The following is a 72,089-nucleotide window of genomic DNA, read 5'->3' as shown; positions in this document are numbered from 1 at the left end:
TTATTAGCCAATCTTGGCTGCACGATACACTCGAAACCGTACCAAGGCGATCCGAGAGCAAAATCGAAATCCTATGTTTGGAACTGACGCCAGGATTTTGGAATCTAGATTTTCCAAACCGCATCACTCGTCGTTTTACGGCAATTACCAATCGATTCATACGCGCGTGTCAAGTTTTGGAAACTCTTCAGTTCACTTGCGACGCAGCATGCGCTGCTAATTGGTTCTTAGCCCATGGGGATGAAGTAGAGATTTCCGAGTATGTGTTTACTTCTAACCGAATCCATTCATCATTAAACACACTTATTTTAGTTGTCATCGAGAAAACAAAAAGTGCAAGTGTAATATCTCCGATGTTTGCCAGATTTATCAACCTATTCTCGTTCAAACACGTTATATTGATCAGCCCAAATCAGTTGGCATTACAAAATCTTGACGCTATCCTGAATTATTGTGAATTAGTTCATCGCTTGGATGTTATATGTAGCATCGATTCGAAGACAGTGGTCGAACATGTAATTCCGACTCCCCGACTTATTAAGGCCATGAATAAAGCTGATGAGATATTCTATAAATCAAACGGAAAAGTCAGCGCCTCGAGTTTAAGTGCATCGAACGAGTGCTTAACGAGAATTGAAAGTTTTGCGAACAAGGGCTCAGACAAAGTACGTTGCTATAAGTCCAAAAAATTCCAATTCCTATGGAGCTAACGCAGCGATCTGCACCTGGGCTCTACATGGTGATCTGGGTAGTATAAATATCAAGAGCTCCCTACTGTATCTCTGAAATTAAGGAACATTTTCGAACCAGGTTAAATCGATTTCGGTACCAGATTGCCCGCTCGTAGGTAATGTCAAATTCAATGCACAAGTCTAGCAAAAAGTATTTTCGACGGATACGTCGGCCTCGACGAAGAAAGTTTGAACTTCTGATTAGTGTTTCCCTGATTTTGCTCTACATAATTTTAGTGAACTGTATTTCGATCTTTTTGTATGTCCGCGATTGGGATTTTTAATTGTACCTACTTTTAGAAATACTGAATGAATTAAAAACTATTTCTTATTATGGTGCAAAACGATGTTCTCAGTGTAAGTGCCTAACTAATGTCGAATATATTTCAAAGAATTATATTATTTTAGAAATTTATATAGACCATCAGGGGTATTGATTTTTTACATCCTTCCTGGCGTCTTTTACCTGGTAGATATTCGAATGTCGAGTGTGGTCGCTCTGAAAAAAAGGTTCAATTTACGCAGGCCATGTCGTGTTGGGTGATGACTGCTCATATCGCCTGCGAACAGAAACTCTCATTGGGGAACTTTCAATCTGGTGGCGGAGTTGAAGGAACTATTGATTTATGTAATGCCCCGACCTGACGAACTCGTTTTACCCTATGTTAAACGCCATTTATGTACCAGCAAATTCAAGAAGTCTGAAGTGAGTGCCGCGGGAAAGATGTATTTTTCGAAAAAGTCTTCAGAAGAGGGATTAAAACGCATGCAATTTAATGCAATTGATCAACACACTTAATGAAAGCAAATAGGGTATAAAAATAAAAAATATATGAATATGTATATATTTCCGTATTTATTTGGGTAATAAATTACAATGCTGTCGTCATAACACAATTTCTACAGGGGTTAGAGCTTGGTAAATGATCTAACTTAGGCTTATTGACAAATGATCCATTCGAATCGAATTGTGATTCTTCTAAACACGAGGTACAATAAGAAAATTTACCATTTTTGAAAGGCGGATTCATAGAGTGCGTGTAAAGGATATCTCGCTTTCCCGATTGCGTGATTGGAAGACTCGAAATACCCATGCGCGTGTGGCGACTCCGCTTCGAATGAGGTTTGTCATTAGTGTCGTGACAATTTTTTGTTTCAAACACTAAATTGAAAATTCGACGCATCAGTGATTCACGGTCCGGTCTGTGAATTTGCTGTAATTTTATCGCCAACAATCGTGTAAAAAGGTCAACTTCGTCTTCGGAGTTTGCTCGTTTGGGATGAGGAACGTGAGAACCGTCGGCAGCTGATGACATCTTAAGTTGATTATTCAACAAAATTATTAAATTGATGATTTGCGAACACGTTTCTGATAGATGCACCAGACAATTCCCTTTGAATGAGAGGCGAAACAGTCAAGAGAATTTAATCTTGCCGCTCAAAAACAAAACTCTGGAGAAATAGGATCTTGAACACGGTGAAAGAAGAACGTTTTTTCGTGGCTCTCGATTTGCGTATGACAAAACTCGACGGTTTAAGGTCGGACCATCCCTCGTTTTGAAAAGTCTCTTATATTTTGATAAGTCCAGAGTTACTAGACAGTTCTAAGATTTGCCACCAGAATGATTTTTCAGCGTTCCTTAATCAATTGGAACCGGATAACGAGATCTCTAGCCTGGTTCGGTTCTTGCGCTTGTGGTTTCTTCACTTTCACCTTCACTTGATTTTTAGGTTTATATAGATGGGCAGCGCTGAGGAAAAACTGATGAATACGTTCCGATATGTTCGGATACGCTCGTTTGAATGTAAACTCAGCGAGATAATCGAAAAGATATTTTTTTCTTGCACCGAAGCGCGGGATACCGTTTCTGACTTCGCGCCACATTCTTTCGACAATTTGGGTGTGAACCCTTGGATCAGAACGATCTACGAAGGTCAAGCTATGATTTACGGATTTATGCTTATATTTAAACTGGTTTAGTCTATTGTACGATCTCCACATGTCAGTAATGATGAGAGTGCCCGGTGCAACCCATTTTCTTATGATGGGAATCATAACTTTAGCCGTTCTTTTTTCTACAGCCTCTATGAAGACTTTCCTTCTGTTTGATCTCAACACTCCACCGAGGATCCATTGCCCATTTTTTATTTGGCGACCTTTGTTAGAATATCGTTTACCGAGCTTTGCTTCGTCGATTTCAACGACTTCCCCTACTCCTCCTATTTGCTCCGAGTTTTCAAACCACCAGTCGATAACTACTTCTCTGCTAAAGGATATCCAATCACTGATGGTCTTGTGCGAAAGTCCTAGTTCTTCTACGATAAAATTATACAACGCAGATTTATGCCGTAGCCAAGCAACGGTAAGCACAAGAATTTTATCAATTGGCACCTTAGCTCGTGAAAAATACGTACCAGCAAAACACGATTGTTTGAACTGATATTTCTTCGGTCTTTTCATTAAAAGCGGTTCTCCTTCTATGTCGCATTGTGCTTCATTCCTACGTTCATCATCAAAATGGGCCCTTTGACACCTAAACCGGTGATTCCTCCAATCCAGATTAAGAATTGCACCGCATTTTGGACAGGCGACGTGTTGCGCGATGAGATTATGAGATATGATGAAATTCAGCATCCGATCCTCATTGTCACAAATTTTAATCATTTGGATAAGATTAATGCAACAACCTAAACAAGTGCTCATTTTCGTTGTCAGTTGGTCTGTACGTTTAGTGTTCGACCGGTTTCCAACGCCAAATGCAGCGTTCCGATTGACTTACGGTCCAATTAATCAGATTCTTTTTTGTCCTCCGTTATGACAGGTTATAAACTTCGAACGCAAACTGTTGAGTTCCATGCAGGCGGAAACGTTAGCTTCTATTTTAGTATCAACATGTCTGGTATGTGCCGCAGTGAATTATTCGTCATATTTTTATCAAATACTCATGACAGTCTTCTTCGCGGAAGCAAGGAGTTTACCCTCAATTCTTAAAAACGGCACTTCTCACATTCACTGTACGTGTAAGGTGAGGTTGGGTAACTGGGCGGTGGGGTAACTGGGCAGTACCCTCTGTATTTCTACCAGATTAGTGCAAAAATTGTTTTCACTATTGGCATACCTTCATTATGACGTAAACCATCTAGAACATGTAAACATAACTTCAAAAAGAAATTTTATGGTGAATGGTGAAGTGCCGAAAATTGGACAGCTTTTTTTTCAAAACAACGCCGGAGGTGGTCCCGAAAAGAGCCTCATATCTCACTCCCAGCAAGTATTTTATTCAACTTTGACAATTCTTCTTCATGTATGATGTATTTGTGTAATGCGTGAGTAATTACAACGTAATTGGATGAAAATACTGGCTGCAAAGGGTTGATGCCCAGTTACCTTGAAAATTTTCCCTTTGTGGGGTAACTGGGCACCCACCCCAAGGTAACTGGGCAGGTGGCAGTGGTGGCACCTGCCCAGTTACCCATTGCAAGGTTACTGTGCTTCGGTGTTTGTTTACTTCTGAAAATGTCAAAACTAATTGACTATTGTGGACTTTTAAGTGCCAAAGACCAATAATCAGGGTTCCCAGCACACTAAACTTCTAACTTAAGTCAATTATAGCATAACTTAAGCATTACTTAATTACATTTTTGCCGCTAACCGTTATGACATCACTTTTAACGACTTAAACATGGTTATATAAATTCAAATGAAATTCTCTGAAACCCTCATGAGAAGGACATTCTTTTTTGGCCAATGAGAATTACAAATAATGCCCCCCTTAAAAATTAAGGGAACTTTTTGGCGCCTGACTCTATCCCAGATCAGCCTTGCGGCTTAATTTTTTTTCATTTTTTAAAAATGTATCATGCTTAATCTCACTAAAAGTGGCCAAACAGTGTCCTCGTATACAATACTACTTTATAAGTAGTAATCCAGAAAGTTCTAAGCATTTATCTACAAGGAAACAATTTTTTTTTTTACCGTTATTCAATTCTCAGATTTGAGGGTTTTTTTGCCGCTAACTGTTACGACATCATTCTTAACCACTTAAACATGTTTATATACATTCAAATGACATTTTCTTAAACCTTCATGAGCAGGACATCACTTTCTGGCCAATGAGAATTAAAAATAATGCCCCCTCAAAAATTAAGGGGGGGTAGTCCAGTTACCCCACGACGTTGGGTAACTGGGTGAAAAAAACGGGAAATTTTTGAAAATTTGCGGGAAAAAATTGAAAGATGAAATTCGACTTTTGACTCTTCCTACATTTAGACAAGATGTTGTACTTACTAAAAAAAATTTAAAAGTAGCCTCCTTTGTCAATATAATGATGGGAAAAAAATCATGAAGTTGAAATTTTGACATTTTTCTCCGAACTCCTGCCCAGTTACCCAACCTCACCTTATCGCGCGTAGCTCACACGTACGCGTTGGGTTCCTATACCTACGTACAGGGAAATTTATCAACTTGATTCTAGTAAACCTAAAGTAGTGATTTGAACTGGTTTTAGTTTGTTTGTTTCCGCACACATTTTTCATACTTATTGGTTCCGCCATTTATCTCTCACTAACTATTTGCTTGGGGTTTACTTCGTTAAATCAGCACATCGGATTGTTGGGGAGGCTTGAGTGCAAGATGAATAGACTTAATACAAGATCAATAGTTTGTACAATTTTCTTCATTATTTTTTCCAAATCAACTGTCGCTCTTTTCCCGGAGGAACATGTGCGGCCGAAGCTGGAAATTTGGCCGTTGGCATCGATAAAATCAATCGAACTAGGTTCAAAAGTCGTGTTGACTTGCCGAATTGCAGAGGGAACGTCTATGACAGAGATGCGTGATCTTCACTGGTTGGATCCGCAGAATCGGACGATAGACAACAATAATTTATTGTTCAAAAATCGAATGACTATCATGCACATGCATGCCAAAAAATCTCTTCTCCTTATGTTCAAATATCTGAACGTAGACGAGCGCGGACAGTACACTTGTGTCGGTACACATCGCAGCGCTGACCAATATGCCACATCAATCTTTATCGAAGTAATCGAACCGATATCATGGGCCCACGCACCAACGGCTCAAAGCCTGATCAAAGGGAAGAAGGGAAAGATAAAATGTCAAGTGGCTGCCCATCCGTCGCCAATCGTGAACTGGATTTTGAATAATGAAGCTATTCGGTCGGGCGATCGCTATGGTATCGAGTCAGATGGCCTCACCATCGATAACGTCCAAGCATCAGACGCCGGCTCTTACACTTGCCGTGCCATCGTCCCCCAAACGGGAGAGTTCGCTGAGAGGGTTATTGAAGTTGGGGTACAATCCGTCTCAGCCAAAAACGATTCATTGATCTCGCGAACCATAACCGCGGAGGAGAAAACATCCGGTATCACTTGCGGAACATGCACCATGCCGCCTCCGATATTCACATATATTGAAAAATCAACAAAGCAAAGTAAAGGCAATATCAGAAATCGGTTCACGGTCGATGCGCCAACGCTGCAGTATCTGATCAGAGGGACAAAAGGAAAAATCAAATGTAAGGTGAATGGTAATTTTCGGCCAATCGTCAATTGGATCCGGAACAACGAAATCATTCCGTCAGGCCACCGCTACTTGGTCGGCAGTGACGGCCTAATCATCAGTAACGTTGAGGATTCTGACGGCGGCCGTTACACGTGCCGTGTGGTTGTTAATAATATCAAACAGCTTTCCGAAAGCGCTATTACAGTTGAGGTGCAGTCTTCTCCAGTCATTCATGGTACAATGATTTCGGAAATTACAGTCAAAGAAAAAGAGTCCATCAGCATTCAATGTAAAGCGTTTGGCAGGCCGCCTCCGATTTATTCGTGGATCAAAGAATCGGAAGGGGAGATTGTGAGCGAAGAAAGTGGGCGGCTCATAGTTAACAAACAAACTGGTGTTTTGACAATCGACAATGTTTTGAAAGAGGATGACGGCGAATTTCGTTGCCTAGCCACTAACTCCGTTGGTAACGATGAAAAAATAGTAAAAATCATTGTGATTCTTAAGACTATAAATCACCGGACGGAAGAAGGCATAATAATAATTGCATCAAAGAACCGAGCGAAAAGATATTATTCAATAGGGGTTGTCATTTTAGTCCTAATTGCAATTTGTGTTTCTTACTATAAATGTTGCTGTATTATTAAGAAACAGATACATGCAAAAAGAATTGATGAAATGAGGACTAGGATGATATGAGCTTAGAAAACTGTTGAGCGAGTATCGAGACAAGACGAAAAGAGTCATTAATCGTGTTATGGTACGATATAATAAATCATTTTTGGACAGAGTGAACTTTGCAAAGTAATGCACCTTTTTTTCTCTAGCACGAAGATGAACGAATTTTTGAAAATCAACTTAAAAATTTTCAATCTCGAAAACGACTAGGAGATATTCTAATTCACGTGCACACTTCAACAAGTATTTTTCCAAAATTATCTCGATGCATCTGCATCGAGATCTGCCACAGCGTCTGCCATTGTTACACATAAGTCCTCAAATACATATTTCTATCGTAAACGTTCTCTTCGTGACTACTTTTGAAATAGTCATGCGATCGTTTCATTTTGCTTTTGACACTAGAATAATGTTGGGGTTCTTTTTTTTTGAGTCGCTATTACTCCACCGCAAATTTCGGTAATAAGAAATATAAAAAAGACCATCGTGAATGACGTAAAAGTGCTCTGGAGGATCGATTTTATCGATACAAACCAAAAGGAGACGTTCATATTGAACGATCGATTTCTTTAATTCATGAAAATCCAAATATTAATTGAGCGTTTTCTATCAAACGGAACTAAGCGCTAAACTTTCAATTTCCAGACTATGACGGATTTGGATTTTCCGTCACTGAAGCTATCATAGGTATAATATGTCCCGAAAGAAGTTGTTTCTTCCCGTTGCAACAGCATATGATAAATCTTAACGCTGGATATGAGGAATAACGTATCAATTAAGTAGACAGAACATTGTGTCGTCTCGTTTGACGATTTAATGCGCTATTCTAGGATCAAGGGTGGATATCCCACAAGGCAGACCTAAGCAGCTGCCTAGGGGAGCGTAGTTTTGAGGGGCGCAAAATTTTGAGACACGTGCATGCTTTTTTAAGGATCGTAGAATTGAAATCGGTTTCAAAATTTACGGACGAAAAGAGAGGCGCACGAAAAAGAGAATATGTGTGAATCTGTCCTTGTCTACTGATAATGTCCGTAAAACTTAAGCCCCCTTTGCATTGCGTGTCTCGTCTCGATGTCGCGCCCTTGTTTTTGACTTTTTTCAATTTTTTTGTCGCCTTTGTCAATTCTGCTATGTTTTAATTCCCTATACTTCCCCAAACTTCCTATTACCACTGAGAGAAGTGCTCTTTAACGTATCTGCGTTTGCACATATTGTTTCAAAATGTGAATAAATGAAACCTGGCAACAAAAGAAACTTTCACTTTCCTACCCAGCTGAATATAAAACATTTTTCTGCGTGAGCGTTTGTAATGGTTAGCTAACATAGGATATGAAATTATTTCGATGATGTCTCTTCCGACGAATGATACGGCCGATAAAAAGCGAGTATCGCAAACCTACGGTGCTGCGCTAATTAGTGATCAATTGGACGCTTTCTTACAAGAGAGGATAGAAAATATCGATTCCGAGTTGAAAAGCTCGGAATTGTTTCAAAGAGGTAATCAAACCCGGGCTTATTTTGATGAGAGCATCTTTGTGAACGGAGACATCCTTCGTAACCGCGGAGCTATAACAGTCAATAACCGCGCGGATAAATTTTTAGTAGAAGAAGTACATGGACTCCATTCCGTGTCCGCATGTTCAAACACGAGCGTCGTTCTCAATCCAAAAGCGCTTTGTGAAGGTTACAACGTCCATACTTTGATACCGTCTCACCGAAAAGTTTTGCTTGTTCATGGCTTTCAACAATTACGCGTTGACAACGGATTAAGTTATATCGGCCAAGGCGATGACGGTGACGGTCGTATTCACGAAGATGGTCTCTCTATCGAAGATTCTTACAGTGATTGTTCTATGACGAGTGATTCCAGTTGCGGCAGCGATACGAGCGAGGTCGAGAATGGTCATATGTCGTCAAAAATACCTCATTCAGTGGAAATCAAGATGGTCGATATTGTCCTATTTGAGCGAAGGCGGATCGACGTCACGGCTGATACAGCTATAGTCTACGATGTTAATCCTAATTTTACAGAAATGGAAATGGCCATAATTCTAAAATACTATTCTATGACCGCGTTCGCTCACCTGAACGGTGTATTGAGCTCGAAAAGACTCAGACGTATGAAGTTAAACGGTGATTTTTCACGCAACAACCATCATATGTACGATATCAGAATAACGCAAAAACTTCACGCGTTAGTAAAAGAGTTTTTTCCTCTGACTAGAGACATGCGTGGAACTTCAAAATCTTGGTTTAACCTGCAACAGGATCCATCATTCGTGCAATCTCAAACGAACGAAGTACATTGCTCGGATGTTTCAATATTCCAACCGAGGCTAGATTTTTACGGACCTACTATCTCTTTGTATTGAAAACTCCCTTCATCCTTGACTTCAGTATGTACTACGAACGAGTGCTAATGTCCGCGTGCTAATTGGGATACTCGATTTTCTTGGTAAGTAACTTTCAAATGATGTGGATGCTTATTGTAGAGGGGTTTAATTGTCTATGAGATTAGTCCGTATGAGGGCTTGGCCTTAGTGCCTAGGCCAAACAGCCACTGACAAAGTTATTGAGGATCAAAACTTTTGAATAACATTTTGGTCAGATTCACTTTCTTTGCCGGAAATTTATTTCTTAACGCTTTCCGTAGAAGTAAACGTATCGAGCGGGTTCCCCTCGGTATTTTTACTTACCACTCAACAAAAAAGGATGTAGAGAGAATATAGAATCAAATTCTTCGGAAAAAAAAAGCTGTCAGTCAGATTTTTTAAGATGTCATTCTCCAGTGAGGCTCAACGTAATGAAGCATCAATCGGACAAAAACCTGTTCCTTCGGCTTCCGGACATTTTATAACGATTGATTCTAACGTCTTGACTTTCGCGAAAATGTTAGCTAATACAATCGGAACGTCAGGAGCCACTTACGCGTTAGACCAAAATGGTACTCGAAGGCTGATGACTCTTCTTGAGCCGAAAGCTTGGTGTGATCAAAATCAGAAATGTTCTGATTTATCGATCGAACGTTCATTCGATGACCAAATTTCTCCCAACGCTAAATTATATTCAATATATTATGACACACCTTTATCAACGTGCTCGTATAAATGCAAAGATTTGATCTCGCGAGTACTCACAAAGAGTACGTCTTTTCATGCTTTCATTCATATAGATGTTACAGTTGATAATTATTCTTTTGATGTACTGTGTAAAAATCTACAAGCATTCGAGGGAGAATCAACCGTTTTTATCGAGAAATCAGCGACTTTTTCGGCCCGTAACCTAAATGAACCTGAGTCTTTCACCTCCCAACGTAAGGAGAAAATTAATATGTTAAAAGGGACCCGAACCATCATGTTGGATGGTATTAATTGCTCGCGTAGCGTCATCGCTCGAACTATGAGCTGTGTTATTAACTCGTTCTTGTTTTTCGGCTATGTCGTTCACCCTGCTTCTTTAACTCGAATGGTAAATCATCACGGAAGCCTTTTACCCGACCTACAAGAAGGCCTACCTCAACCGGAGTTCCTTTCTGCTCGTACAACTCCTTACATGTGCGACCCATACGAATTCAGCCGGCTCGGTTTGGCAATGTCTAGATTCACGTCCGAACATCATAAATCCACGAAATCCCCGCTACTCCCGACAGGCTCAATCTATGTGTTCCATGATGATTCGGATATGTTGGAGCTATCAACTGTTAATAGGAAACACTCAAAGAAGGAAATAAAAGAGGCAACGATGGAATAATCGAAATGGCGAGAAAGATGGAGAGGAAATAAAGGGGTGGGAGCGATGAAGCAAGGACAGGAAAAGAAGCGCAGAGGGAAGTAAGAGTGAAGAAAGAGCATCACTGAAGAAAATAATGAATCCGTGTGAAAGAATCGTGATTCAGAACATGTATAAAACCAGCTGCCGCTCCTTTTTAATCGAACCTTTATTGACAAAAAAGAGAGAAAATAAACTAACGATTCTGGAGGGATAGCGTTATAGGGAATTTGGTGAATTGTAATTTAAAAAATAATTGACTGAATATATATTTAAATCATTAGATCGAAAATACAATATTCACATAAGATACTGAATAGGAATACATAATGTCATGGCGATGATACTTTTAGTATTTCCAACTATCCTACCTACAGATATTAGGAGCTTCTAATACTTCATCGATGCTCATTCTAGTTTCGATGTTCACAAATGAAAATATCCTCGTCAGATGATCTGCAAGATGATCCAGAAGCCGCGTCTTCATCTGAGAATGACGGATTATACAAGTCTTCGTATGACGAGATTTTCTGTCCTCTGTGAAGTGGGGGCGTAACACTCATCGGAGGAGTTCGAACACTTTCATCAGGTTGGAAAGGCCGTGTCGTTAAAGACGGTAAACATTGAGAAGAATTATTAAGAGTCGATACATCTTGCGCTCTTGCAATTTCCCCCTGAGGGAAGTGTTGGTTTGACCCGACGAGTGGAATGGGATTAGGCGCATTTCGTTTTTTTGATCTCCATGTTTTTAATTTAACGATATTAGCAGTCATGGTGTCTTCCTCTGGTTCAACCCGAGATTCCGAAGGACCAGCGTAGACTGTCACGGTCTTCGATGAGGAGAGTAGTCTTAACGGGCATGGCTTAGTATTTTGCCGCAGAACAGGCAACCGCTTCTCCGTCGACACCGACGCGGTAACCGACGTACCGCCGGAAGTGCAATCGATATCGGTCGAACCACCTTCTACTTTGAGAGTAGCAAATGTTTCGCGATGACCCGAATCACCCATCGTCCTACAAAATTCTTTTCGGTTTGATCAAGAATCCATTGAAGTTAGAGGCTTTAAAGGGTTAGTACCGATGAGCAAATATGATAAACTACTATAAACAAGTGAAAATTAACCAAAAAAAAATATCAAAAGAATTCGGTGAGCTTTGGTCAACCGGCTGAACGACTGCTAGTTCATGTCAACGTCCTATTTTTTATTTATTCTTTTCCGCAACTAATGCTACTTGTTGAACCAAAAAAAGAAGGAATTTCTGACTCTTTTCTTTTTTCTTCATAGTACTTTTATTAGTAAAAGATACGACGACTACATTAAAAGGGAAACATCGATTGAACATTCACGATTCGCTTAATTTAAGCAATCGGTTCATCAAAAAATAAAGAAATAGTAGAGTAATTAACTAAATTAATTATTAGATTCATCGACGGCTTTTTCTGTCATTCTGCTTCTTTTTTGCGTGTTTCTGCTCGTTGCCTCCGCAAGGATATTCACACCCGTGTCGTTGACATCTGTTTCGTCTTGTTTCTTCTTTTGGAAGTCAAAGTGTCGTACATAATAAAATCCATCCTCAAGCATGGAAACACCGAGCGTGACATTTTCACTTTTATTTAGTTCAGCACCGCTCATCACTTTTAAACTGATTTTCGTCGGGTAATGAATGAGTTCCAATCGTTTGCTCCATGGTAAAGCCATCAACGTACCACCGGTTGTACCGATCACATCGTACAAAACCTCCCGGATCTTTGTAATAAAGTATGTTGTTCCATCCTGATCCACGTGAGTCGGTATCAGTTTCCTTTGGTGATTTTTACCACCGACAAATACTTCGTATTCCGTATCCGAATCGGGGAATTGAATTTTGTTTTGTTGTGGCGCTCCTAGTGAAACATCCGGGTCAGCATTAATCTCATCGATCATATTCTTCAAAACACTCATAGGATCTACTTTCAATTGATCGTATATAATCTTTTCTTGTCTATCCTTCACTCGAGGAGCCACGCATGTAGTGATATACTCGTTTATTAACCCTTCGTAGGGTATCAATGATTCGAATTTGAAAGATTTGTTCTCTCTGTCCAGAATGATTCGTTCATATGCCCGAGGATCGATGGTCCTCGCCAGTCGAGAGTAAGTACGTTCACCCATTAGATCGGAAACATAAAGAAGAGCAGGAACCAATTGTTCTCTCCAACTTCGCGATTCCGAAACTGAGCGATCCTCGGTACCGTCTTGTTCTTTCGGTTGATCCTGAAGAAACCTAGCCGGTTGCTCATTCGACAATTCTTTACCTTTGTCAATTATCTCTTTCACATCGGTAATCTTTCGGCTGTATATACTGGCACAGATGTTACGCCGTCTAACTTCTGACAGATTGTGCAGAATAAACGTTGCGATCGCGCAAAGTTGTGAAATGCTTTTTACATCGTGAAAATATTCGGGGACGATCCTTTTCGCTCCTAAGGATTTTGGTAAGCGATCCTTGACATTGCTGTCTGAAGAGTTATTTTCGATGGAGGATTGGCGGGCTGCTTTTGCCCGAGATTGATGTTCAGAAAACAGTAGGTAAGTAGTCACAACGAATCGAGCTTTGAAAGAAGATCGTGACTCCGTAATTCGTAATAATTCTGATTCATTGTCCAATTCCTCGAGGAATCTGATCTTACCCGACGTAGTTCGCGGGGCTTGTAGAATTCTGTCGTACAGCGAGCGCTCATTTTTATCCGGCGTCATCTCAGTAATCGTGGAATTGACTCTTTTCGGTAAAGAGTTAACTTCGGAATCGCAGGTTTGCATCGTCTTCCGTTTACGACTGACTTTCTTCTCGGAGTCTTCGTGCTTTATACCGCCAATTTTCTCAGTTTGCATTGAAGCCATTGACGAGGTCCTCTGTGACGTATCAAATGAAATAAGTCGATGTTGAATTTACGTACTATATTATGCGAGCAAAAACTTACGTGTATTTACTAACTAAAATATAGTATGTTAAAATGTGAAAGACGCTGTGCTATTTTATAGCTACACATGTCCGTTCGCTCGCCAAGCCTCGACGATGTGCGAATGAGCGCTCTCATCTTAGGTCGGACTTTTTGTAAACGCGCCGGCAACGTATCGCGGTCGAAAGAAGTTCCGAGCGGAAGTATTCCCGGTTTAAAATATGGATTTTCCTTTGACTCTATACCGCGTTCAAAACGATTGTTGACGTTTGAAACTGACGTACGCGCGCTCGTGTCTTTGGCAGCATTTGATCGAACGATGCCGTTTTTAGGCCCTTTCGTGAACAAACTACCCTTAATGTGCATCAATGTCAGTCGGCTTCGATACACAACAGAGGCGTTTTCCGCAGACGTCCGGATAACTGATCCAGTTACCGAGGCCCTACGTTTTTACATCGAAACAGATCTGAAGACAATCCGACAAATGCGATACTCTGCATCTGTGTTACCCCGTTGCACTGTAGGAAATCCACACTTGGGTGTAACACATAACGACAAAGCTACCCGACAACTAATTAGTGAATACACATGCTCTACTTCGTCATACGATGTCGCTCTGAGAAATCTTTCGACAGCTCTCGCGGAGGAGTTTCCTCGCACTGGTCGAGTGGGAACTTTAGGACATTCTTGGGATATAAACAGTCATATCATAAAATCCGAATTATGCGCTACGCTCCCACCGAATGAACTCTTTTCTGAATTTCTGCATTTATTGAGGACTGACGGTTATGAAAATTACATATTCCATTTGGCACGACGAACGGACGCACATGTTGATTTGCTCGTTTCTAAAGATTTACTCTTCCAGTACAAAAATTTTTCCAATCGAGTCATCGACAACAAGACCGTCACGGCCACCTTCAACGATGCTCACTGGTACGTAAACATAACAACTCAGCCTGGTGAAACTGAGTAATTATGTGCACTTATTAACGAGCGGTACTCGAACATTTGCACCTAATAATATAATGTTTTCCATTTTTCTGTTACAGCCGATTCGAGTTTAAACATTTTTTTTGCTCCGAACAATCGAACCGTCCTGATGCAGACCGCTTCGAGGGATCTTCCAGGTCCGGTGTTTCCTCCGTCCGTCCTGTACCCAGAACAACGTACTACCTACACTTACGAAGCGAGCAAATGCTCTCATAATTTCATGCGCGAGCTGATCCAATTACGTCGCGGCGACGAGGTCGAATCGCTGGTCGCACGTTGTTCGAAATGTGGCATCGTTAAAGTGAAACGATAAATTTCATGTTACATATTTTCAAAAGGTTGTCATTTTTCAATCAAATTACTCTTTGTTTTACAGTTAAACTATCTTGGCACATGAAGTGAACACGGAAAAAAATGCATAGTCTTTGCGTAGACCGTCAAATTACACTCTGATCGTATTATTCTTTAATAATTTTCTTTTTCACTAAACAGCCTAGCGATTGTAATCCCTCCCTCTCAACGGGCATGAATTTTACCCACCTTCTTACACTTTTCCCTGCTTGATTCGACCAGTATTATTATCCAAGTATCGAAACCTGTTTCATAATTCTGGATGACAATTTGCCATAATCTTCCACGTCGCTCACTCTCGATAATAATAACGGAGACTTAGATAATTCGATGATAGGCTTTGGTTTTCTTCTGCTGTCTTGCGAACTTCTAGGTCGTCGAAGACTCATATCGTCTCCGATGTGTTCATGGTCAACCAGTGCATCCTCGCCCCCAGAACATTCCTTGTGTGTGGTTGTTTTTAGACCGAGAGCTAATTCTGAGCTGAAATTTGTCACTGTGTGACTGTATGAGCCAGACGATTTATTTATGCTGGAAACTTCATCCGATTTACTGTTGGTCTCGTACCCTTGATTTTGTCCGGATCCCATCTCGCCGTGGTAGGATAACTCGCGGGTATCCCTCTTTCTACGATTTTGCAGCTTTACCAGGTACTTCGGAGCGAACGTTAACCATCGTTTTGCTAGTATATTAATCGCTGATAGTACCGTGAACGTTTTTCCTGAAATTGTATACGGCACATGTTTCAACAATGCTCCGTAAGATGAAGAATACATTAACTGTATGGTTTTGATGGGAGCAGTTAAGCAGGACTCCAAAAATCGATCACCCAAGATTCGAATGGCTGGTGTCATTGAATCCGAACAAGGAGGCCCGTTTTCCGGCTCGAGCAAATACAGTTCATCGTTCAAGGCCCATAACATCCAACCGAAAGGCTTCACAGTGATCAGACGATTACATTCCGTTTTTGTCGAGCGATCACCTATCACAAAATACGTCGATGCAAATTCAGTTTTTGCAACGGCTGAATTTATTAACCGCCCAACACCTAGAGTGCTGCTTTTTTTAATCAGATACACAAGTAAGAGAATACATGTGATGAACACAACGATCAACATTAAGCTCTCGATGCTACTAACCATTTTCGAATCTAGTTATTTTGAAACTGTGGTCGCGTTAATAGCCCAACGGACTAAAAAATCGTATCTTAACCGAGCAGTTCGTCCTAAGTAATGGCAAGGAATCGTTGACATTTATTTGCCCGCTATAGAAGGTCTATTGATTCTGGTCTCCTAAACAATTCAAACAAGTGATTGGAAAAATTATAAAAAAGAAGCAAGCAGTTAACTCCGACGCAATGTCTTGATGAGGCTCGTTAGTAAATATTTTTGCAACCTGCTTCACTTACGTTTACAAAAAGTTTATTGTCAGTAGGCAGCGCATGAATGAAATTTACGATTTGCGACACTTATTAAAAGTAGAGCTTGCAAATCGCATCAAAACTATTTGCAGGATTTTGAGGTTCAAGCCTACCTGATATTTATGCTTCTTTTTTGTCAATTTTGTTTAGGCTATGAAAAAAAACCTTAAGTTTGTGTACCGCAAAAAAGTCCCTGACAAATTTCGTCTTTGGTTTTGTTTTGAAAATTATTGTTACTTCTACTAGCCATAAGTAAAGCAAATAGCACTCAATTTCTTGAGACCTCCATAGTATATTCCTACATAAAAGGTTCCTTCGTCGAAAGACTATCGTCGAATGTTTTAAACATTGAAAAATCACTCTCATAACGTACGCATTCAATGGTTTATTTTGAAAATACGCAAAGAAAAAAATTCATATTTGTATACCCCTTCATACTTTTACTCCTTTCAGGTTTTCGTGTATTATTACGTACACTATTTTTAAAATTATGGCCTGCCTCGAGACCTGCTTTATGTCTCACCATTGTTCACTTTGCTTCTTCCCATATCCACTTATTTTGTTTACGTACCTATAAAGCACCCGAATACGAATTTTTTGGGGACGTCGAATGACTAAAAACTTGTAAATATTTGTAAATATTACTGTAAATAAATGCATCATTTTATTTTCAAAAAATAATTCATTTTTCCTTCTTTGAGTTTTTGAGAAAACTGAAACATATGCAATTTGGCGCACAAACTTACTTAAATATGAGGTAAAACTGATGTTTCCAATCGGCAGATAAAACGTCTGGCTTCACTATGCAGGCAACTGAGATTACAAATTATTCAGGTCTTGCGGTTTTTCAATATGCCTTCGAAATAAGTCCTACCTCCGTGGATCAATATCTTCTTGAAATATGTGCTAGATATGCAACGTGACGGCTAGGATCAATGTAGAAACTTTTGATGTACGAGTTTTATAACGCGCTTCTATCACAGCAAGGAACCGTTAGAGTTTTGCTTTTAATATTTGCCTGTAACAAATGTTGGTCTCTCGAAAATCTCGCTGACAACAAAAGAATATAGCCGACTGTAATTAGCAAAACCATACCTTGAGATCTAAGGTGGCTGTCGGTCCGAGGTCTAGCAGCAAGCATTCCAGTAAAAATTGTTACCTACCCACGTGGGATATTCTTGATTGACAGTTAATGGCTCAACATATTAGTCTGACGTTCATTAAAGGTTCCATCAAGGTTTAATTTTTCGATCAGTGATAAGTCCGAATTGTGATTCATTACAAATCACGGTGGTTAATCTATTGATAATTCTGTTAAATTTCCAGAACGGCAATTCAATTTAGAGAAATAGATTTAATAACGAATCCGTTTCGTGTCCAGTATTCAACATTGAGTTGAATTAAAAAAAAACTGAATATGAAAACAAGAACGATGAACGATGGTAAGCAAGGATTGATCCACAGAATTGATTGAAAAAGTCGAATATACCGGTTATGATATGAAAATCTCTGATCAGAGCGGTACCGTTTATCCGACAAAGAATCCAGATATACTCTTTAAATTGTATCGAGTAAGGCGTCCAAAATGGTTCCGTAAAGCTGCCGATTCAATATTAAGGAAGTACACCGAATACACGAATGCCTCCAAGTATCAGATCTGGAAAATCAGTTTTTTTAGCCGTAGGTTGTTTAAAACTTATCAAATTTCAAACTTATTGATACGAGTGGGCCACGCAATATAAGCTATAAATATTTGCCGCACGGTACATTTATTGTAATTGCATCGTTCTGCAAAAATGAAGAAAGTAAGTCATTGGCGTGATATTACCTCGTTACTTTAGTTGTCCTACCTTAAACGGCTGAAAAATGATGGGATTTCAAATGAACGAAGTACTAATTTTTTTGCCAAGCAGCACAATTTCTTTAGTTGCATGGTCTTCGTGAAAGGAGCATATTGGCGCTCCAGAGCAAGAAGGTAGCCCGCCCTAGTTTTTTTTGGCGGGATAAATTGGCACAATTAAAGTATCGATTATTTGCCGCATACTTGCCGCTGAGCGTTAGCCTACCAACTATGGAGACCCGTCAAGAATGTCAGGATAAGGAATGTCCATAAGAAACATGAGTGTGTAATCTCCGTTCTACTTGATAAGTAAACATATTTTTTTGTGGGATGTGACTCGCTCATGTTGTAATTCCGAAAAATCTTACTCGTGAAAATTGTTTAGAGTTAACTTTTCACGTCAAACTTTTAAATGTGTCATTAAGAAAACCCTCGATAACATCTTGATATCTCAATAAGTCATCATATTCTGACGATCCTAACGTGTCGTTGAGCTTAATCTGAACTCGTCTGCAGATCTCCAACATATCCGAGTGAGTTTCGATCGGTTCCTTATATTCGGGGAATTTCTTTAGAATTTCAACGTGTCGATGGATTTGTAATTGCATCTGATTGCTGAGGTTCAATATGGTGTACTCTATCAATTCTCCGAATGTTAGTGGTGAGTTTTCATCACATACCTCATCCTGGTCTCGTCTTTCAGGCGGATTAGTGGAGAGAGGATCATTCTGTTGCGACCGTACAAGTATGGATACGTCCATCTTCGATGGGCTTTTCGGCTGCACTTTGAAAGAGACCTTCCTTTTAAAACGTCGCACATTTTTAGCGCTGTGTGTTGATCTAATTGTATCTTTCGTCGTATCTTTGATTAGTGGAGATAAGTAGTAAAGTTGACTTCGATTGAACCGAGAAATGATTTTTTTACGATCACAAATCTGCCGCCTAGCCATTTTGAAATAGCTCACCTTCGATCTTTTATTTTTTATTTTCTTCTGATTAGCGGTTTGATTTCAATCTCCTAGTTCTACCATCGTGTAATCAGTGAATATACTATTTTTATCGTTGTTCCTTTTCCTTTTTTGTTTTTTCTTTAATTGAATCTTATCCTAATATCCCGATTAGTAAATCTACATCGGGATTGTTTGTATGCTCGATGACACTTTAACGTGTTTTCAACGAAGTACGTATTTGCGATACTCGATCGGGGTTTATACGACCTTTTGGATTAGCAGAAGGGAAGATTTGAAAAATTTGCCTCGCCCCCAAACTTTTTACCAAAAACTCTCGAACTTCTCGATTGTTAATCAAAATATTGAAACTCATACAACAAACAAGAATTATGAGGACTATTGAGAATATCCATTGTGGGAATATCCACACGATGAAAAGCGCAGTGAATAAAATGCGAACAGTTAGTTTTACAATGGACGATATAGGCATTTTAATATGACCTATCATGCCTAATGTTTCGTTCCACGATTGTAATTTGTCCTGAAATGAATTTTTCCTTGCTCTCCTCGAGTTGTTGACATCTCGATTATCCGGATATGATGTCGCACGATGATGGTTCGCATCTTGGATATAATCGATATCATCATTCGTCATGTCCAAATCGTCATCCAAGATATTTCTTTGCGTCAAAATCGGTGCTTTCTCCATGATTAACGTACAATGAAATTGTTTGTAATATTCGGATGCGAGGATAAGACGCCGGTAATTTTTGGATGAATCAACTGCGAGCGTCTCGACTAAATGCACACTATATTCAGCGATGATGATTTGTATATGTTTACCGAATAACCGTCACTACATTACCGATGAACCGTATCGATTCAGGAATCTAAGTTTGATATCATCGACCGAGTTTTAAAGGATCTTCGATCCAATCGTCATTCGAAATATTATCGTTGCAATTATTTGATCCCACAAGGACTCTTAAGGCTCTTTGTGAACTAATAACGCCTTCGTCGGAAGAAATAGCCGATGGAGATAAGTAATGTTTCAATTCTACCGGAATTACACGTTTCAGTTTTTTCCTATCAAAACCTCGTAATTCTTCGATCAGAGAGCCCCATGTACTTTTTAAAAGGCTCATCGAATCACGGTTTATTTTGGCCGGTGAACTTGACACTTCTGAATGTAATTTTCTTTTATTGTCATCGATCAACTTGTTTCGCGAGGAATTTGATTCTGTAATTGGTTTTTTGTGTCCATCAAGATGATTGGATATTTCTGACGTGGGTAAGGGAGTCGAAAAAGAAAATGAAGACGCTGCGAACGGAGAAAAAGTTTGAGGTGGAGAAGGAGGAGCAGGAGGAGGAGCAGGAGGAGGAGGAGGAGGAGGAGGAGGGCGAAGAAGATTCGGAGGAGGACGAGGATTTGAAGAAGGGTTAAAAATCAAGGATGGAGGAGGGCTAGATGTGAATATAGTGGTTACGTCAATTGGTTCGTTGCTTTTATTCGAACCTATACTTTTCTTTTTTAGGAAATTTTGAAAATTCCCAGTGGGCTTGATAATAGCAATATTCTCTTCTTGGATCGAATCGAATGGATCTTCCACTACTGAGAATTGATTGATGTTAGCATCCCTGAACAGTGTCTGACCGTATCGCTCAGCGATAGTTTCTGGAAAAGGCGGTCGCACGTACGCATTTTGCAGTTTTTGACGACCAGTTACAACTGTAATGTAATCATCAATAGTTGATAAAACTGGTTCGACAAACAAAGTTCTTACTGCAGCCTGTTTATGACGAAGGCGACGGCTGCAATGGTCTCTCCTTTCATTTTTACTCCTGACCGAGTTTGAGGACGGCCAAAAGATGGAAGTCTGTCGTTTTGAATCTGCGAACGGATCTTTTTTCCAATGAAATCTGTCATGCTGGACGACATTCGTATTCAATTCGTGAAAACATCTACCCAGCTCCATCGCTGCACTGTTCTCTCTTCATTAAAACCGTACAAGGATGTCTACTTAGCATATATATTGGGAGTATGATTTTGGGTTCGTTGTTAGCGCGCACGATTTTTGCTTTCTCATGAAACTTTGACCAAGAGGATAAAGTTTCTAATTTACGCATTTAGGCCGACAGCTCTTTCGTGCAGAATGTAAGAGAGGAGACAAGGTTAATCGGTGTATGCTCATATTATTGAAGTATGAAAGAAATAAATTAGAACTACAATCGATGGATTTCATTTCCTTTTCTATTGTGCAAAGTCAGAAATAATAAGAACCAAGTCAAGCTTTGCGTTGAATCACAATTATCTTTTCAGTGTTCGGGATCGAATATTTTATATCGGTAATTAAAACGATTTTCTTTTTGAATTTAAGAGCTGGGCCCATCAGTAAAGAAGCGATGCGTGGATCCGCAACGAAGCAAGTAGATTGCCCCGCACCATGAGTTCTCGGTTTCTTATCAGAAATTAAATGGGGAGAATAAAGGAAAACGGGTATATCCCGCTCCGCAATATACTGCCACACGTCGGGATAATTTTGATGTAAAGAATCACAAGCATACTCGCTTGAACGATGCAAAACACCTACTTCGATCGTCGTGTGTGTCATATCACTTATCCGATTTTACGGCTTTTCGTTTACCGCTGCAGTCTGCTTCCAAAATATCCAAAACCCAATTACGCGTGTCGGTCGGAATCTGATTGGAGCTGTTAGAAACCCCTTTGCGACGAACAGTTATTTTCGGGAACAGAGTCTTGATAAACCGTTTTTCCCAGGCAGCATTCGTGTATTTCCACTTCTGTCGGTGAACTGATTGATTGGGTCTTTTGATCAAGTGTTTATTACACAATATTAAACGTCCTCTCCCGTCGGTTATCAAATGTTTGAATACCATGTCTTCTGGAGTACCATATGCAGCGTATACTAAATTTAGCTCGTCCAACTGACGAAGGAGTTTCATAGCATCGCGCACGAAATCCATTTCGGTCCTCGAGCTGCACTGCCCGAGCGAACAAACAAAAATGCTTTTTTGAATATTTCCAGATAAAAGTTCCCAGAATTCGTTTTTTGGAGCTCGTATTCTCTCCGCCCAATTGAAAGCTTTTTGAGCGTATATCGGTATTTTGCTCACATTAGTTATATGAAATTGCAAGTTCCCCATAAAAGCCATCCAGCAATTAATTGATCGTGATGATGAGCTACTGCCCCCGAGTCCGCAACTGTGTATATGACACGGCCACCGTGTCGTTTCATTATTACCGATTTCAATGTCAGTATCTCCAGTAGGTATCGAAGCGAATATGTCAAGTGAGTTGCTGCAATCAAACGCATTCGTATGGTCGCACTTCGAACTTGCGGCGATTACCGGTCGATTAAGGTTTCCCTCGTCATTATTTAATGCTTCTGTTTCCATTACAACATCAGTACAACTACTGACGTTACCTCTAGGTAAATTGTCTTCGTAAATTTCAGTGAAACTGCTGATCAATGTAGGTTCGGGAAGATAGATTTTTCAATGGGCCTATTTAACGGTGTATAAAATCAAACACTCCGTCAACTCACCATCATAACTCACGTCTATATCTACAGAGAAAAGTTGAAATTATCCAGAGCTGCGTTTTTGTCGTTATAGTTATCGTATGATTGATCCCGCAATTAAAATCGGAATCTTGAAAATGTTTGAAACGCGACATTTTCTCGTTTTGATAAATCAGAATGGTTCAAATGCAGGTTTTGCAACAAGTCACCTTCCGGAATCCTCGTACGACCTAACGTTTGTACGAGCGACGATGCCTTTCCAATTTGCGATTAGCGCTGACTCGAAGCTCCATAATATGCTTCCTCAAGGTTCCGAACTGGTAGATAAACGCAAGGACATTTTATATTATTCTGTTCCGATGGCGGAATATCGAACCGTGACCTGTTCTTCCGTTGACTTACAATATTCGGACCCTTGGACTTCATCCCGAGACCGAAGGAGGTTCACCTCATCCGATGTTCGATGGAACAACGATCGTTCGGTCTGTACGTCATACCTTGCTTTTCCAAATCGACAGTCGTTTCATGTGGGTAAATACTCACAAGTCGTAAAGCCATCTGTTTCTCGATTTGTCAACGACACGAGGAAAAGTAGTAGTAATATATTTCCTTGGAGACATAAGCTTGATAGCACTAGCGTCACGGATTTGAAGAACGAATTGCAGTTCTCCATAACACCAAGGAAAGAGGCGTCCACAAAATTAGACAGAATTGTTACCGCGGAAGATATAGTACATTCTTTATTTCGTTATAGTGTCGTATATTTCATCATCAACGGAGATCAAGATTTGAATAGATATCATTCGATATTGAAAAATGTCCAGCACGAGTATTGGCGGTTCACTAAACAAACAATTTCAACAACTCGTCACTCCGCAATGTAAAAATCTGGGTAAAAGTATCAAATGGGTATTCCTTGTTGCATTCTTCATATGCCTTGGATTAGTTGTTCTTTTATTGGGAGCGATATGTTATTCTCGTTACGTACCGGTAAATGGGGATGAAGATGAGAAACGTAAAACATATATACTAGATTCCGTATCTTATTTCATTCTTTTCCTCAGCGTGGTTAATTTGACCCTTGTAGGATGGGGATGGTCTATTGGATCTAAAACTGTAAAGCATTGCATGTAATCGCTCCATACGAAACTCAGAAGGATGAACATTAATGGTTAGGATCTGGGTTCACATCACTAAAATGTTGTTCATCATACTTAAGAGACAAGCGGCGGAGAATCATTTCAGTCTTTGTCGAAAGCTTGCTTCAATGCGTAATTCCAATGGACGAATGGCAAGAAACAGAATGGGAAAGCACCGTATCGAATTTAATCAATGTAGACATCTACGAAACGGTATTGGCAGCTATCGGTGAGAACAGTGCATTCGCACGTAAGCTTTTCCATACCCAAAGCCACAATAACATGATATTATTGTTAAGGCGGCTTTATCAGAACGTTCAGAATATCACTAATTACGATGGTTTCAAAAAAGATGTGGTATTTTTATTCTCCGATGGTTCCAGAGTATCGGAACGTGTTCTGCAGCGGAAAGTCGTACAACGAAGAAAGAATATCCTCGTGTTTCATTCACGAACGCGTAATTTTTATCCGATAAAACGAACAAGGTCATTGGAGACCACTATAGCGTTCAACAATACGAATCTCATACCGCAGAAATTTATTTTAAGAATAATCGTTCAAAGGCTGCATCTGTCTCAAGACTACGATAGGTGCCACTACCGGTTATGTTTCGATAAAGAAATCAAATCTGACGGTACCCGTTACAAGATAAGTTGTGAGCTTGAATATCCCGCACAGTCCAAGTACGATGATATTTGCCGCTACGAACAAAAATTGATTGAATTATCCCTGGGATTTTTGGAAACTTGTACTTTCGATCCTGATCCGATGACGTACCAAGAAATGTTTTCCTGTGTCGTTCCGAAGATTCAGTTATGGAATTGTTTTAATCCGCATGATCGTTTCAAATGGGCATATAAATGGAACGGTATAAAAGCTAAAATGATCATGCGTAACGAGACGGACGCAAGTTTATGGCCGGACGCCAACAACATAACCTCGGTGAAATGCACAGGTGACTTATCTAAGCTTTTTGGTTTATGCTTGCAAGTCGAGATACTTGAGGATCGGATTGTCCTGGTCGAATTTGTCGCTGCATCATTCGGCATGGAGATTTATTCGGTGGAACCAAACTCCAACGTCGAAGCATTGGAGAGCCTCCGCGTGGAAACCCTAGACTCGAGCCTCTCGACTAATGAAGATATCGTGTTCGGTACCGTCGGCGATAAACCGTTACACATTCAACAGTTTTACAAGTCGATCTTACCGACAAATTATGATAGGCGGAAGCACGATGGGTTCATTATCGTACAACAAGATTTAATTATAAAATGGAAAGTACCTACAATAGACGTCAAATGCATCGGACAGGGTCGATATATAGTAGGGTCACAGTCCAATCCTATCGTGGTAATTGACGAATACTCGGCCGCCGAAAAAAATATGCCCAAATGTGCGGTTAAAACTACGCCTATCACGAGCGGCAGAAAGCGAACCAAAATAATTGCTCATAAGGTTCAGGACGACACTTTAGGTACAGACGTCATCGGTGGAGTATACGAACTTTCTCCAGACTTGAAAATACTACGCCAAAGAAAGGACAGAATCACTCATAGTACTGAAAAAGAATTCCGAACGTTTTTAAAATCTGTTTTATTAATGCGCCTTTCGGGAAGTGACGGACTACGGCAGCACCACAACGTAATGGCCTATTCAGACAAAGAATAGTTGTCGTTTCACGGCGAAAAACGGATCATTCATATCGCATTCCACTCATTGTCGAAAGTGACAAAATGGACCGATACAAAATAAAAATACCCCCGAGCAGTTTAAGATCGAGGCAGAGTACTTCCTCACCTCTCAGTTTTTTGTCCAGAATCCGTAACAACGATGCTACCCTCCGATTTTCAGGCAATAATTTCCGGTCGACCTGGGAGTCCAACAATTCGTCCAACCCTACCATTCGAATCGACGGAAGTATCCTGAACACAGAAGAGTTAGCCAATAACCTTCAAAGTACGTTACATAGTATCAACGAAGAGATAAAAACGTATTTGAGTTCACTTGAGAAGCGACAAGTAGAATTTAAAAATGGATATAATTATTCTAAATTTGACGATGTGATGTTCAATAAGTTAACGCGTGCGATTTCTCGCATCGACTCCGGAAAGAAAATTATCGATAAATGGCGATCAGAGGTGGTTGAAATGATATTCAGTTTACTCACCCAGATAAACGATTACAACCAAGTGCGGGATGCTTTGTATTCGTGCGATTCTTCACGTCAAGAAGAAACGAATGACCTGAAAACCAACGAAATAAAACAGATTCAAATATTTCGTTCTCGAATAGCCTCCGCAACCAAATATCGCACTCGTTTATTGCGTATCGAAAATGAGATCAAGAGATTTATAACGCGATTATCATCGTATCTGTCAGACTTAAAATTTGGAATTATTCATACCGCTGATAAGAAGAAACTAAATCTGAACGAGCTAATGAATGTAGTGGATAGTTTATCCGACGATCCTTCGCCACTTTTTCAGGTGCAGAAGGAAATGTCCAAGGTTCTTTCTGGGACAGAATCTACCTTAAACGTTGCCGGCGGATCGATACCTGATTGGCCGCAAGGAAATTTGATGGACTCATTTTTTAAGAACGAGCCATCGGATCCTTCCGAAGACATAAAACAAGAAAATGACTCGAGCGATGTGGACATGAAGGAGTCGTACACATTTACTGACAAATCGGTGTTTTATCGTCCGACCGAGGAGAACGCTCTGTTCGAGTTACATATTTTATCGGAGTTAGCCCTTTACACGGATTCGTCAAAGAAGGAGATTGAGCAGTTCTGTGAGTTTCTGCTTCAATACATAACGCACGAGAACAAAACGAAAGCGGAAGAAAAACTCGAGGTAATTCGCAATAGGAACGCAGAAAAGGTCTTTGGAGAATTGAACTCAGAATTACGTAAAAAAGTTGAGACGAAGAACGTGGATTTATTACATATGATTGCTGATCTTGCCATATCAATTATTAAATATTCATCCAAGTTTGGCGTAACGGACGAAGACAAAGAAAGTGTAATGAAAATATACGTTGAAGCGATAAAAGAATACAGTCTTATTAAACTCGACGTCGATTTAAGTCAAAATGACGTGACGGAAATACGAAGACAAATGGATCTAAATGAAAACTGGAATTCTAAAAGGCAGTAATGTGTAAAAATTGTGAGTCACATTTCGCGAATAATTGATCATATTAAACTCCACATGTATATTTTTTACGTATTTTATTTATTTTTTTATTTTATTTATATATATTATACATTTTTAATAGCCAACATAAATATTTTGACATTTCCTAAGTAGGCAAACAAATCATAAAGATATTTTAATAGCGTAGACATATTTGACTATAGACATAATTTTAGTAGGTACTTTAATGTAGAAGTTTTAATTGTAGACTAAAAAAGAAAGCCCTTTTTTTGTAGCTCTTTTTTTGTACCCCTTTTTTATGGAGACGTACCGTCTGCATACCAACTGGCGTTGATTTCAGAGTAGAATAATATACAAGTGGAAAACAACTGATGCCGAACAGAATATAGTGTGCTTCTTCTTGATTGAAAATGGAGGCTAGAGAGTTTTCCATTGTCTTTGCTAACACAGGTGGATCACTGTTCCTTCCTCAGCATTCAACCAGAGTAAATGAAAGAGAAGTTTATCGGAGCTTTCCGCAGTTCGAGTTGAGTTCGTCAGATGCAACGCGCCTTCCGTCTGATATCTTGGACAAGCGTCTAGGTTCATGTTCTATATTTTCAAATGCTTTGGTCATCGTGGATAGGGAGCAGCAAGATAATGTTTCACGCTTACGATTCGATCATATTTTGAGTATCATGAAGGTTGTATTGACGCATGTTTTTGAAACTATGAAAAATCAAGAGCATCCGAGCACTCTCGGTATAGGAGAGGGGACGATGAAATCGCGTTCCGAAACTACCACTAGCAATCCGATCAATGAAATCCCCCCGTGCATCAACGTGTATTTGCCAAAGATGAATGATTCTTTGTTTATCGAAGCGGAGAATCAACGAGCACTGCAGACTCTTTCTCCAAGCGTTACATTAATAATAGTTTAGCCAAACTGTTTGTCCTTTCATCTTCAATGGGAATTCGTAGGAAAATTTTTCGTGTCACATTCAGTATCGGCGTGGCTAAGTGTTTATCTTGAACACGTCAGGTCAATAGTTCATATTTTTTTTTGTAGTTCTGTAGCTTTTCGCAAAAGCAATAAATCGAGAAACATTTGGAGCATACAGTCGGTATAACATCGTAATTTAACTCGAAAGTAGAATAATTTCGATCAGTCGGCGTAGGTTTTGGTTCGTTATTTATGAAAAGACTATTCTGTATATGTGTTGAAGACAGTGATTCAGACTCTGATAAAATAAACGCCGGGACATCCAAAATTTTGACTGTCGTTTCGTGAACCGAACAGCTATCATCTTTTTCTGTGGCAACGCCTGCATCGATGAACCCATGCTTCGTATCGAGTATTTGGAACGGATTCTGTGGAATGATGTCGGGTGAAAAAACGGGCGCAATATCTAACGGTCGAAGCGTGCCGTATTCCTTTCCGTAGATCCGCTCACGTTTTGTGACATGTTTTGCGTTCTCAGAGCTGTAGTGTGCTTCGTTTTGATATGCGTTCGAAGATGAATTATCAGTGTCGAAATCGAAAATGGTTTCAAAGTAACCCCTCACAGGTTTATCGAATAAATCTTTCAAACTTTCTGTCAAAGAAGCATCCGGTTCAATGGAGTTGTGCATGTTATTGGTTCGCCACATCATCTGTAACTTTTCTTCCATGGATTAAATATATATATTTACCTGTACTTGTACAAAATAAAAGTTTGAATTTAATACCTACCCGTTATATAGACTACCGTATAACCTGTGACAGTGTGCTACATTCCTGGCTTTTTCATACTTTTAAATTATACAAATTTTCCTTTGGCAGTTGAAGTAGCTCCATCTAAGTGAAAACATTCACACTTATAGCCGGAAAGTTCTGATGTTGCATACATAGAATATCATTAGATCATTCCCAAGTTTAAGATAGTGGCTGAGTAATGTGCATTTACAGTATGACCGACTGCTAGCAAAGTGCTACATGGTTTTTAAAATTTCAACAATTGTCATGTAAGTATTTTAGAATTTTAACTATTCTCAAGTTTCAACAACTGCAACAGGCCGTATGTTCGAGAGACTCGGCCAGGTATGGTCCGTCTTTCGATCAGACTCAATCAACAAACGTTATTTTTTCAAGGAAAATTTTAATGGTAAAAAGTCAAAGATATAAAATCATTCTTTTTAATTTCATTCATGAACAAGTTCATTTAAAAACATATCGAACCGTTAAGAAGTCAGTCAAATTTAATTTTCAACTCACATCCGAGTATTTGTTGTAACACCCAACCTGGGAATTTCTTACCAAATTCTCCATGTTTTTGTAGTAAATTGCAAATAATTTTATTAAATTCCTCATCGATGTTGAAGGTAAGATGCAGCGGAATGTTTTCAGTGCTGAGAATGATCATATGCTTCTCTTCGCTAGATTTATGATTTGTATAGTCAAATTGTACAATTACCTCCAATGTAAAATATTCTACTTCGTCGAGGCACCCAGAAACGATTCTGATCATGAGCTCTTTAGAATAATATAGGTACCGATCCAACTCGAATATAAATGTGATAGGGTTCTTAAGATAATAAGACCTATTTTCAACATGATGAACTGATTGAATTGGCTGAATTATTTTATCAGAGTTGAAATGATTTCTAAGATGCTTTTCCGAAAATGAATGACGCTCCTGACTAGTAAAACATTTACAAAGTGAACACCATCGCTCGAAAGGAAAGTTCATGTTTTAGCACTCAAAATCGGAAGCTAATAATCTAGAAAAGAAGATTTTGAAGGGAGAAACTCCTACGAATAACGAAGTCGGACCTGTATGTTTTTGCTCTCATTACTGTCGGTGGTTCGATGACGGTTGATCATTCGCCTCCAAGAGTATCCAGTATAAACAATAGAGCTTGTATTTAAACGTTAACGGCCGAGTGGGCGTTGATGGGGCGGAGTTGTGCGCATCTTGACCGGGGTCATTTATTGGCTTTGACAAGCACCTCCTACCATTCGTCGGAATCAATTGTTCAAAGTCTATTCGAAATTAAAGCGTCTCCAATAGGAATGGACCACTTTCCCGTTTGTTATTATTGGTTTTAGTTTTTTTGGTATTCGTAAGACCATCCGTCATGTTTGACAGAGGCATCTACTTTTTGTGCAGTCACTTGATTGCGAATGATTTTGTGACATGCTTTATAATTTAGGATTCTTTTCCGCACTTTTGCATCTCAATTGTATACACTGCCGTATCCGAGTCATTGACCTCAAAGAAAAAACTTTAGAGGAAAAAGGAGCAACTGCCGCCATAATTCTGGATATACAAATGGCGTTTGCTAGAGTTTGGCATCAAGGGTTACTATTTAAACTGAAAAGTATTTTACCAACCAATCATTGCGACGTAATTAACTCATATCTATCCAATAGACAGTTTGAGTGAGGTATCGTAGCGCATACTCAGAGTTCAAAACCTTACTAGCAGGAGTTCCCCGAGGGAGCGGGTTGAGGCCAGTCCTGTATCTTCTATTCACCAGAGATACTCCTGAGAGTGGCAAACTTTTGGCTACCTACCTTTGCTGACAATATTGCGGCTTTGGAGACGGGCCGGGATGAACCGCCGCTCGCACAAAAAGTGACATTTACCCGACGTCAGAATGGTGTCTCTGCTGACTGAGCCATCTCGCCGTATGAGAGCGATGGGAGAAAATAGCGCAGTTAAGTGATCTCGGACGCTGAGCGGGGCTTCACAAAAGACGACCTTGAGATTTCGGCAGTTCGGCCACTGGCGTCATAAGAGACATCGGATTAAAGCGCATTACTCTGTGAGACATTGTTTACCTATGCTGTCATAAGTCACAAGGTTCATCTCAGTATGGATTTGCGATCGCGGCAGTAAGCTGAGGCAATGTTTCTGTATTCATGGATTAAATCCATCAATCGAGTTCTGATTTTGGCTCATATATCCGTAACGGGTCCTCCAGAGCAATTTTCCACCTTGTACGATGGTTATGATTTCTTTATATCTATGTTTAAAATTTGAGGTACGATAATGGCGGCTTCTCAAGAACACCGAGGTAGGCGATCTTTTGCACCAACGAACAGAAAACTGATGGCGAAAAAAAACCAATCAGAACCTCCCAAAAAAAAGAATTTACCTAAAAACGGAACTTCGTGGTTCTGCGCAGATTTACCAGTCAGACACGACATCTTAAGGTGGAAAAAAACTCGCTGAAAGCGAATTTTAGCAATCAACACAACTTGACGTAGAGACCTGATTGGCTAAAAAATACAACGGTTTTTGATACATCGGAAAATCAACCAAAAATCGGAGACTGGGCGAAACGCTCAAAGTCGCAGAGGTATAGGGAATCCCATAGCGAAAGCAACGGAACGATTCTAATATCATGGGGAACTCCGTTCCCATGACAAAATACTGTCGACAAGGTTGTGAATTGGACCAAAGATTAAAGAGTGCCCCTTCTTAATCCTAGATCGGTTCACACCATTTTTACCAATAAAAAAAGCAACTATATCCCAATTTTAATCGAAAACACACCTGTGCCGTACTCGGACACGATGAAATACTTAGGTGTTACAATGAGCTTGTTCAGCAATTCGTAATTCTTGCATTTTTGGAAACTAGAGAGTGCACAGAGTTCACAGGAATTTTCCCCGATTTTTTTGAGCAATATTAACCCACGAAATACGAGTCCAAAAGTCCGCATTTTGGGCTCCCATTTAAACGCGCGCCGCTTGGCCCATTTCAAAATGGCGCCCATTTTCTCCGTCCGGCGGTGGCCACACTTTTGACCCGGCGTGCCGGCGGGTACCTCTGCATGCCTCTGCCGTGTGTGGGTCGTATAAACAAACGAAGATTGATAACACAAATGATCCGAGTAACTCGAAATCTCTTAATATTAAATAATTTAAATCCATTTTCGACTTCAACCAAGCACTTGGCAATAATATTCATCGTATTTTACAACCAGGAACCACGGCCTATCGGCTCATTTTAAGGTGCATTCTGAAAATCAGTGTTACAAGTCCAGTGTCCAAACCCAGACTTTCTTCCTTTACTTTTTTTTGACCATTCTCTTTTCATTTTCGCCTCAAATCAAATGTTTAGCAGTTTCTTTGTCTTGAGTATGTGGTCCTGAATTCATTCAAGAGTTAGAAGTTCACCATTTATTTAGTATTATAGCCTTTTGACCTCTCAAGCTTTACCGATATGATCTCATGTAGTTCGAGGTTTCTTTGGCCCAAACCAAGTGATTACACATCTGATGTGTGTCTTATGGCTCTTCAAATTCGCAGTTTAGAACTGAATCAGAAACTACAGTTACTTAATCCAGTTCTGCTCTCTTGTTCAATGTTTGTCATAAGTGTTTGTTCGTGTCTGTTCTTTATAAGTGACCACTGTAGTGCATATACACAGCTATGCTATCGGTACAGGTATTATTTCTTGTTTTCTACAGTCAGGACTTTCTCTTAAGCGGAATAATTTACCAAAGAAATTCACCTAGTTGCGTAAATAATTTGGTGTATAGATATTCTGTTAATGTCTCCTCGCGGTGATGCAAAGTTTCTGAGATCTGTCATAAGTGGATTTTGCATTTAGACGGTCACTCTTGTCTGATAAAATTACTGCTCTACTTAGCAGCTTCAAATTTATACTTTGATCTCTGATTCATCACTAAATGACACTCGTGCGGTGTCATTTATCTTTAAACAGTTCAAAGCTATTTCGACAATGAATCATCAAAGGTCCGATCGAAGAAGGAAGTTTCTTGTGAGTGCTGTGGCTGAACCGACATCACAACTCTACTATTGAAAGCATGAACCAAGACATGATCATTCGTCTGGAAGTGGAAATATTTTGCAACTCATCAGCAGGCCGATTATTGAAGGCTTAGAGCAACTCGACAAGACATCAAATTCCGATATATTGCATGGATAAGATAGGGCTATGTCTTTTCATGTCGGGCTGACATAGTTTCAATAATCGGGCAGCTGGTAGTTTAACAGGTAAGATTTGTAAAGTCACTTAGGTATTACAAGTTACATTCACATCTCTTGTGGAACAGTTTATGTAATTATGCTTACCTTTGTGGAGATTAATTGATAACAAAGCGAGCATATCAATATCATAGCCTAACTAGAAAACCACTTACGTAGATTCACAAAGTTTCAGACTTTCTGTTTCTCTTCGATTATAAAATCATGCAACGAAATGTTACAAATATCATCCCCAGATAACCTTAACCATGTTCCTGACTTTATCTTATGGGAGGATGTAATTCTATGTCTTTTCAAAATCCTTCCATTCGTCTGTACCTGAGAAATTCAGTAAACCAGCAGACTTTCGGACTTTTAACAAGAATCGTCGGCAACTTTACCATTGAAATGATTCTTAGGTGTTTTTGAACAAAGAGATTTTATTAAAATTTTTGTTGGACAGGTTTGATTCACCTTGAATTCTTAAATAGAGAGAAAAAAAACATTTTCTTCACTATAGAAAGAAATGAAACTGACCAAGCTGTAGGTAGGTAAGTAGTTTTTGATTACTTCATTCCATGAAATATGATGAGCCTTATTGCTGCAGGAAACAAATATTAAGAGATTTCGAGTTACTCGGATCATTTGTGTTATCAATCTTCGTTTGTTTATACGACCCACACACGGCAGAGGCATGCAGAGGTACCCGCCGGCACGCCGGGTCAAAAGTGTGGCCACCGCCGGACGGAGAAAATGGGCGCCATTTTGAGATGGGCCAAGCGGCGCGCGTTTAAATGGGAGCCCAAAATACAGACTTTTGGACTCGTATTTCGTGGGTTAATATTGCTCAAAAAAATCGGGGAAAATTCCTGTGAACTCTGTGCACTCTCTAGTTTCCAAAAATGCAAGAATTACGAATTGCTGAACAAGCTCATTGACAGGAAACTGATCTAGAAAATCCACATTAAAAAAAACCGAGAACAGCTCAATAAAAATTATAGACAAATGTATTGGCTCTTAGGGGGAAACTCGGCCCTCTACACAGCGACTAAAGTTTTCCTCTATAAACAAGTCCTCAGACCTGTTTGGACGTATGCTGCCTGTGAACTGTAGGGCTGCACTTAACCAAGCAAAAGATATCTCATCCAGTCCCTCCAGGCGAAGGTACTAAGGTCAAGGGTGGATGCCCCATGGTTCACAACTAACCGATCAATTAGAGAAGACTTGGGCGTTGAATCCGTCTCTGATTACATCAAAAATGCCTCTAATAGAAATTTTTGCAAGCTTGAGATTCATGAAAATCCCATAGCCAAGGAAATTACAACTAAGGACATGGTGAGAAGGCTCAAGAGGGTCAAACTTCGACATTTAGCCTTCGGTGTCTAATTTAAAACTTTTGTGTCTTATTTACTTTAATACAAAAAAATAGGTCATTAACAACCCAATTTCCAGAATCCTTTTGCGGACATAGATTCCGCATGAAAGCAAAAGTAATTCAAACCTTCAACATTGTGCAAGAGGCTAATAGTAACTCTGAAGTCAACTTAACCTTCTTTTCATATAAATTTAATTACTAGAAAGACTGGTTGTTGTAAGTACAATTAATTCACTATGTACTGGAAAGTCTATGTCCCGGTTATAACCTAGCGTTAAAGGTAAAGTCAAGATGGATCCTGTAGAATGTTCCTATTCTTTTTTTTTATCCCTCTCATTTATTTTTCATTGTTTATTGTAATTATTTTTTCTAATTCACTACCCTTGTTCTAAAATGTATGAATGTAGTCTGGGTGCTGTGCGAGGATAGGCTATACATGTAAAAGTTAAAAATGAAAATTAAAAACAGTTAATTTGGATGTTATTATATTTGTAAAACAAAGCTAATTTACACTTGTAAGCAGGCGGTTGTAACATAATTTGATGTATAAAAAAAATTCTATGATGTAATACTAGCTTAAGATAGATTTAACTTAAGGATTAGTCTATCTTTACATTTATGGTGATAAGGTGGTTCTTAATTACTAAAAATCATTTATTTTCTTCTGTTTTACGTTACTAAGGTGTTTTTTTACTTATTCCTATATTTCCAAAGTTGATTGTAACATTAAATCTAGAATTCTTTAAGTTTGCATTTCGTAAAAGGTAAAACTTAACATGAAAAAAAAGTGAAGAACAGATACCTGATGCGTTTCAACTAGACAGATTTGAATAAATAAAATATAAGTGCTGAAGGCACGAAAAAAGGGGAAACATAATAAAAGAACACAAAATTATACCACCAAAGCAAATAAAGTGTTTTCCCAGATTCCAGACATATAAAACATGATTTTCCTCGAGGTCTTTGCGAAGCACAAATAATAATAATGCTGCAAAAAAGATGATTTGCAGCACACAAGAGAAATACATCTTCAATTTTCCTTCATGTAAATAAATTTAATCATCTTTAAATGTTGAAAGTAGTCTTTCAATAGACTTCAAAATATTGCGTTGACGATGCTCAAATAATTAAAGAGCTATACAAAAGGCTCGATTCAAAAGATTGTAATATTCAAATAAATTGAAAAATGAAAGTCTAAAAATGACTTAATGATACTGTACAAAAGAAGATACTTACAAGATATGAATACAATAAAATAGTAAAATAATCAAACTGATAAAAACAACGCGTTCGTGGAAAAGAAACGAATTATTAGAACAGCTCATGGCAAGAGCTGACGGATCCTAACGGCCGAGGCATCCGGGGGTTGCTAAGGTTGACTCTTGCTCTGTAGCTGAAGAACTGTCACTCTAAGACCAAAAATAAGATGTTTGAGTAGCGAGGCTCTTGAAAAGGGCGATTAAGCACTTTCAATACTGATGACTGAAGTTGCAGAGGTAAAAGATTGTAACTTAGATTGTGCTTTTGACTGAAGATGATCAAGTAAAAAAGGAATGGAGTAAAGCGAAAAATAGAAAAGGGATCGTGAAACTCACACTAAGTGTTACCTTTAGAGTTGTCAGGGTTGGTAAAAATAAGTAACTAGCTCTTGAGACTGAAAATGCTAATTTTCATTCACATTTCGAAAGGGAAATTTACATTCTAGAAGATATTAGGTAAGCCTATACGTTACTACCTTGAAAGGAGAAAGAAAAAACAATTAAGAATAACTCCAAACGATTAAATTTTCCGTCGAAGCGTTTTTGTCATGGTCGCGAATACAAAGGTTCAATGGTTCGGCACAGGTGTAAAATTTAACGCGTTGCAATGAATGGTTTGGTGAATAAAGGTTCATTGGATTGGAACCCGTATGCTGTTTAATGTGCCGCTTTAAAAGTTGATTTGTGTAGAAAAAAGTTGGACATTGAACGCATTTGAATAGCTTTCCATTAATATGTTTCTCAACATGAAATTGTAAGCTTTTTTTATGCTTAAATGCAACAGGACAATGTTCACATTTAAATGGCTTATTATCGGAATGTCTCACGATATGTGCTTTTAAATATCCCTTAGTTTTGAATAATGCAGAGCAAAGTTCACATTTAAATGGCTTATTATCGGAATGCCTCACGATATGTCCTTTTAAATATCCCTTAGTTTTAAATAATGCAGAGCAAAGTTCACATTTAAATGACCTCTCATCAGAATGGGTTAATGTATGACGTTCTAAGCACTTTTTTCTTTTAAATGACGCAGAACACTTTTCACATTTAAATGGCCTCTCTCGAGAATGACTTAGGCTATGTCGCCTTAAGTTGATCTTAGTTTTAAATAATGCAGAGCAAAGTTCACATTTGAAGGACCTCTCATCCAAATGGACCACTCTATGCTGGTTTAAGTTGCCTTTTTTTTTAAATGACTTGTGACATTCTTCACACTTAAATGGTCTCTCGTCAAAATGTGCTGGGATATGACTATTCACTCCCCACTTAGTTTTAAATGATGCAGAGCAAAGTTCACATTTGAATAATCTCTCATCCGAATGGGCCAATCTATGGCTTCCTAAGTTGCTTTTTGTTTTAAATGTTAAAGGACACTTTTCACATTTAAATGGCTTCTCATCAGAATGACTTATGCTATGTGCCCTTAAGTTGCACTTAGTTTTAAATGATGCAGAGCAAAGTTCACATTTGAATGGCCTCTCGTCAGAATGGACCGTGCTGTGAGATTTTAAGTAATGTTTCAATTTAAATATTGCAGGACACTTTTCACATTTAAATGGCTTCTCATCAGAATGACTTGCGCTATGTGACTTTAAGGTGTACTTACCTTTAAATGATGCAGAGCAAAGTTCACATTTGAATGACTTCTCATCAGAATGGGCTAGCATATGAGTTCGTATGCAGCGTTTTCTTTTAAAAAACGCATGACACTCTTCACATTTAAATGGCCTCTCATCAGAATGACTTACGTTATGTGTCTTTTTGCTCCCGTTAGTTCTAAATGATTCAGAATAAAAATCAAATTTGAATCGTCCATCAGTAGAATTTTTTACGATGCAAGGTTTTAATTTTGGATCCAATATGAGTGATGTGTGACGCTCATATTGAACGCGTATCTTCTCATTGGGATGTACTGTCATTCTTTCCTCTTGATTAGTTACTTGTAGAAAAGCGGGATCAATAAACCCATCGTAATCGAATACGTCCTCTGCCTTACGAAGTTGTGTGTGCCTCCTTGAATTACCTTCAATTTCGAGCGAGATCGAGTAATTGTTGTCAACGAATGATTCTTTGGCCGAGTTATGAAGATCATTGCATCCAGACTTCTCATCGAACTTTTGTATACAGTTCTTTTGAAACGATCCGTGTTTGAGAGTAAACGGAAGAGCGTCTACGGTTTCATGCTCTCCCTTGATCCTTTTATGAAAAATAAACCGCTCGGTACATGTACTTTCCTCCAGTGTCAAGTTAACGTCATGACCTTCCATGTTACAGGATTTGGCACTCACAAATGTACCTGTAAACAAAAGAAGAAGTGTTGAGGATTTGAATTCTTTCAAAATTCTGGTCGCTAGCATTTTTAGTGTGAACCGAATTCGTTGACTTTGCCTGTCTTTGGAAATTTTAGGTATTGAGATGCATTAAAGTGTACACTACACACGCTAACAAAACTAAATCAACCCAAGCCTAATTAGGTATTGTGTCACTGAAAATGAAGTAGGTAACGAAATAAATGTATTGAGTCCCTTATTTTTTTGGTCCTTCTTATTTTGCATTTTGGTAAAATTATGGTTAAGATAGAATGACGTAATATGAGTGTACCCAATTTCCCTCAAGTATTCTTAGAAAATAAATCGTAAAACGAGATTTTAAACTTAACAACATTGAAAGGCGTTAAAATATAAAGATAACAGCACACCATCGACATACGTAACTCCATTATTTTAAAAAATTAATTTCGGTTCTAACTCTACTGCAGCCCAAACGAAAGCACGGATTCCAACGATCTTGCTATCTACTGACACACCTAAATTTGATCCACACAGTGGGAGAGTTTCATCGAGATCCATTGAGTTTCAAAAGAGTCATAATCACTTAAAAAATGACACAGAAAAATGTTTAGACGCAGCTGCCATACGTTTCCAGGTGTAATTCTGACTGTTAAGTCGGGTAATGATTTTTATTCATTCGGTCCATGTAGCTTTTTATATTTCAAAGTTCTTCGATGGGTTCAATTTGAAAGTTATAAAATAGCGACCGAAAACAACTATACGCGTAAGGAGGTGCAAAAAAAAGTTGAGGCTGAATGGTCGAACTTTGCATACTTAAAAACTAGAAGGTTTCGTGGTTGGTAGAGTCAATAAAGAGCTATTTCAAAAACATTGTTATTACCTATTTATCTTTTCAAATCTCTGGTTTGAACCAACGTGACTACCGCTACGGCAAAGAATTTAGTAAAACTATTCTTTCTTCCTCAGCAATTTTTTTTCGTAAAAAATAACTATGAGTGATATTATAAAAAGACATATTTGAACATACAATTTTTTCAATTTCCAAAGGTTAAGTCTGGCAACATACTTTTGGCTACCCCATTAGAGCAGTCACAAAGATTGTATGATTCTAAAAAGAGAACGCTCCAGTGATTTTATATGAATCTTCATGAATATTGTACTCACAAGATAAAAAAAAATGAATTGTAGAATGAAAATATCTACATTGTATCAACATCACAATAAACCAAAGGATAAACTGCAGTTAAAAATTAGCATCAAATAACATCAAATTACGTTGAAAAATATGCAGAGCAGTATGAACATATTACGGAACCGGAATGAGTATTTGTATGTTTTATATGACTGTTTCATGAGTGCTAAGATTAAACACGACAGAGAAAAAAGCATCGACTTCGTACAAATTAGTATACCGGATTCCGAAAGGAGATAAGTTCTCCACAAACCCATGTAGATAACAGTTTCTGCAAAGCGAATTCGTTTATTGAGCTGTAAGACGCTCAACGCCGCCAAACCATATGGATCTTGGCCTTCTGCTGGCAGCTCTGGAGCCATGGAATTTGGTTTTTTAAGTGAATATTTGCGTCTCCCTGTTGGCGGTAGGCATAGTGTCTCGTGAAGACTCTCTAAAACTGTGTCATTGATCATTCGGAGCGATGGACATCTGCAAGTAGGGCATTTCGTCAGGCTCTGCAGACATATTTCGCAAGTCGAATGCCCGTTTCTGCATTTTTTAAATGGCGGTTCACACCGAAAGTAACACACAGGACATGTTACACACTCTTCCCATTTAGCCAAAACTTCTTTTCGAAACGTCTTCGCATTCATACTGAGAGTGAGGATAATAAAAGTATTTAAACTTTATATTTAGAGGCATTAAATTCATAATAAATCCATCCCATCCTCATAAATCGTCATTAAAGGAAGGCGCCAATTGGGAAATTCGGTTACTTCTCCACACTATAATTAATTCCGATAATTTTTCATTTTCTCATCCTCCAGCTGTCGAGAGATGGGAGCTCTGAGTTTTCTATTTTATGTCCTTAACTTCCTCCTCCACCCTGTTTCCTTCGGCATAACCATTTGATAATTCTTCTTTATGTTCTAACTTGGATTAAAAGTGACGTATGGGTGGCTAGTACATAAATTTTACCCTGCTCCTCTAACTGAGATCGGAGACTTTAACCGAAACTTGACACCTACCAATTTTGAAAAAATCGATGGGTTTAATTGCTTTTTTTAAAATAGCTTGTGTGGCAATTTACAGTTCGTGGAATTACGTATATTATGTTTTAAAATATAAAAAGCATAATCTCCTTCTGTCTACCAAAAACAAACTTGATGACTTTACCTGATAATCAAGAACGAAGTCGAACTTATGAATTCCGCTCATTGTCAGATCGAGAGTCACTCACAATATTACGGCATACAAGCAAGCACCACGCACGAAGAGTAAGACGGTAATGACCGAGTTTACGATAGAGAAGGGTTTTTGTAGAAATCCTATCACTCTTTGGGTGAACAGTCACCGAAGAAGGAGAACGTAACTCCCCACCACTTTTATTCACGCCCACGGAACTTTGCGGCTAATCGAAAACGCACATGTACCGTATTCGGACACGGTGAAATACTTAGGTGTTACAATTGACAAGGAACTATTCTGGGAACGCCACATTAAAAAAAAAACGAGAACAGCTCCATGAAAATTATAGACAAATGTATTGGCTCTTGGGGAGAAACTCGGCCCTCTACACAGCGACTAAAATTCTCCTCTATAAACAAGTCCTCAGACCTGTCAGGACGTATGCTGCCTGTGAACTGTAGGGCTGCACTAAACCAAGCAGTAGATATCTCATCCAGTCCCTCCAGGCCTAGGCACTAAGGTCAAGGGTGGATGCCCCATGGTTCACAACTAACCGATCAATTAGAGAAGACTTGGGCGTTGAATCCGTCTCTGATTATATAAAAAATGACTCCTATAGAAATATTTTTGCAAGCTTGAAATTCATGAAATCCCATAGCCAAGGAACTTACAACTAAGGACATGGTGAGAAGGCTCAAGAGGGTCAAACTTCGACATTTAGCCTTCGGTGTCTAATTTAAAACTTTTGTGTCTTATTTACTTTGATACAAAAAAATAGGTCCTTAACAACCTAATTTCCAGAATCCTTTTGCGGACATAGATTCCGCATGAAAACAAAAGTAATTCAAACTTTCAACATTGTGCAAGAGGCTGATAGTAACTCTGAAGTCAACTTAACCTCCTTTTCATCTAAATTTAATTACTAGAAAGACTGGTTGTTGTAAGTACAATTAATTTACTATGTACTGGAAAGTCTTTGTCCAGGTTATAACCTAAGTTAAAGGTAAAGTCAAGATGGATCCTGTAGAATGTTCCTATTCTTTTTTTTTTTTCCCCCTCTCATTTATTTTTCATTGTTTATTGTAATTTTTTTTTTCTAATTCACTACCCTTGTTCTAAAATGCATGAATGTAGTCTGGGTGCTGTGTAAGGATAGGCTATACATGTAAAAGTTAAAAATGAAAATTAAAAACAGTTAATTTGGATCTTATTATATTTGTAAAACAAAGCTAATTTACACTTGTAAGCAGGCGGTTGTAACATAATTTGATGTATAAAAAAAATTCTATGATGTAATACTAGCTTAAGATAGATTTAACTTAAGGATTAGTCTATCTTTACATTTATGGTGATAAGGTGGTTCTTAATTACTAAAAATCATTTATTTTCTTCTGTTTTACGTTACAAAGGTGTTTTTTTACTTATTCCTATATTTCCAAAGTTGACTGTAACATTAAATCTAGAATTCTTTAAGTTTGCATTTCGTAAAAGGTAAAACTTAACATGAAAAAAAAGTGAAGAACAGATACCTGATGCGTTTCAACTAGACAGATTTGAATAAATAAAATATAAGTGCTGAAGGCACGAAAAAAGGGGAAACATAATAAAAGAACACAAAATTATACCACCAAAGCAAATAAAGTGTTTTCCCAGATTCCAGACATATAAAACATGATTTTTCTCGAGGTATTTGCGAAGCACAAATAATAATAATGCTGCAAAAAAGATGATTTGCAGCACACAAGAGAAATACATCTTCAATTTTCCTTCATGTAAATAAATTTAATCATCTTTAAATGTTGAAAGTAATCTTTCAATAGACTTCAAAATATTGCGTTGGAGACGCTCAAATAATTAAAGAGCTATACAAAAGGGTCGATTCAAAAGATTGTAATATTCAAATAAATTGAAAAATGAAAGTCTAAAAATGACTTAATGATACTGTACAAAAAAAGATACTTACAAGATATGAATACAATAAAATAGTAAAATAATCAAACTGATAAAAACAACGCGTTCCTGGAAAAGAAAGGAATTATTAGAACAGCTCACGGCAAGAGCTGACGGATCCTAACGGCCGAGGCATCCGGGGGTTGCTAAGGTTGACTCTTGCTCTGTAGCTGAAGAACTGTCACTCTAAGACCAAAAATAAGATGCTTGAGTAGCGAGGCTCTTGAAAAGGGCGATTAAGCACTTTCAATACTGATGACTGAAGTTGCAGAGGTAAAAGATTGTAACTTAGATTGTGCTTTTGACTGAAGATGATCAAGTAAAAAAGGAATGGAGTAAAGCGAAAAATAGAAGAGGGATCGTAAAACTCACACTAAGTGTTACCTTTAGAGTTGTCAAGGTTGGTAAAATAGGGAACTAGCTCTGAAGACTGAAAATGCTAATCTTCATTCACATTTCGAAAGGGAAACTTAAATTCTAGAAGATATTGGGTAAGCCTATACGTTACGGCCTTGAGAAGAGAAAGAAAAAACAATTAAGAATAACTCCAAACGATTGAATTTTCCGTCGAAGCGTTTTTGTCATGGTCGCGAATACAAAGGTTCAATGGTTCGGCACAGGTGTAAAATTTAACGCGTTGCAATGAATGGTTGGGTGAATAAAGGTTCATTGGATTGGAGCCCGTATGCCGTTTAATGTGCCGCATTAAAAGTTGATTTGTGTAGAGCAAAGTTGGACATTGAACGCATTTGAATAGCTTTCCATTAATATGTCTCTCAAGATGAAATTTTAAGTTTTTTTTATACTTAAATGCAACAGGACAATGTTCACATTTAAATGGCTTAATATCGGAATGCCTCACGATATGTGCTTTTAAATGTCCCTTAGTTTTGAATAATGCAGAGCAAAGTTCACATTTGAATGGCCTTTCATCAGAATGGGTTATTGTATGACATTTTAAGCTTTTTTTACTTTTAAATGACGCAGAACACTTTTCACATTTAAATGGCCTCTCTCGAGAATGACTTAGGCTATGTCGCTTTAAGTTGGCCTTAAACTTAAATGATGCAGAGCAAAGTTCACATTTGAAGGACCTCTCATCCGAATGGATCTGTCTATGAAAGTTTAAGTTGCTTTTTTTTTTAAATGACTTGTGACATTCTTCACACTTAAATGGTCTCTCGTCAAAATGTGCGGGGATATGACTTTTCACATCCCACTTAGTTTTAAATGATGCAGAGCAAAGTTCACATTTGAATAATCTCTCATCCGAATGGGCCAATCTATGGCGTCTTAAGTTGCTTTTTGATTTAAATGTTAGAGGACACTTTTCACATTTAAATGGCCTCTCATCGGAATGACTTAAGCTATGTGACATTAAGTGCCACTTCGTTTTAAATGGTGCAGAGCAAACTTCACATTTGAATGGCCTCTCATCAGAATGGACCGTGCTGTGAGATTTTAAATGACGTTTCCATTTAAATATTGCAGGACACTTTTCACATTTAAATGGCTTCTCATCAGAATGACTTAAGCTATGTGCCCTTAAGTTGCACTTAGTTTTAAATGATACAGAGCAAAATTCACATTTGAATGGCCTCTCATCAGAATGGACCGCGCTGTGAGATTTTAAGTAAGGTTTCAATTTAAATATTGCAGGACACTTTTCACATTTAAATGGCTTCTCATCAGAATGACTTGCGCTATGTGACTTTAAGTTGTACTTAGCTTTAAGTGATGCAGAGCAAAGTTCACATTTGAATGACTTCTCATCAGAATGGACTAGCATATGACGTTGTATGCAGCTATTTCTTTTAAATGACGCATGACACTCTTCACATTTAAAAGGCCTCTCATCAGAATGACTTACGCTATGTGTCTTCATGCTCCCGTTAGTTCTAAATGATTCAGAATACAAATCAAATTTGAATCGTCCATCGGCAGAATTTTTTACGATGCAAGGTTTTAATTTTGGATCCAATATGAGTGATGTGTGACGCTCATATTGAACGCGTATCTTCTCACTGATATGCAATGTCATTCCCTCCTCTTGATTAGTTACTTGTAGAAGTGCGGGATCAATAAACCCATCGTAATCGAATACGTCCTCTGCCTTACGAAGTTGTGTGTACTTCCTTGAATTACCTTCAATTTCGAGCGAGATCGGGTAATTGTTGTCAACGAATGATTCTTTGGCCGAGTTATGAAGATCATTGCATCCAGACTTCTCATCGAACTTTTGTATACAGTTTTTTTGAAACGATCCGTGTTTGAGAGTAAACGGAAGAGCGTCTACGGCTTCATGCTCTCCCTTGATCCTTTTATGAAGAATAAACCGCTCGGTATATGTACTTTCCTCCAGTGTCAAGTTAACGTCATGACCCTCCATGTTACAGGATTTGGCAGCCACAAATGTACCTGTAAACAAAAGAAGAAGTGTTGAGGATTTGAATTCTTTGAAAATTCTGGTCGCTAGCATTTTTAGTGTGAACCGAATTCGTTGACTTTGCCTGTCCTTGGAAATTTTAGGTATTGAGATACATTAAAGTGTACACTACACATGCTAACAAAACTTAATCAACCCAAGCCCAATTAGGTATTGCGTCACTGAAAATGAAGTAGGTAACGAAATAAATGTATTGAGTCCCGTATTTTTTTGGTCCTTCTTCTTTTGCGTTTTGGTAAAATTATGGTTAAGATAGAATGACGTAATATGAGTGTACCCAATTTCGCTCAAGTATTCTTAGAAAATAAATCGTAAAACGAGATTTTAAACTTAACAACATTGAAAGGCGTTAAAATATAAAGATAACAGCACACCATCGACATACGTAACTCCATTATTTTAAAAAATTAATTTCGGTTCTAACTCGACTGCAGCCCAAACGACAGCACGGATTCCAACGATCTTGGTATCAACTGACACACCTAAATTTGATCCACAGAGTGGGAGGGTTTCATCGAGATCCATTGAGTTTCAAAAGAGTCATAATCACTTAAAAAATGACACAGAAAAATGTTTAGACGCAGCTGCCACACGTTTCCACGTGTAATTCTGACTGTTAAGTCGGGTAATGATTTTTCTTCATTCGGTCCATGTAGCTTTTTATTTTTCAAAGTTCTTGGGGGGGTTCAATTTGAAAGTTATACAATAGCGACCAAAAACAACTATACGCGTAAAGAGGTGCAACAAAAAAGTTGACGCTGAATGGTCGAACTTTGCAAACTTAAAAACTAGAAGGTTTCGTGGTTGGCAGAGTTAATAAAGAGCTATTTCAAAAACATTGTTATTACCTATTTATCTTTTCAAATCTCTGGTTTGAACCAACGTGACTACCGCTACGGCAAAGAATTTAGTAAAACTATTCTTTCTTCCTCAGCAAATATTTTTCGTAAAAAATAACTATGAGTGATATTATAGAAAGATATATTTGAAAATAAAATATTTTCAATTTCCAAAGGTTAACTCTGGCAACATACTTTTGGCTTCCCCATTAGAGCAGTCACAAAGATTGTATGATTCTAAAAAGAGAACGCTCCAGTGATTTTATATGAACCTTCATGAATATTCTACTCACAAGATAAAAAAAATGAATTGTAGAATGAAAATATCTATATTGTATCAACATCACAATAAACCAAAGGATAAAATGCAGTTAAAAAGTAGCATCAAATAACATCAAATTACGTTGAAAAATATGCAGAGCAGTATGAACATATTACAGAACCGGAATGAGTATTTGTATATTTTCATTGACTGTTTAATGACTGCTAAGATTAAACACGACAGAGAAAAACGCATCGACTTCTTACAAATTAGTATACCGGATTCCGAAAGGAGATAAGTTCTCCACAAACCCATGTAGATAACAGTTTCTGCCAAGCGAATTCGTTTATTGAGCTGTAAGATGCTCAACGCCGCCAAACCATATGGATCTTGGCCTTCTGCTGGCAGCTCTGGAGCCATGGAATTTGGTTTTTTAAGTGAATATTTGCGTCTCCCTGTTGGCGGTAGGCATAGTGTCTCGTGAAGACTCTCTAAAACTGTGTCATTTATCATTCGGAGCGATGGACATCTGCAAGTAGAGCATTTCGTCAGGCTCTGCAGACATATTTCGCATGTCAAATGCCCGTTTCTGCATTTTTTAAATGGTGGTTCACACCGAAAGTAACACACAGGACATGTTTCACACTCTTCCCATTTAGCCAAAACTTCTTTTCGAAACGTCTTCGCATTCATACTGAAAGTGAGGATAATAAAAGTATTTAAACTTTATATTTAGAGGCATTAAATTCATAATAAATCCATCCCATCCTCATAAATCGTCATTAAAGGAAGGCGCCAATTGGGAAATTCGGTTACTTCTCCACACTATAATTAATTCCGATAATTTTTCATTTTCTCATCCTCCAGCTGTCGAGAGATGGGAGCTCGGAGTTTTCTATTTTATGTCCTTAACTTCCTCCTCCACCCTGTTTCCTTCGGCATAACCATTTGATAATTCTTCTTTATGTTCTAACTTGGATAAAAAGTGACGTATGGGTGGCAAGTACATAAATTTTACCCTGCTCCTCTAACTGAGATCGAAGACTTTAACCGAAACTTGACACCGACCAATTGTGAAAAAAATCGATGGATTTAATTGCTTTTTTTAAAATAGCTTGTGTGGCAATTTACAGTTCGCGGAATTACGTATATTATGTTCTAAAATATAAAAAGCATAATCTCCTTCTGTCTACCAAAAACAAACTTGATGACTTTACCTGATAATCAAGAACGAAGTCGAACTTATGAATTCCGCTGATTGTCAGATCGAGAGTCACTCACAATATTACGGCATACAAGCAAGCACCACGCACGAAAAGTAAGACGGTAATGACCGAGTTTACGATATAGAAGTATTTAAACCTTATATTTAGAGGCATTTAATTCATAATAAATCCATCCCATCCTCATAAATCGTTATTAAAGGAAGGCGCCAGATGGGTCATGGCCAAAAAAATAGGGGCGGCAAATTTTATTATTGGGTATATTGTTGGACGCGTTCTTTTGAAAGTTACATTTAAAGGAAAAATTCGGGTACAGGAAAGATTTAAAAATTAGGAAAGCGAAAAATTCAGTAACTTCTCCACACTATAATTAATTCCGATAATTTTTCATTTTCTCATCCTCCAGCTGTCGAGAGATGGGAGCTCTGAGTTTTCTATTTTATGTCCTTAACTTCCTCCTCCACCCTGTTTCCTTCGGAATAACCATTTGATAATTCTTCTTTATGTTCTAACTTGGATAAAAAGTGACGTATGGGTGGCAAGTACATAAATTTTACCCTGCTCCTCTAACTGAGATCGGAGACTTTAACCGAAACTTGACACCGACCAATTGTGAAAAAAGTCGATGGATTTAATTGCTTTTTTTAAAATAGCTTGTGTGGCAATTTACAGTTCGCGGAATTACGTATATTATGTTTTAAAATATAAAAAGCATAATCTCCTTCTGTCTACCAAAAACAAACTTGATGACTTTACCTGATAATCAAGAACGAAGTCGAACTTATGAATTCCGCTGATTGTCAGATCGAGAGTCACTCACAATATTACGGCATACAAGCAAGCACCACGCACGAAAAGTAAGACGGTAATGACCGAGTTTACGAAAGAGAAGGGTTTTTGTAGAAATCCTACCACTCTTTGGGTGAACAGTCACCGAAGAAGGAGAACGTAACTCCCCACCACTTTTATTCACGCCCACGGAACTTTGCGGCTAATCGAAAACACACCTGTACCGTACCCGGACAAGGTGAAATACTTAGGTTTTACAATTGACAGGAAACTATTCTGGGAACGCCACATTAAAAAATAAACGAGAAAAGCTCAATGAAAAGTATAGACAAATGTATTGGCTCTTGGAGAGAAACTTGGCCCTCTACATAGCGACTAAAATTCTCCTCTACAAACAAGTCCTCAGACCTGTCAGGACGTATGCTGCCTGTGAACTGTAGGGCTGCACTAAACCAAGCAGTAGATATCTCATCCAGTCCCTCCAGGCCTAGGTACTAAGGTCAAGGGTGGATGCCCCATGGTTCGCAACTAACCGATCAATTAGAGAAGACGTGGGCGTTGAATCCGTCTCTGATTATATCAAAAATGCCTCTTATAGAAATATTTATGCAAGCTTGAGATTCATGAAAATCCCATAGCCAAGGAACTTACAACTAAGGACATGGTGAGAAGGCTCAAGAGGGTCAAACTTCGACATTTAGCCTTCGGTGTCTAATTTAAAACTTTTGTGTCTTATTTACTTTAATACAAAAAAATAGGTCCTTAACAACCCAATTTCCAGAATCCTATTGCGGACATAGATTCCGCATGAATGCAAAAGTAATTCAAACTTTCAACATTGTGCAAGAGGCTAATAGTAACTCTGAAGTCAACTTAACCTTCTATTCATATAAATTTAATTACTAGAAAGACTGGTTGTTGTAAGTACAATTACTTTACTATGTACTGGAAAGTCTATGTCCAGGTTATAACCTAGCGTTAAAGGTAAAGTCAAGGTTCTAAAATGTATGAATGTAGTCTGGGTGCTGTGTAAGGATAGGCTATACATGTAAAAGTTAAAAATGAAAATTAAAAACAGTTAATTTGGATGTTATTATATTTGTAAAACAAAGCTAATTTACACTTGTCAGCAGGGGGTTGTAACATAATTTGATGTATAAAAAAAATTCTATGATGTAATACTAGCTTAAGATAGATTTAACTTAAGGATTAGTCTATCTTTACATTAATGGTGATAAGGTGGTTCTTAATTACTAAAAATCATATATTTTCTTCTGTTTTACGTTACAAAGGTGTTTTTTTTTACTTATTCCTATATTTCCAAAGTTGACTGTAACATTAAATCTGGAATTTTTTAAGTTTGCATTTCGTAAAAGGTAAAACTTTACATGAAACAAGAAGAAACATCCAACATGAATATGTTGGAAAAGCGTGCCGAAGAACTGAAATCTAGTGTGTGCACTATTTCCATTTCAACGAGATGTGTATAAATTAGTACTCTCTGCAAATTGGGGAGGAATTATTGATTTGATACTGTTGAATGTAAATACATTTTATTGAAAATACATTTTATTGAATAAAGAAAGTAACATAATTATATTGGATAAACAAAGAAAATAACATCATTAATCAATTAACTGAATTGGTTCATTCAGAATTTCAAATTAAAGTTTGGAAATTGTTTAGTTTGTTGCGTCATGTTGGAGATTGCTCAGTTTGCAGCAGCAGAGTATGGAGTTTACTCTGTTTAATGAGTCAAACTTTGTCTTTTCTCTTTTCTTCGATTGATTTGTATTAAAATGAGACTTTAAGGTATCTTTTCTGGAATTAAAAAAAAAAAAAAAAAAAAAAAAAAAAAAAAAAAAAAAAAAAAAAAAAAAAAAAAAAAAAAAAATATGCAACTTACACTCAGAGAATCAACAAGGGAACCTAACCTCCAAAACTCTGCCTTCCAATTGGTCGAATTGGAGATTGCTCACTTCGCTGCAGTTGTAACTATGGAGATGCAGCCAACTTGGGTTTAACCGCTTTTGAAAAGACGCTATGATTCGCTAAATAGTTATGGCGGCATTTAAACTTCTAATTTAAATCCTCCGAGCGTAGAAAAGCTTATTTGACGTACCTATGAAAGAAAATAATACGGTTTCCACGGGAAAATGTTCTCAAGGGTTTCCAGTAACAGGATAATTCGGTTTCTCGATGAATGACCTTCAGGGCTTGACACTATAACGGTTCAAAAACGGAAGAACGGATCCGACGGAAAAAAAATTCGGACCGCCCCTTGAAAAGCATTGGTCGATCGGTGTGCTGTACTACAGTACATCCGAGTGATTTCAAAAAGCGAGCCCTATAGGCACGCTTAAAAAAAGTGAAGAACAGATACCTGATGCGTTTCAACTAGACAGATATGAATAAATAAAATATAAAATGCTGAAGGCACGAAAAAAGGGGAAACATAATAAAAGAACACAAAATTATACCACCAAAGCATATAAAGTGTTTTCCCAGAATCCAGACGTATAAAACGTGATTTTCCTCGAGGTCTTTGCGAAGCACAAATTTTAATAATGCTGTGAAAAAGATGATTAGTAGCACACAAGAGAAATACACCTTTAATTATCCTTCATGGAAATGAATTTAATCATCTTTAAATATTGAAAGTAGTCTTTCAATAGACTTCGAAATATTGCGTTGGAGACGCTCAAATAATTAAAGAGCTATACAAAAGGCTCGATTCAAAAGATTGTAATATTTAAATAAATTGAAAAATGAAAGTCTAAAAATGACTTCATGATACTGTACAAAAGAAGGTACTTACAAGATATGAATACAGTAAAATAGTAAAATATTCAAAGCATATAAAAACAATGCGTTCCTGGAAAAGAAAGGAATTATTAGAACAGCTCATGGCAAGAGCTGAGGGATCCCACCGGCCGAGGCATCCGGGGGTTGCTCAAGTTGACTCTTGCTCTGTAGCTGGAGAACTGTCACTCTAAGACTACAAATAAGGAGTAGCGAACCTCTTGAGAAGGGCGAGTAAGCACTATCAATACTGATGACTGAAGTTGCAGACGTAAAAGATTGTAACTTAGATTGTGCTTTTGAGTGAAGATGATCAAGTAAAAAAGAAATGGAGTAAAGCGAAAAATAGAAAAGGGATCGTGAAACTCACACTAAGTGTTACCTTTAGAGTTGTCAGGGTTGGTAAAAATAGGTAACTACCTCTTGAGACTAAAAATGCTAATTTTCATTCACATTTCGAAAGGGAAATTTACATTCTAGAAGATATTAGGTAAGCCTATACGTTACTACCTTGAAAGGAGAAAGAAAAACAATTAAGAATAACTCCAAACGATTGAATGTGCCGTCGAAGCGTAAATGTCTTCGTCGCGAATACAAAGGTTCAACGGTTCGGCACAGGTGTAAAATTTAATGGGTTTTAATGAATGGTTGGGTGAATAAAGGTTCATTGATTTGAAACCCGCATGACGTTTAATGTGCCGCTTTAAGAGCTGATCTGTGTAGAACGAAGTTGGATATTGAACGCATTTGAACGGTCTTCCAATAGGTTGAGCGTCAGCATGAAATTTTAAGCTTATTTTACACTTAAATGCAGCAGGACAATGATCACATTTAAATGGCCTATTATCAGAATGCGTAAGGATATGTGATTTTAAATGCGCCTTTGTTTTAAATAATGCAGAGCAAAGTTCACATTTGAAGGACCTCTCATCAGAATGGGCTATCCTATGACGTGCTAAGTAGAATTTTGTTTTAAATGACGCAGAACACTTTTCACATTTAAATGGCCTCTCATCAGAATGACTTACGCTATGTTGCCTTAAGTTCGACTTGGTTTTAAATGATGCAGAACACTTTTCACATTTAAATGGCTTCTCAGGAAAATGACTTACGCTGTGTTGCCTTAAGTTGGCCTTGAATTTAAATGAAGCAGAGCAAAGTTCACATTTGAATGATCTTTCATCCGAATGGGCCAATCTGTGGCATCCTAAGTAGCTTTTTGTTTTAAATGTTGCAGGACACTTTTCACATTTAAATGGCTTCTCATCAGAGTGACTTAAGCTATGTGATTTTAAGCTCCACTTAGTTTTAAATGATGCAGAGCAAAGTTCACATTTGAATGGCCTCCCATCAGAATGGACCTTGCAGTGATTTTTTAAGTAACGTTTCAATTTAAATGTTGCAGGACACTTTTCACATTTAAATGGCTTTTCATAAGAATGGATTAACTTATGAAGTCGTATGTTGCGTTTTCTTTTAAATGACGCATGACACTCTTCACATTTAAATGGCCTCTCATCAGAATGACTTACGCTATGTGTCTTTATGCTCCCGTTTGTTCTAAATGATTCAGGATAAAAATCAAATTTGAATTGTCCATCAGTAGAATTTTTTACGATGCGAGGTTTAAATTTTGGATCCAATATGAGTGATGAGTGACGCTCATATTGAACGCGTATCTTCTCACTGGGATGCAATGTCATTCCCTCCTCTAGATTAGTTACTTGTAGAAGTGTAGGATCAATAAACCCATCGTAATCGAATGCGTCCTCTGCCTTACGAAGTTGTGTGTGCTTCCTTGAATTACCGTCAATTCCGAGCGAGATCGAGTAATTGTTGTCAACGAATGATTGTTTGGCCGAGTTATGAAGATCATTGCATCCAGACTTCTCATCGAACTTTGGTATAAAGTTCTTTTGAAACGATCCGTGTTTCAGAGTAAACGGAAGAGCGTCTACAGCTTCATGCTCTCCCTTGATCCTTTTATGCAGAATAAACCGCTCGGTATATGTACTTTCCTCCAGTGTCAAGTTAACGTCATTACTCTCCATGTTACAGAATTTTGCACCAACAAACGTACCTGTAAACAAAGGAACAAATTTTTTTTTTTTTTTTTTTTTTTTGAGAGCTTGCGCATTCTAGGTATAGTTCATTGGCCTTAGTCGTGTAGACAAACAGCCACCGCTAAATGATGGGAAGATTGAGGATTTGAAATCTCTTTAAGTTCTGGTCGATTCAATTACCCAATGGTTCAAGCCGCTTCCTTAACATTCTAAGAACGTCCCGGAAATAGCTACTCGTGTCAGGCATTATAAAATACACTGATGAAAATACGGTTTTCTTGCGCTACTTTTGGTTATTGTAAGGTGTAAAGTAGAAAGTTACCCAAATATTCTGTTTTTTGTGGTGCAATTAAATATGTATTTAGCGAGCTAAACAACGAAAACGTTGGGAAATCTCAGAAACAACCAAAATTCCAGGGGACTAGGTTGGGTTATTCTGTGCTTTACTTTCCGAATTAACAAAATAAATGTATTGAGTCCCTTATCTCTTTGTACTTTCTTTTTTGGCTTTTGGTAAAATTATGGTTATTAAAACTACATTATATGAGATTTTTACCGTGAAAACAGGACTTTTATGCATTCCAGATAAGATTGTAAACATAACCTCACTTTCGTGACATGCTTTGATGCATCGGAAATAATTAAATCATCTGATGCGATTTGTAAGTTACTAGGGATGTTTTTATCAACTAGAGAGTATAAATAGTCTATTATCGTAAGAGAATTTGATGAATACGGCCTCCAATAGTCAAATAATTCCTTTTGAAAATTTTCCTCTCGATCCCTTATGGGGAAATCCATGTATTTGTAAAATAAACAAACGTGCGGTATTGGTTGTGACGTCACAAAATGGCTTCACTCTCCCGTCATTTGCAGTATTAAATATTCCCGCCAAAATTTTTTGAACTTTTGGGTGATTTTTTGGGGTGTTTGGGGGGTCGAAAAATTCTGGGAAAAATTCATGAAGCTCAGAATGATGCACTTTATTAGAAAATGAATTAAAAAAAAATAGGTGCAACAGACCCATTCTGACTATTAAATCCGGTAATGAGTTTTTGCGAAGCGAACTCGTCTATCGAGCTGTAAGATGCTCAACGCCGATAAACCATATGGATCTTGGCCCTCTGCTGGCAGCTCTGAAGCCTTGGAATTTGGTTTTTTTGGTGGATTTTTGGGTCTCCCTGTTGGCGGTAGGCATAGTGTCTCATGAAGACTCTCTAAAACTGTGTCATTAATCAATCGGAGCAATGGACATCTGCAGGTAGGGCATTTCGTCAGGCTCTGCAGACATGTTTCGCATGTCAAATGCCCGTTTCCGCATTTCTTAAATGGTGGTTCACACCGAAAGTAACACACAGGACATGTTACACACTCTTCCCATTTGGCCAAAACTTCTTTTCGAAACGTCTTCGCATTCATACTGAAAGTGGGGATAATAAAAGTATTTAAACTTTATATTTAGAGGCATTAAATTCATAATAAATCCATCCCATCCTCATAAATCGTCATTAAAGGAAGGCGCCAGATGGGTCATGGCCAAAAAAATAGGGGCGGCAAATTTTATTATTGGGTATATTGTTGGACGCGTTCTTTTGAAAGTTACATTTAAAGGAAAAATTCGGGTACAGGAAAGAATCAAAAATTGGGAAAGCGAAAAATTCAGTTACTTCTCCACGCTATAATTAATTCCGATAATTTTTCATTTTCTCATCCTCCAGCTGTCAAGAGGTGGTAGCTCTGATTTTTCTATTTCATGTCCGAAACTTCCTCCTCCACCCTGTTTCCTTCGGCATAACCATTTGATAATTATTGGATAAAAAGTGACGTATGGATGGCAAGTACATAAATTTTTCCCTGCTCCTCTAACTGAGATCAGAGATTTCAACCAAAACTTGGCACCTACCAAATGTGAAAAAAATCGATGGGTTTAATTGCTTTTTTAAAATAGCTTGTGTGGCAATTTACAGTTCGCGGAATTACGTATATTATGTTTTAAAATATAAAAAGCATAATCTCCTTCTGTCTACAAAAAACAAACTTGATAACTTTACCTGATTATTAAGAACGAAGTCGAACTTATGAATTCCGTTAATTGTCAGATCGAGAGTCACTCACAATATAAAGGTATACAAGCAACCACCACGCACGAAGAGTAAGACGGCAATGACCGAGTTTACGATAGAGAAGGGTTTTTGTAGAAATCCTATCACTCTTTGGGTGAACAGTCACCGAAGAAGGAGAACGTAACTCCCCACCACTTTTATTCACGCCCACGGGACTTTGCGGCTAATGGTTTTACCCATGCGTCTTTGCAATATTTTGTCATTTCCTTCCAACTAATGCTATTCTTCTATAAGTTACTTACAAGCCCATTCTCCTGAAAATACTTTCTTTTTCTTTGGAACCATTCACGTCTATATTCTGATAACAGAGGACTGTGGTTATAAGGACACCTACATATTTCAGACGAAAGTCAGAGCTGTAATTTTTGGAAGTGATTCGTGGAATGCGCTTCGAGACAATATCATAAACGAAACTCTGGTATATACGTAAAAAGATATACTTAGACCTAAAATATTTGCAAATCACTCTTTCACTTTCAGATATAAGGTGTCAATTGTGAATGCCTATGAATAAAGCTCCCTTTCACCACGAAAGATTACGTTCAACGGCTCCGCTTGGGAACTACATATGTTCATCGCAGTATCTACAAATATTCGATTATACTTGATTTGTGTAAAAGAAAACTACGCGAAGCGTCCCCTTATCGTTAAAAGAAAATTAACCAAACCCCCGAGCCAGGGAAGCCACTCAAAACTCACCCCGAAGCGATTAACTAAAGACCAAGATTATTAAAACTGATAGACGAAGTTACGGACAAAGACGACAAAAAGGATACGGAGGGATTCTATTGGAAGAATCGGGTAGTTGCAATGGACAAAGGAGGTACGTAATAGACTAACTAACGGCAAACCACGAGAGACCCGACAGTTAGTCTATCATTTTCCCCCCTAGTCTTTGAGAACCACCCATTTCAACCAATAGGATTGCTTTATACCCCTAAGTCTTTTTTGTCCATAGCTTTATCTATCAATTTCAATAATCGGCCCGCAGGTTGTTTACTACAATCGGCTGGCAAAAATTAACCACTTTAATGGTACGCAAGTTTTTGGTATGTTCCCAAAATATTCGGTACTTGGTAAATCGAAAGAATTCCATATTTTTTTCGATGCCTTTAAATTGATTCTTGATTGTAGTTGTATTTATTTAATTATATTTTTTATAGCTTGCTTCTTTTTAACGCTTCCATTAGAATTGTTCATTTGCTGAATGCAATGCTAGCTTGAGCACATTTATAAACTATGCACTTCCCCTAAAAGATGACACGAAGCCCAAAAAACTGAACCAGTATAGTGAATCTCCTTACTCTCTCGGTGTTTCTGCATCGTCGTAGAAAAAACGAAAATTTTTTCGGACTTCTTGAATCAGTAGACTCCCTGGACTAACGCAACACTCAGGGCTTATTTGTCTGAATTGATTGTGTCGGAATGCACAAGCAGAGTAAGTATTTGTTAATAAAAAACTTTAATTGTAAGTATATACAAAGTTTACACATTATTATGCATGTGAAAATAGTTTAGTACAGGTAGGTTTTATTTTTGCGATACATTATCCTCAATTTTGAAACATCACATTCCTATGTTCGATTGCACATGGAAAAAAGACGCCGTAAGTAGGTATGTAATTATTTTAATCAGTAAACTTGGCCTTAACATAAATTTATTTTTTTTGTCTACATCCTTCCTTTTTGAAATGAGATTGTTTTAATTGTCACTGGATTACAGAGGAATGAGTTAAAATTTGTTTCTTGTTCTCGAATATTCGTATTTTTTCTTTCTCAGATAGGAAAGTATATTTTTTTCCACGTATTCCATGATAACTAAATTAAATTTATTGGATGAAATTTTAGGATCCTTTGAAAGCGGCATCTTGTTTTTGGCTCACAGCCGAAATGACACTACATCAGATAATTGTTCCAGTGACTCTCCTGTGAATGACTGTAACGTGAGATAATAATTATAAACAACTAAAAAGAAATAAATATTAATACATCCGTCAAATAATAAACCTAATACATCAACTATGTTCATACTTGGAGGCACTCCTCTCACGAAATTCAATGAATCAACAACGAGACTACATTGAAAAAGGATTAGTTCTGAAACAATCAGGATGAGCAAAAGTGATATGAACGGCAGTAAATAATTGCATTCCATCTTATATATACCAAATAGAAAGATGATTGTTACTACCATATAGACTTCGTTCATCAAGAGAGATGCCCAACGGCCTACGTGAAATATGCGCAAGCCATCATCATCCACGTCACAATCATCTGGGCCACTATCATCCGAGCCGCTATCATCCAAGTAACTATTTTCCAGTCCGCTATCCTCGAGTCCACTATTATCCAGTCTACTATTGTCCATTTCACTTTTATCCAGTCCACTTTCATCCAAGGTGCTCAGCACTAGCTTCTTGCGCGACACTCGCGATACCATGCTCAACACGATAAATGCGAATAGCGCGTTTGAGATCAACATTTTCCAACCGATTATCAATGATCCTGCTCTGAGCGAATACCTGCAACAGCAGTATTCTAGCCGTGGTATCAATGAATGCACTTCCTTCATCAATGACATCGTATATATATGAAGAAACGACTTGAACTGGAAAATTCTCCGTTAAAACGATGAATCTCATGTATGTACTTATCACTTGAAGAATCACCAAGAGGAATGTAGAGTTCATAGCCATCAGGAGCAAGAGGGTTATACCGAACATGCAAATATTCAATCACTATTGCAAATAAATCAAGTGGAAATTAATTCCATTCGCTGCAGCCGACGCGATGCCTCTCGGGACACATTCCGGCTGTAACCGTGAGGACAGAATAAGTAACGTGGGGATGTTAAGTTTAGTCCGGTCGACTCGACCTTGGCCCCGCCCCTTGCTCTTCATGTAAAATTTACACCCACCTTTATTTTAAACTTCTGAGCCAATCCGGCATTTAATAATTTAAGCCCCTAGCAGATCAGTCCAGACCGAAACCAGACCACTGCGTGGGTGTCTGTGGCCGACATGGGCTGATGTGCATTTGGGGTTTAAATTGTCATATTTACGCGCGAATTTGTGACATTTACCCTCATGGTTACCCAAAGAAGAACGAAAAAGAGGAAAAAAAATCCCTCTATTCCTTGAGTTAGTTGAAGCGGCCGTGAGGCTTTGGAGAGGACTTAATATTTTCCAGTAGTGCTACTTACCTACTAAACGCCGCCCATCGGTCAGTTACAACGCTGTTTCTCCAGCGGTCTTTAAATCTTCTAAAAATTCTTTTAATGAAGCTTCAGAATAGCGTAGTGTATAAGAGCAAGTAAAAGGTTTAAGATCGAAAGCAAAATCTTTGTTGAGGAAAAGACACCCGTTAACCATCGTTAAATCTTCAGATGCATAAATACAATTAAACTGTCCTCTTCCACTTTGTCGTAATTCTTGACCTGACGTTATATACCGGTTCAATTGTTCTCTCATTTCCAGGCATTTATCATGCATTGTATTGTTCGATTTGATGCTGTCCGTTAATATTGGAATCATCTCTCGATGGCCTTTAGCGCCCGAATCGACCACCTCCGTAAGAGCTGCCTTGTGTCCAAGTACATCATCAATTGTTAAACAATGCCTTTCCTGACGAGAGTTTATCAATAATAATTTTTCCGTGAATGTTTCATACTCTTGCCGTCGGTATCCACACCCGGCCTCAATCATATACCGTATCCCTTTGGAGTGGGTTTTTCGAAAAAAACTATCGCTTCGTCGTAATTCCTCTTGTTTACGATGCATGAGCAACAGGTCGGATTCTGAGAAAGATAGTCGCGGAGAACCGATCAGTGTCTTATTAGTGCGCATAGCAAGCGCCATTTCTAGTCTTGCAAGTCTGTGTACAAATGAGTCCCTACGGTCGAATCCGTTCTTTGATCTTATTCGTAGTGCATAACAACCATCCTTGTCTCCATCCTGATCTTGACCCATGGATTTAACAATCGCGCTGGGAACTACAAGCGTTTCGATCGACGGATCGGGATTTCGAAGCGCTATAAGCACAAACATACAAGTCGTATTTATAGCAGGATCTCGTTTCGTCGGCAACAGAACTATATCGAAATCACCCATCAAAAGATCGTAAATTTTCTGTGGGACTAGAATAGCGTCATGTGGTAACGTACATGAAATGATCGCCGTTTGATATATGCCTTCAGTGACGAAACCGGTGACGTTCGTTCTAATCATCGAGGACTTTCCACTACGATAGGCTTTAATGTTTGATACACGGAAACTAGCGTTCTCAAATTTTGAAAAGCGGTCCGCGACGAGTGCAGGCGATAGTATGACTGCTTTAATTAGCGAAATAAAGTAGCTTTTTGACTGCTCTAACCAAAGCGAGGGATCCACGATAACGTAACTATCGTAATTGGGCAAAATGCCAATTTTACCGGTCATTTTTTTTAGATGAGGTTTTTCGCCTTCTTGTTTTACGGCCAGCCCAGCCGGTGTGAAATTATCCCCGGCCCTAAATCGATTCGAACGTTTGGCACAAGACAAGTCTGATGAATTGTTACTTGAATGTAATTCGTTTCGGTGAACGATTTTGCACATGGATTTGTTACTAGCAGCCCTCAAGTATTTAACCTTGGAATGTGTTGCAAGAACACTCAAAATGAATCCAGACTGAAATTCGGTTATCGACGAAGCTTCTTCACAGCAGAGTACGGATTGTAGATAGCATGGCACGTCCGGTGTAGGGGTTTGCTCTTCAAAACTTGTCGGTCTAGACGAGATGTGCTTATGAGCATGTCGTGGACACACGTAAAATTTCAGTTCTTGGGTGGAGTAAACGTGGTATGCAGCCCAACGTGTATCATCAATGCGTTCTGTAAAATGACTATTGTGTGCTCCTTTAGATCCACTCGACGTCGAAGCGTCATTTAGTTCGTTGAACCCCTCGCAGACATTTGAGGTAGAGATGTTGCACTGAAAAGATGATTGGACCGTGCACTGACCTTTCACTCTACACCCGATACAACGGTGACACGGTGGAGCGTGGGTATGAAAATGATGAGGACATCTCGTTATGAATCCACTTTTGGCGGTATTCGGATGGAAAAGAAGTGCACTATGATTGACGAGGAATTTAGTCGGTTTTGAACATCGCGGGCAAAGTTCTTCGTTAGTTAAGTAACACGGCTTCTTCTTGTGGAAATGATGGCACTTACATTGTAATGAACGCAGATTATCTGTATTTAATGCATGATCTCGCAATTGAAAATCAAACACTTCCAGTAATCCGCTCAGAGGTCGAAGATTCACTTTATGTGTTAAGAATAGCGGTTTGCAGTCGGCCATTCTAGGAAACTGATGCAAACAGTTGCATAGGAATCACTATAAAAACTAACACGAAGATAAACAGGTTGACAAAAGTGGTAAAAATAACTAAAAAAAAAGGTAACAGAGAAGGCAAGACTAAAAGGGAAAATAGTAAAACTATAAAAGTACAAGGGAATACGTCATTGAATGAAAGATTAGGCATCGTCGTCCGCGAAAACTTTTCCCGTGCATGAGGATACAATCCGATTGTATGGTGGAAGAAAATATCGATGAGTCACTTCATATTTGACTGTATAACCGAGCGATTTTTAAGTCATAACTACACATATAAGTACTCATGAATTTTTATCGTTCTTGATCATGGTGAATTTTCCTATGATTCAAATATGTTGAATCTAGAAATTTTTAACGTTTTGTCAATTTTTTCCTCAAGTAGAAGCTACCGAATCAATTAAACACGCGGGATGCGACAAAATGATCTTTTCTGACGGACAACATGAGTTTAAATGGGAAATGCAATTAAATGACGACACGGGGTCGTGCATTTTCTCACTTTCACTTTGATTTTTATACTCTTCCTCAGATTGGGAAAAACTACAAGTGATACCACGAAGTCAGCCACTCAATTGCTTTCAGAAAAAGGGATATTTAACTTGCCTACGTTCAAATCCGCCATTTAACGGTGAGTGTAGAATGGCGAACGTCTGAAATCATTTATCGTTTAAGTTATCATTTCCTTGATGGAATTAATTTCGATCATAGGTGATCATTCAACTACTTGTACTTTCTTTCGGTTTTTGAAGTTCTAAAAGTGTTTTGTGGCAATTATCGATGTTACTTTCAGTTTTATGTTCAACAAAGCGTTGTAAACAACAGTGGTAAAATGACGCTTTCACCCTTTCATCCTTCACAACCAGCTATCCTTTATAAGGTAGTCGCGATTACCCATTGGCGTCAGTGTCTTGACAACATTTGCGTCTCACTGGACATACTTTGGACCATCCTTCTAAAGACTAGAGCCATATTTATGAGTTGAGAACCTCTCAGTATACGACGCTCATATATTGTCACAAGTTTTACCCTGTTGGTACTTTCAAGGTCCCCCTGATATAATGAACCCGCTCCCAGGGTTATTCGCTCGTGTTGTAGGCTGTAGAACAAGCGGACAAATAATGGACGTTGAGGCAATCCCTTCAGGGAAAAACACTGAAAATTCTCAACTAATTGAGGCGGACGAGAAAAATCGAGTCGCCACTGAGTTCACGTGTCCTGAGTCTCGAACGGAAATCGTAAAAAACAATATTCTTGAAAACGATGACAAAGTTGACAGATACCCGGCCAGCGGAAGAATGTCTGCTTTTCTTCGAGGGAAAATGGCCGAAGCTGCTTTAGTGCTTGCATCGAGAGAAGACGAACAACCTAACATGACAATTTTGGCACCGTCTAATCCGAGCGACGACTCGAGTCTTATGGATTTCGATCGCCAAGCACAATATACTGGAACTCAAGGGCTAGAACTGCATTCCACAGGCTGGATCGGAAGAAAGAATGATCGTTTTTCGACGGCCGAAGTGACGAATGACGCTCTCTTTGAAAAACAAGAACTTCGCAAAAACTTAAACGCTGACAACAATTTTAGTGTATCAACAAGGTACAATGCGCATGTCGAGAACAGAAACGGCCCTCTACAAATGAGTTCCACAGGCACCGCACTTCATGTAGAATCCGTTCAAAAGACGCTTCCTGTTTCAAGTATGGCAGGAGCATCCGATCTAGAAAAACGGAATGATGAAAATTATAGCTCGAGTTTTCAAAAGTATTTCCAACAGGTACACAATGCTGAACGTCAATCACCTACAGGCAGTGAAAAATTTGGAATGAACAGAAACGCTACCGACACTTTCTACGGTGGAATTTGCCAAAAAATGGATGTTGAGAGGAACGCCGAAATACTTCCGGTGGTCGATCATGATAAAACAACCGTACGTCTTCCGGCGCCTTCAGAATTGTACTTCGATTCCGTCAGGAAAGATTCAAAGTCTGAGACTACCGACGAAAGTGTTATTAACATTTCGCTTAAGAAAGACACTCCAGCTTTCTCTTCAGGGAAAAACATTGAAGATTCTCTACTAATTGAGGCGGACGAGAAAAATCGAGCCGCCACTGAGTTCACCTGTGCTGAGTCCCGAACGAAAATCGTAAAAAACGATATTCTCGAAAACGACAACAAAGTTGACAAATACCCCGCCGGCGGAAGAATGTCCGCTTTTCTTCGAGCGAAAATGGCGGAAGCTGCTTCAGTGTTTGCATCGGGAGAAGACGAGCAACCTAAGATGACAATTTTGGCACCGTTTAATCCGAACGACGACTCGAGTTTTATGGATTTCGATCGCCAAGCACAATTTACTGGAACTCAAGGGCTAGAACTGCATTCCACAGGCTTGATCGGAAGAAAGAATGATCGTTTTTCGACGGCCGAAGTGACGAATGACGCTCTCTTTGAAAAACCAGAACTCCGCAAAAACTTAATGGCGGACGACAATATTGGTGTATCGACAAGGTACAATGCGCATGTCGAGAACAGAAACGACCTTCTACAAATGAGTTCCACATGCTCCGCACTTCATGTAGAATCCGTTCAAAAGATGCTTCCTGTTTCAAGTATGGCAGGAGCGTCTGATCTTGAAAAACGGAATGTTGAAAATTATAGCTCGAGTTTTCAAAAGTATTTTCAACAGGTACACAATGCTGAACGTCAATCACCTACAGGCAGTGAAAAATTTGGAATGAAAAGAAACGCTACCGACACTTTCTACGGTGGAATTTGCCAAAAAATGGATGTTGAGAGGAACGCCGAAATACTTCCGGTGGTCGATCATGATAAAACAACCGTACGTCTTCCGGCGCCTTCAGAATTGTACTTCGATTCCGTCCGGAAAGATTCAAAGTCTGAGACTACCGACAAAAGTGTTATTAGCATTTCGCTTCAGAAGGACACTCCAGCTTTCGCTTCAGGGAAAAACACTGAAGATTCTCTACTAATTGAGGCGGACGAGAAAAATCGAGCCGCCACTGAATTCACCTGTCCTGAGTCCCGAACGAAAATCGTAAAAAACGATATTCTTGAAAACGACAACAAAGTTGACAGATACCCTGCCGGCGGAAGAATGTCTGTTTTTCTTCGAGCGAAAATGGCCGAAGCTGCTTCAGTGCTTGCATCGAGAGAGGACGAGCAACCTGACATGACAATTTTAGCACCGTCTAATCCGAGCGACGACTCGAGTCTTATGGATTTCGATCGCCAAGCAGAATATACCGGAACCCTAGTCGGAAGAAAGGATGATCGTTTTTCGACGCCCGAAATGACGAATGACGCTCTCTTTGAAAAACAAGAACTTCGCAAAAACTTAATTGCGGACGACAATAAAAGTGTATCAACAAGGTCCAATGCGCTTGTTGAGAACAGGAACGGCCCTCTACAAATGAGTTCGACATGCTCCGCTCTCCATGTAGAATCCGTTCAAAAGACGCTTCCTGTTTCAAGTATTGCAGGAGCATCCGATCTAGAAAAACGGAATGTTGAAAATTATAGCTCGAGATTTCAAAAGCGTTCTCAACACGTCCACAATGCTGAACGTCAATCACCTACAGGCAGGAAAAAGTTGGAACGAAAAGAAACGCTACAGACTCTTTATACGGTGGAATTGATGGAATCACGCCAGCAACGGGAGGCAAACGAAAGTCAAATCCATGCAATGTACCTTTGCACCGATTTGTTCGAGTACTCAAATCGATGATCGTAAATTTCCTCTTGCAATACGAGAAGGAACCAAACCAAAAGATCGATATTATTTCGAACTATGAAACAAATTGTAAAAGAATTTTCGTTGACGATGAAGAAAGACGCGGAATTTCTAAATTTGATCGTAATAAGAAAGCAGTATTTTTCGAAGAGCAACAAACTTTTGAGATAGATCGATTGTATGAAGAAAGAACTTCAGAAGATCGTGCTCGAATCCTCGCTCGTTTCATCAGTCATGCTTTTCTCATATGCGAAACTAACGGTTTCAATTTACTATTCTCGCGTGAGCATCTCAAATACTTTCTCGCGACCCATAAACGCTACGTTGGAATCGAAGATTTCAAACACGTGAATCAATTTGATATCGATTCCTACAATGCTCCTAATATTAACGGTAGAAACGTATCGAAACAATTATTTGGAGCGGCTAGCCGACGGGCGGAAAATGTAAACAACAGTAACGGCGCTAACAATAAGAGTTCAAGCGGAAGGAATTTTAACAAAAAAGGAATTCTTAAAACCGCTCGCAATAATATACTCATCGAATATCTTCGTTCTCCGCGGAATTTTGCTAACAGCTTTTCAAGATGCGAAGAAGATGATGTAGAGGCATTGCAATTCATCGTGCAGAATGATTTAAATCTCCCACGTGATTGGTATGAGGGTATGTATTTAAACGAAAATGATCCTGAAAAAAATTTGAACAACCGTTTTCCAATTTACAAAACGGATGCCGATAATACACAAGTCATGGACGGGTACAGGAAAATAGCCATTAACGACAAAGAACGAGCTCTAATATTCTTGAGCCCGAATTGCGTGTTAAGTTTGAAAGGCCAGCGTTTTGTTTTACCACACCCCAACATTTGTCGAGAATTTTCGGAGAAAACTCTACAATTGTTATCTAGTAACGGTATTGACTACATATTTGTAGAAATTTTAACTCCGAAAACGTTAGTGATCGATCTGTTGTACGTTTCTGTGAGTAGTAAAAAAAAAAAATGGGCAAACGAATATGTAGAAGAATTGGTGCAAAAATTTTCATGTCTAAGCCATGATGAGAGATTGGAATGTGCTCGTTGGTTACTACCGGAAATGCTTGTTGTCGAAGACTTCCAAAGCAACGACTATGACGGTAATTATATACGTAAATTTTCAGGACCTACCGGTAATGAATCGTATATTTTTCGAAGACCGAACCATAATATGGCGGCAATAGGTATGCAAAGAAACAATATTTTGCTGGCTTGTTTTGATGATGATGCTGCACGTCTCATTTACAAACTTAACGTGCCAATCTTTGGATCCATAGCTCAACTCTTCGGTGTTATACCGTTAAATTTTCAACGAGCGGCTATTCGGAATTGCAATAATGACACTGGGGAGAAGATTAGAAGGCTTGGAACGAACCTTCCGACAATTGAACTGAACGGAAAACTCATCGAGATCCAAAATCTAAAACAGTCCGATTTGATCGACCCTTCGGTGTGGATTGGACAGAATGTGTACTGCGCAGCAAATACAGATAAAATTGCTCTTTTTGAAACAGCCATCCTTGTTGAGTATAAAGAATCATTCCTCAATGTCAAGGATCAAGAAAAGATAATATCCGCTCCATCAACTGCTAAATTAGTGAGAGAGGTTGATCGCAAACCTTACGAAAGTTCCTCTACTGAGGAGAAGAAGACTACTTCCGGGACAATTCCTGCGGAAAAAGTAATGGCCTACATTGAAGATCCGAGATCCAGGCATCAACTTATAGATTTGCTCGTCAGATTTTCTGGCGGTCAAGATTTTTTGAGAAACCTTCAAGACAGGTTCACGAAAGAAAACTTACCGAACGATTTGAATTTGGGGTTCTAAAATTCAACGGTTGCAAGAGTACCATTTTCATTGGAGAATTGTCGTCGTAGATGCACAGTAGAATCTTTGCTGCCAGCTTTTGACCTCGTATGAGCCACAAGAGCGTCTTGTCGTAAACCAATTCTCATTGTTCCTCGGTGCATCAAAACAGTTTACCATGTGTTGCACACAGCAAATATTAATAGTTACATTAATTATATGGTACTTTATTACAACAGCAAAAAAGTCGATTTATAGAAACATCATTTAGTGAGAAATCAAAGAAGTTGAGTTAAAATGAAGTAACTTACCGGTCAATTTCATACGTCATCCGTACGTTCAAAGAGCACGCTCACTAATGTTCAGTGTTTGCACATCCTTGTTACTTTACGACATAACTTAGCAGATAGCGGCATTAATTGTTACTTTTTTGTAAAAGATTCTGAGTTGCCTACATTGAATAAAACTTTATTGTATACTTTTTCCGATTGTTTTTGGCATCGGCCCTTCCTTTTTTCCTCTTTTGTTTCCTATCTTTCTTTGTTTCTTGCATCATACACAAAATTGTAAACTGGATGATGAAATGTTTACGTAAAGAATGTGTGGAGGAAATTTTATATTATTTCATTTTTTTTAGATTAGTGTAATGAATTAATTAAGTTAGGTACCATTGAATGCTTCGGTGCGAATACCTTCAGTAATTATGGAAGTAACTAAAATTTTCACAGTAAATTTTACAATGATATAATTTGGAGATGAGCTGAAGTTCCTGATTGGATCATAATCAATATTGAACTTATTATTTCAAGAATACTAGTCTTGAAACATAATTTTGAATCTTTTCTTTCGAAAGATTTTGCTGTGCATTATCAACAGTTTTCATCGTTAAAATTGTATTCCCACCTGTCAAATGATATTTTTGACACGAATACAGATGCATTTCAGTTGCAATCCAAGTTTAAAAATAGTAGAGTTATAATTTGTGGAAAATATTTTTTCGTGTTCAATTTTATATTTTCCTAGCATTTTTTGAGCTTTTTTATCGTGAAAGAAAAAAAAATAATATGAAATTTCATTGAGAGGTTTGCAGCTAGGAAATTAATATCATGTTCTACAATAAAGAAAAATCTACAGTAAAATATGCCAAGGCGGAACTTTTCTCAGAATCAATCGGAAATTTTTTTAATGCAACCATCAGACGTCTTTTTGAAACTAGAGAGATGTTCTTTGAAACAATGAGAACTTCGGTTGTTACAACAAGAATTCCTGCCGCGGCATATTTAACTGTACCAAATTCTGTTGGTTCAACGGAAAATTTTTCTCAGTGTATGGTTTTCAAATGAAACGTTGTTTTGTAGATGGAGAAAAAATAAAGAATACAACTTACGAATTATGTCAAAAAATTATAAATTATATTGTAAGCATAGTTAAAATTTACGACGGTGAAACGAATATTAATTTACGTATGAGACGGTGACAATGATTGCATGTATATGCACATTCACAATAACAAAACATTTCAGAGCCTCTGCCTAACGATGAAAAAAAGATTTCGTGTTTTAATTGACACAGCGCATTTTGTTTCATTTACTTGAGTGTGCTTTAGTACAGTGAGGCATTTACAAATTTAAAACAAGCACTACTTCCTCCACCTTTACAGATGAACCAACTTTAGCAGGCTACAATTCTGTGACTCATCCTAAACTACACAAATACACAACATAGCACTTACATCTAATTTCGCTATTCACTTTAACTAAAGTCATATCTAAAAAATTTGAGGCAGTTGTTATTCTCAATTTCAAGGGTACATTTGATGGTGGGATTTAAACTGTTGAAGAATTCAAGAATAGCATGCGTATCCTCTTTTTTTACACAAGAAAAAATATCGTCGACACACCACTTGTATATCCAAATTCCAATGGAGACAAACTCAAGGCAGTAGGTACTTTTGATGCGTTCCATTGACATGTTGGCCAACAGGCAACAGCCGAAAGGCTACCTCCCATGGTCGAACCCGAAATTTGCTAATAAAACACATCGTCAAATTGACAGATGGCGGAGGTGAGGCACACTATTAAAGTACTAAAAATCTGTTCTTTAGGTAACGGACAGAACATTTCAACTTCTTCTCATTTCAGTTCCACACATCGGAGGGCAAAATCAGCAAATACGTTAGTGTACATGCTAACTACATCAAGAGATATTAAATCATAATCGTCAGGTACTTAATGTTTCAGCATTGATTAAATCCAAAAATTCCGAAGAGTTTCGAATATATATAATAATATTACAATAATACGTATACACATATACATAACATTTAAACGACTCACCAAAGCTGATCGTAAAGAGCGCTTATGTAATTTATCGCCATCTGCACTGCCTCGAGCCGGGTAAGTCGCCGGTCGTTGCCGAGCGAAGGGAGGACTTTGCGGAGTTTGTCCCAAGCATCGTTGAGAGCTCGACTCCTCTGTCTCTCCCTGTCCCACTTCAAAATCGTTCTCTTCATGACGTCCGAATTCTCAAACTTGGCACTGCAGCAGCACCGCTGGTGCTTGTTCCTACTGCTCGAGGAGAAGCTCTCTTCGTCGAAGCCTTCCAGGGAGTCCTCATCGTCGACCGGGTCATCGCGTTGGAGCGTCTGTTTCTGGGGAATACCCGAGGATTCGGGACTCGGGGAACTCATCTCCTTTTTGAGGACATTCTCCGCTTCAGCTATCATACGACGTAAATTCTCCGGATTAGGCGTGTGGCACCAGTCGGAATAGCCGTCTTTGTGCCAATCGGCGGATAGGAACGAGGGCTGTTCCTTCTCCATGAAAAACTCGGTAGACTGTTCGTCGTGACAAGAAAAAATAAATGTCTCGTCAAAATGAAAAAATGTTGATGAATGATTAATTTTTCTTAGGAAAAAAGAGAAGAAAAAATAAAAAACACTTCCTTGAATGTTCACAATCCTTGTTTTCGCTAACGATGAACGAGATGAGAAAAGGCGCACTTTTTTGTATTTTAAGTAGTAAGCAAAAACGGGATATTGTCGAAGGAGACTTCGTAACGGCGGCGCTAAGGCAAACGGTGCAATGAAGAGGCAAGACTGAATTACGAACGCTTAAATATTACGTAGGAACTTTCACTTCTACCAATAATTATTAAAGTGTACTGCGCGGATATCTAAAACACCTAAACTACTCTAGATCTTCAACCAACCAACTTGTCAGTGGCTGTTTGTGCTAGTCACTAAGGCCAAGCCCTCATCCGGACGAATCTTATAAACAATAAACAACAAACAAAAGCGTGACTTCGTCCAAGTAATTTAGAGGCGGCTCCCAGATCCAGGTTGGGAAGGGGCTCGGCAGGGGGCTTCCGAGCAAGGGAACTATCAATGACCGACTGGAACGTTACGGCTCGGAAACTGAATCGTGGATCTTGGCTCGTAGCAATCAAAAATCATTTATTGTCAACGGAGATATAAACGCAAAGTAGAAAAATGAGCGCATCGCTGAAAAGAATCCAGCAGACACACACACATACTTCAGAATACTCTAATTCAATCTTTAAAATTCCAATGGAATTTTTAGGCTTTTTTCAAGGGAGGGGGGGGGGGCTTGTTTCCTCGCAGAACAGTGCGGGTCAAGTACTATTCTACCAACGCCTTATTTTTTTAAAATATAACCCCCGTTTGTCACTATTTATTTCATCACTTAAATACCAACGATCGTATTATATTTTCCTCGAATATTGTTAGCAAAATTAACTTCATTAACTCAGCAGAAAGCATTCAGACTTTGTTCATACAAAGTGATCAATTAAAAAAAACAGCATTAAATTGTGTTTTTCAATCTCCCTATTACTCTTTTGCTGCATTTTTTCTTGAGTGAAACTTTGATTCAATAACAAAAATAATCGAAAAAAAATAAATACTACTTATTGGTTGCAAACCCTATTGATATGTTATAAAGGAGCTTGTTAACCTGTTTCAAATTCTTGCATTTTCAGAAATTACAGTATCGCCTGGTCATACAGAAATTTCTTCAGATTTTTCCGAGCCGTTTGTATCAAAAAGAAAAGAAAAAAAAGAAGAAAAAAAAAGAATCGAGGAATTTACTTTCATTACTCTGAAACTTTTTGCCTGTGTCGTTTAAGATGCGATTTGATGACTTGCGGTTTTTCGGAAATGAGTGTTTGGTTCCGAGAGCACTACCATCAGTTGCTGCACATCTCTGTGCAATGATTGTAACGTGGTTGACGAAGCATCTTCCGTTGTGATGTAAACATGTTTCAAATTCTTGCATTTTCAGAAATTACAGTATCGCCTGATCATACAGTAATTTCTTCAGATTTTTCCGAGCCGTTTGTATCAAAAAGAAAAGAAAAAAAAGAAGAAAAAAAAAGAATCGAGGAATTTACTTTCATTACTGTGAAACTTTTTGTCTGTGTCGTTTAAATGCGATTTGATGACTTGCGGTTTTTCGGAAATGAGTGGTTGGTTCCGAGAGCACTACCATCAGTTGCTGCACATCTCTGTGCAATGATTGTAACGTGGTTGACGAAGGATCTTCCGTTGTGATGTTAAAAGCTTTACAGTTTTTCACTTTGCAGCAATTCTATATATTGTTGTGGATCTTTAATCAGTCTCTGAAAGATGTCGGACTCTAAAAAGTTTTTTAAAAAAACTAAATCGAAAAAATAATATTTTTCCCCGAAGATCTCCCTCTCTTGTTTACCTAAGATTCGCTCGTATTCATCGTACATTTTTATCGAAAAAAGTTGCTTTAGTTTCTCGTGCTTTTTCAAAATCCCTATTAGTTTTTGAATACGCTCTCTGGGAGTTTCAAGCTGACATAACGCAACCATGATATTATGACCTCTGTCATAATTGTATGCCATATCACTCAACATCAGCTTGGAATACTTTAATCGGCGCCATCTGCTGATGTTGCGAGTTCTAATTAAAATGTCAATTAAAAAACCTGCTAAGTTATTAATCACGCAAGTATCTAAACTGTAGCCGGAGACAGGTTTTGATTGTTGCGCAATTTCAACAAAGACAAGAGTTATATTGAAAATTTTTGCAACCGTATTGCACAATTTAGATTTGTCAAAGAGAATGGTGCGAAGGAAATGACCGAGTATATAGTAAATACGGTTTAAATCGGTATCGTTATTCTCTAATCTAGCTTGTTCCACCAGATCACGTTTATTTTTCAACTGACTGTATGAAACTATTCCTCTCCAAGAGCACTTTTCGTAATCTTTCAAAATGTGGGTGCGAGGATCATTTGTGAACCGTCGTATTATATCGAAACTGATCCCTTCACCACATACATCTTTATATTCCTCGTCAGTTTCATGACTCTCAATCATCGATAAAACCGTTTCAGTAATGTCCATGTATTTCACGAGCGACTTCCAACAGTCTAATTCTGACTGATCTTTTGAAGTTACAGTTTCTGAGAGTCGCAAAAAGTTCATTTGGATCTTGAATTTTTCTCGGAAAATTTCGTACTGACGAGAGTTTGACGCTGAATCTATCTCTAAGGCTTGAGACATAATTTTTTTCAAAGTCTTATATTCTATTTGATAAAGATTCATTTCAGGACGATCCCGACCATTTTCCTCTGCATCTACGAAAATCATTGGTATTGAAACGTACACCCAATCTTCTATTTTATTAACTTCTAACGGATAAGCCTCATTAGTAACATGTTGTGTTAATTTTGCAGTAGTTTTTAACGGTATTTCTTTCATTAACGGGACAAATACTGGCCTTTCTGAGTGAGCCACGAGCTGTTCATATTCAGAGTCGATTTTGAACGGCGGATCGCAAAGTTCGTCCACTTTTGGTCGAGCAATCGCCTCAGAACATTCTCCTCCTTTGATATGAGCTTCAAGTTCCTTCGGTCCAAGGGTTTTTTCCTCTAGGAAATCCGCAAGTTTGCTTGGTTTTTGCTGAATTGTATGATTTAACTTGCAACTTTCTACGATTAAGGTATCCGGTTCGAAGTCACCCCTTGCTAATGGGCTGCTTGGAAATTTTATTGGATTATATGAAAGTGTACCTCCGAAAAGGACCGGAGGCGATTCGAATATTTGCTCGGGGTGATTTTCCGATTGTAAACTCGAAAAATCAATTCGACGTCGTTGAGATGAGCATGCAAAAAGAGGAGGTTTCTCGCGCGAATCCCCTTCGAATGCTAGTGATGTAGACGAATTAGAAATCCCTTCCGGTGAGCCTGTGAGAGCGCAATCGACAACGCGCGACTCTCTCTCAGGAGCATGCCGTTTTGCTTGAGGTACTTTGAAGTAGTGCTTCCGCCTAGGCATATTTGGATCGATAAAGT

General features: G+C 38.4%; 6 protein-coding genes across 6 annotated transcripts; 3 read left to right on the top strand and 3 right to left on the bottom strand.

Annotated features, from left to right (window-relative positions):
* The first annotated feature begins 5,643 nt into the window (after positions 1 to 5,643).
* LOC109035519 (fasciclin-2-like) lies at positions 5,644 to 6,954 on the top strand. The gene has a single exon (XM_019049173.2). It carries the CDS (start codon positions 5,644 to 5,646, stop codon positions 6,952 to 6,954), a length of 1,311 nt encoding a protein of 436 aa, XP_018904718.2.
* Positions 6,955 to 24,018: 17,064 nt separating this feature from the next.
* On the top strand, positions 24,019 to 25,545 carry LOC140225071 (uncharacterized). Its single transcript, XM_072302564.1, has 3 exons — positions 24,019 to 24,127; positions 24,458 to 25,200; positions 25,333 to 25,545. Exons 1-3 carry the CDS (start codon positions 24,019 to 24,021, stop codon positions 25,543 to 25,545), a joined length of 1,065 nt encoding a protein of 354 aa, XP_072158665.1.
* Positions 25,546 to 36,080: 10,535 nt separating this feature from the next.
* On the bottom strand, positions 36,081 to 38,686 carry LOC140225070 (uncharacterized). Its single transcript, XM_072302563.1, has 2 exons — positions 36,891 to 38,686; positions 36,081 to 36,104 (listed from the first exon to the last, which is right to left on the bottom strand). Exons 1-2 carry the CDS (start codon positions 37,986 to 37,988, stop codon positions 36,081 to 36,083), a joined length of 1,122 nt encoding a protein of 373 aa, XP_072158664.1. The 5' UTR covers positions 37,989 to 38,686.
* Positions 38,687 to 42,205: 3,519 nt separating this feature from the next.
* On the bottom strand, positions 42,206 to 57,220 carry LOC109040180 (uncharacterized). Its single transcript, XM_072302562.1, has 4 exons — positions 56,947 to 57,220; positions 44,380 to 44,652; positions 43,066 to 43,962; positions 42,206 to 42,225 (listed from the first exon to the last, which is right to left on the bottom strand). The coding sequence occupies exons 1-4, from the start codon at positions 57,218 to 57,220 to the stop codon at positions 42,206 to 42,208; spliced, it is 1,464 nt and encodes a 487-aa protein (XP_072158663.1).
* A 598-nt stretch (positions 57,221 to 57,818) lies between these two features.
* LOC140225069 (uncharacterized) lies at positions 57,819 to 60,275 on the bottom strand. Its single transcript, XM_072302561.1, has one exon. The coding sequence runs from the start codon at positions 60,117 to 60,119 to the stop codon at positions 58,008 to 58,010; it is 2,112 nt and encodes a 703-aa protein (XP_072158662.1). The 5' UTR covers positions 60,120 to 60,275; the 3' UTR covers positions 57,819 to 58,007.
* Positions 60,276 to 63,847: 3,572 nt separating this feature from the next.
* LOC140225096 (uncharacterized) lies at positions 63,848 to 66,823 on the top strand. Its single transcript, XM_072302647.1, has one exon. The coding sequence runs from the start codon at positions 63,895 to 63,897 to the stop codon at positions 65,764 to 65,766; it is 1,872 nt and encodes a 623-aa protein (XP_072158748.1). The 5' UTR covers positions 63,848 to 63,894; the 3' UTR covers positions 65,767 to 66,823.
* The last annotated feature ends 5,266 nt before the right edge of the window (positions 66,824 to 72,089 follow it).

This window comes from Bemisia tabaci, chromosome 7 (genome assembly GCF_918797505.1).
Source record: "Bemisia tabaci chromosome 7, PGI_BMITA_v3".
NCBI lineage: Eukaryota > Metazoa > Arthropoda > Insecta > Hemiptera > Aleyrodidae > Bemisia > Bemisia tabaci.
Note: the sequence above shows the minus strand (reverse complement) of the source record. Positions and strands in the feature narration are given on the sequence as shown.

Excerpts from the sequence above, each read along its gene's own strand:
- LOC140225071 (XM_072302564.1), top strand. The coding sequence starts at position 24,019 with ATGGACGAATGGCAAGAAACAGAATGGGAAAGCACCGTATCGAATTTA. Across the intron at positions 24,128-24,457 it reads TGAGAACAGTGCATTCGCAC|ACTACGATAGGTGCCACTAC; the intron begins GTAAGCTTTTCC and ends ATCTGTCTCAAG. Across the intron at positions 25,201-25,332 it reads TCGGACAGGGTCGATATATA|GTTCAGGACGACACTTTAGG; the intron begins GTAGGGTCACAG and ends ATTGCTCATAAG.
- LOC140225069 (XM_072302561.1), bottom strand. The coding sequence starts at position 60,119 with ATGGCCGACTGCAAACCGCTATTCTTAACACATAAAGTGAATCTTCGA.
- LOC140225070 (XM_072302563.1), bottom strand. The coding sequence starts at position 37,988 with ATGCTAGCGACCAGAATTTTGAAAGAATTCAAATCCTCAACACTTCTT. Across the intron at positions 36,105-36,890 it reads CATTTAAAACTAAGTGGGGA|GTAGTAACGTATAGGCTTAC; the intron begins GTGAATAGTCAT and ends TCTCCTTTCAAG.
- LOC109040180 (XM_072302562.1), bottom strand. The coding sequence starts at position 57,220 with ATGGTATCGCGAGTGTCGCGCAAGAAGCTAGTGCTGAGCACCTTGGAT. Across the intron at positions 44,653-56,946 it reads AACAATCATCTTTCTATTTG|GTACATTTGTGGCTGCCAAA; the intron begins GTATATATAAGA and ends TTTTGTTTACAG. Across the intron at positions 42,226-43,065 it reads CGATATTAAGCCATTTAAAT|TATCATTAAGTCATTTTTAG; the intron begins GTGAACATTGTC and ends TTTTTTGTACAG.
- LOC140225096 (XM_072302647.1), top strand. The coding sequence starts at position 63,895 with ATGATCGTAAATTTCCTCTTGCAATACGAGAAGGAACCAAACCAAAAG.
- LOC109035519 (XM_019049173.2), top strand. The coding sequence starts at position 5,644 with ATGCACATGCATGCCAAAAAATCTCTTCTCCTTATGTTCAAATATCTG.